This window comes from Pteropus medius, unplaced genomic scaffold, assembly GCF_902729225.1.
Source record: "Pteropus medius unplaced genomic scaffold, Ma_sr-lr_union100, whole genome shotgun sequence".
Lineage (NCBI taxonomy): Eukaryota > Metazoa > Chordata > Mammalia > Chiroptera > Pteropodidae > Pteropus > Pteropus medius.
Genome location: NW_024343805.1, coordinates 29,063 through 101,151, shown reverse-complemented (window position 1 = coordinate 101,151; position 72,089 = coordinate 29,063). Strand labels below are relative to the sequence as shown.

The window sequence follows — 72,089 nt, the reverse complement described above, 5'->3', positions numbered from 1 at the left end:
GTCTGAGTTTCTAAAATTTCTGCAACTTGGACATGGTCATGAAGTGTACGGGTGTGCATCCTCCTGAGAAGAGGAAGTGCCCACAATCTTGAAAGTAGATTTCCATTCTATTTTCAAGTCCTATTAATAACAGCAAGTCCTCAGAGCTTGGGATAACATGGACCAATTTGGCTAATTGTGAGCTCTGTGCATTGAGCTCTTAAGGCCATGCAGGAATAAATAATTGGATTGTTTCTCCAGCCCCTCAGGTCCTCTGTTTTAGTCCTGTGGGCCTCGCATCTGAGTCCTCTCCTCTAGAAATCACTGCATCAGAAGGCCCACGACTAACTTCGCCTCACTGCCAGACCTGGGGAAGGAGCCTGAACCTTTATCGCTTGCCAGGTGGATAGAGGAGGTGGATTCTCATTCCTTGGCCAAATTCCAGTAGAGATAGAACATCCCACTGAGGACTGTGGAGATGGAGGATGGAGAACGGCCTGTCAGGAAGATTGTTTTTTCACTATCATGACAAACAGGAGAGTTGGAACAAACAGATGGGAGGGCACCAATATGGAAAGTTTCAGTTATTTTTGTCCTTACAAAGGTAGATTCTGAATGCCTGGAGGGAGACAACTGAGCCTAATTCATTTCCCCAGAGTGTACACATTGCTTGGCAGACAACAACAACAATCTCTATTAAATGCTAAATAGACACTTCCTTGGATCTCAGAAGCAGAGCCCAGGGGACATGGCTTCCACGTTGTGCTTTCCTTCCTGGACTGTCATTCCTTCCAGCAATGACTGGTAGGACTGGACAGAAGATAGAACAGTACTCGTATGCATCTATGTCACAGATTTTATAAGAAACCTATAATTTTCACATTTCATAGAATTTACTATATTTAAATATAAAGGAAAGAGTGCAAACATTTGATGAAAGGAAAACTAATTCTGGGTAGTGAACACACAGTGCAATATATATATGACTTTCTGTTGAATGATACACTTGAAACATATTTGATTTTGTTCATCAATGTCACCCCAATAATTTTTAATAATAAACTAATAAATTAATAAATTCAATCCAAAGATAAAAAATTGTGGAGATTTTCTAAAAAGTGAAAAAAAATAAACAGGAAAAGAGAAAGGGATGTAAATTTTACTGTTTGGACTGAGACACATTTTAAGATTTCCACTCATTCTATGGATGAATTACCATGAAAGAACAGGACATGATAGGCTTCTACCTCTCTGCCATGCAATAGAATAAAATGTCATTAAACCTGTGTTGAGATTGTATTTAATTAACAAGCCCACTATTCCAATATGATTTAAAAACCATGACTGAATATTTATTAAGGACAAATCTCTGTTAGGTGCCATACGTGTCCCAGAGATGGGTGTCATTTTCCCTATTTCTATGTAAGCGATACTAGCACAGAGAAGTGGAGAGATTTACACACTCTCTGCATTGAGTGGGAGAGAGTTGTGGACTCAAACAGACATCTCTTAATTCCCATCCCAGGGTTCTGTCCCCTCCACCAGGGCACAATCATTATTTCTTTCCCAATTTGTTTTAGTCTCAGATGAGCAAATGGAGGTATAACCACCAATTCCTTTCCTTGGGATTTGATCATTTCAACTGTGGATTAGCAGAATGGACCAAGTGGTTTGCAGGGACCTTTACTGCATGACTATTGTAGATCACAATGTTTTCTATGAATATTAATGAATTTTACAGCCTGAGATATGGAAATATCATTCTTTATACAAAATGGAAATTTTCATGTGGCTCTATCATGAAAAGTCTATTGCTCGTCAGACTTAGGGATCTTTCTAATTTTATACCTTGGCAATCAGAGCATGTAGGTGGTTTCGCCTGACTTTTCTATTGGAAAAACACGTGCAGGTAATTAAGTAATAACATGTATCAAGTTTTTGATAATTAACATGTATCAAGTTTTTATAACTCACACAGTTCTGTGTTTATATGTCTAGGAAATTCTCAGTTGTGCAAAATAAAGAGGGGCATAATAATTTTATGAGCCATGTCATAAGAAAATTTAAAATGAAGTTTATCCCTCAGGTAATCTTATATGTCATTTAAAGTGTTGAACAGATGTATATACTTCACAGAGAGACCTTAAACACAATGCTGTAGTAAAAGAGAACTCAGAAAACAATATGTGTAGCATGAGAGCATTGAGGTAAATTTTCAAGAGAATGGTTTGTGAATATATAAATCAATACTAGTATTTTAAAATCACTGAAAATAAAATGCATCCACTAGATTCATGACAGCATTTGCCTTTGGACAGCTAAAGTGCAGGGGAAGAAGACCATAGGGATAGCAAAAAACCCCTCAAGTTTTGTCAATAATAAATATGAGTTCTAAAGCAAGGATTATTAAATATTTATATTTTAATATGGGTATTGGGTAACAATGGTAATGATAATAATTGATAAAATTAGTACAACATTAATTAATTGCCTGGCAATAATTCTCTACCCTGGGTATAAGTTAGTATGCCCAAAGGACTTATGTGGAGAGATTCTAATTTAATTGGTTCTGGACTATGGCCAGTCCATCATTAAATTTGAAAAGTTGGCCAGGTGATTTATTGATCAACTAGCATTGATAATCACTGTTGAAGTCCTTTTTATTTATAATTAAATTTTATTTCTTACAGCAACTCTATAATATCAGCTCCAATAATATACTCATTTTACAGATGAGCAAACAACCTGGGATTCTCAGAGGGTCCAGAAATGTAGCCTCTTCTGTTTAGGCTCTTCCGATCTATGTACCTTGTGACTGCTCAAGAACCTACTCATCATCCTCGATGTTATTTCTAACTGCCATCTCCACACCCCTATGTATTTCTTCCTTTCAATTAGCCCTCAATGGACATCAATTTCAGCACAACTATGGTTTCCAAAATGCTGATGAATCTGTAGATATACAGCAAATCCATCACTTATGCAGATTGTCTAACTCAGGTTACCTTTCTTGACTTTTGCATTTTTGGACAGCATATTTCTGACCCTGATGAACTATGACTAGTTGGTGGCCAATTGTCAAACCCTACACTATCTGGTCAAAATGAACCCCTGCCTCTGCAGCTTGTAGGTCCTGTTGTCATTTTTCATCAGCTTTTGAACTCCCAGCTGCCCTGTTTGATGATGTCACAACTTACCTTCTGTGCAGATGTGGAAATCCCTCATTTCTTTTGTAAACCTCTACAGCTCCTCAAGCTGGCCTGTAATGATACCTCCACCAATAATATGTCATCCTATTTTGTTGGTCCCATTTTGGTGGTGTGCCAATCTCACTGATCTTTTTCTCTTACTATAAAATCACTTCCCCCATTTGGAGAATCCTATGACCATGTGAGAAATATTAAACCTTTTCCACCTGTGATTCTCACCTGTCAGTTGTTTGCTTATTTTATGGAACAGACCTTGGGGTGCACCTCAGTTCAGTTGCCTCATCTTCCTAAAGAAAGATGCAGTGACCTTGGGGACAGACACTGTGGTTACTCCACGCTGAGTTCTTCCATCTACAGCTGGAGGAACCTAGAGTGCACTGTGGAGGATTATCAAAAGAAATAGCCTAATCTCAATACCTGTGCTGTCTTTTTTAGTTCATGGAACTGGAAAAGCAACAAAATCAAACATGTGTAACAAGGAATTTCTGACTCTGCAGTTACATTATGCATATGTACCTATATGGCTCTCTGCTTTCTGTTTACACAGATTTTTCTCTTCCTATAGCTGTAATGGAATTGGGAGATTATTTTGGAGTCTGCACTTAACCAATAGCTCCTCCAGGATTATGTGTAGTACATCAGTACACCCTTCTCACTTTCTTTATGCATTACACAGGACTCGGTTATTACCAGTCTTGTTTCTATCACTGTAAAATAATTATAGCTCTCTCTTTCTCTTTTATTTATTTTTTCAATGCTTTTCTCATCATTTTTCTAATGGCTAGGAGGCTCTAAACCCTACTTTAAGAAGCAACACATTCATATTTTTGCTCCTTCATTATGTTGGTCAAATTCTTGATCAAGTAAGATGACCTTTAAATTCCCTGTCTAAGCCAGGGAGTTTTGAAATTTAAATGAAGAGATAATAATACTGAAAGTGTAGAAATAGTTGTCAACTGGAACATCCTTAGGAAAACTGGGATATATGACTCCCAAGCAATGAGGATTCCCAATTTTCCTGATAATCTTCTTTCCATTCCAACATCTCCCCAGTCAATTAAACAGCCAGACATAAAAGGATAAATACTGTATTATTCCACTTATATGAGGCACCTAAAGTAGTCAAATTCATAGAGACATAAAGTAGAATAGTGGATGCTAACAGCTGGGAAAAAAGGAAATAGAGAGTTGGTGTTTAAGGGGGAAATAAGTTTCATATTACAAGATAAAAAAAAGTTCTGGAGATGAACGATGATAATGATTGCATAACATTGGGAATGAACTTAATACAACTGCACTGTACATTGAAAAATAGTTAAGGTGATAAATTTTATGCTATGTTATTTTACCACAACAAGAAAGATCTTCTGTTAGGAATGAGGGTAATGTTGCTCCAGATGTTGAGTGCACCACATAGCCCTCAGCATCAGACTCCCATAGATCTGCCTCAGATGCAGAGAGTCACCTACCCACATCATGCTTCCTTTTGAGGAAGCCCATATCCAATGACATTTGGTCTCTTGTCTCCAATTCCAGTTAACTCTAAAGGATCATCCTAGATCCAGAGTTGTCTGGTGACTTTAGGAAGCCTTCGATGGGCTTCAACTTGACCTGACTTTTTCCACTGCTCTTCATTGCTACAAAGAGTTTGCCAAACCACAGAGTCTGAGAGAATACTGCCTTCAAGACTCTCTTTACTTCAGACATCAGCCACAATCTCAGAGGTCCCCAGAGTGAGACTCACTTAAGACCAGTTAGCCACAAATTCAAGGACTTTCTCACATTTGACAAGTTTTAAAAATGACTCAAACTGAGGGAACTCTTTCAGGTTCAATAATTCATCAGAATGAGTCACAGAACTTGGGACAGTTTATACTATGATCACAGTTTTCTTATAGCAAAAGAATACATATTAGAACTAGCCAAAAGAAGAACTCATAGGGCGAGATCTAGAAGGTCTCATATGTCAATCTTCTGGTCCTCTCCCTGTGAGTCTAGATCGATTACTGCCTCCTGACCACACTGTGAGACAGCACTCAGAGTATTTCCCAGCAGGTAGCTCACCTAAGCTTCGGTGTCCAGAGATTTATTGAGGCTTCATTACACAGGTGTGATTAATTAAATGATTGCCCATTTGGTTGAACTCAGGTTCCAACATCTCTCCCCAAATGTTGGTCTGGTATCACTTTTTCCAAAGCCCCATTACTTTATTTATATGATTGAAGTTTTTGGCACGGCCAATCCCCACTTTGAGTCATCTCATTAGCACATACTATCAGGTACGGTCCATGGGTCCCATCATGAACAACCAGTCACTCTTATCACTAAATTTCAAGAGCTTAAAGGTTACCTTCTAGGAGCTGGGACAAAGGCCATATCTCTCCTTAGGTGAGGCCAAGTTCTTTACTACACATCTGCCCTTTTACAGGTATTGAGTCCAGGAACATTGACTGTTAAAAATCCTGCATGCCAATCATGTCTCAGAGTCTCCTTTGCAAGGAGTAATAAAATTATTTTGAGATGATTTTAAAGACAGTTTCAAGATAGTTTTTGAATTGTTGGCAATGTTCTATAAATTACAAAATGAAGTTGGGCTCAGTGATAGGAAAATTCAAGGAGAGGAGATGAAGTATAGAAATTTCAGGACAGTCTGGAAGGTCCCCAAAGAAAATCTTAATGAACCTAGAAATCCAGACTGAGAATATAGAAAGGAAGTGCAGAGATTGATCTAATAATAAGGTAAGATAAAATCTACATCAGTATTACACTTCAAAATGTTTATTTTAAAATGTTAAACCCTAGAGTGTAAAAACATGTGGCTTAAGAATGATAATTTATTTGGCCTCTGTCAACCTCTTCAAATTTCTGGAGGTCCTATGGTCCAAACATAAGCACTTGATTTTGGTTACGAGTTTAATCAGGGTCCCCTGATTTTTCTGTTTATTAGGTTTTGGAGGCATTGAGCACGGGGACAATCAGTGTTTAACAGTAAGGATATTCCTGTCCTTCTGGAAAGATCAGGTTCTTGAAGAACTGAGCAGTATTCCAAAACTTTTCCATAACGATAAAGAGATACACACACTGGCTACACAAAAGAGTGGAAAGACCTTTCAGCTGCATGCTGGAAGATACACTAGTTAACTCTCTTCTTGTTTTTACTGTCAAAATCCACTAGCATGTAGCTGCTCATGTTCTCAGAAATGGAAATTTACTCTCTTCCAGGTCACTAGCTCCCCCACCACCTGCACACCCACTTAAATTTGTCATTGTAGTTTCTGTTTTCCTTTTCCCCATATCACAGTAATTAAATTATCTGAGCAACACTGACTTAGTTATGAGATTTGTTTTTCCCATTCTTCAAAAACGGCTCATATAAACATTTTACTTTTGCAAAAGTGTTCTAAATGGCTTCCCAATATTCACTGTGTATCCCTTTACATAGAAGCCAGATCGATTTTTTAGGTGTCATCAAAACTTCCAACTTCTCTATTTCAAAACTTCCAGTCATTTTGTGTTACTCGTAAACTAAAATCTGAACTCTTTGCCAAGGTCTATAAAACCCTTCATTATTTAGTCTCTTCTATTTCTTTCCAACTTCCTCACTGGTTTCTTGTCCAGCACTGTAGCATCATCTGGGAGCTTATAAATGCAAATGTTCATCCCCCACTTCAGACCTGCTGAATCAGGACATCTGCTTGTGGAAATCATGTAGCTATAGTTTAAAAGACCACCAGGGTCTATCACCACACACCAAAATTAATTCAATCTGGATTATCGACCTGAATATAAGAACTGAAACTAGAAAATGCATAGAAAAAAACATAGAAAATAAATTCAAGGACCTTGGACTTCAAGAGGATTTTATGAACATGACCTCAAAGGCAAGGGGAGTAAAAGCTAAAATAAATGAATGGGACTACATCAAACTAAGAAGCTTCTGCTCATCAAAAGAAATTGTCAACAAGGTAAAGGGACAATCATCTGAATGGAAAAATTATTTGCGAGCTACGCATCGGATAAGGGCCTAATATCCAAAATATACAAAGAACTCATACAACTCAATAACAACAAAAAAGGAAATGATCCAATCAAAAAATGGGTAGAGAACCTGAACACACACTTCTCCCTAGAGAAGATATAAATGGCCAATAAATACTTCAAAAGATGTTCAACATCGCTAGCTATTAGGGAAATGCAAATCAAAACCACAACGAGATACCACCTCACACCTGGTGGTATCATTGCTTGTCCTATAATCAACAGGACAAGCAATAACAAATGCTGCAGAGGATGTGGAGAAAAAGGAACCCTCATACACTGCTGGTGGGACTGCAAATTGGTACAGACTCTATAGAAAACAGTATGGAGGTTCCTCAAAAAACTAAGACTTGATCTATCATATGATCTGGCAGATCCCTGTACTGGGTATTTATTCCAAAGGCTTGAAAATCCGTATACGAAAAGATATTTGCACACCAATGTTCATAGCAGCATTAGTCACAGGGGCCAGGACTTAGAAGCAACCAAAGTGCTTTATGATCGATGATTGGCTAAAGAAGCTGTGGTACATATATACAATGGAATGTTACTCAGCCATAAGAAGAGATGAAATACTGCCATTTACAACAACATGGATGGACCTCGAGATAATCATGCTAGCCGAAATAAACCCGACAGAAAAAGTTGAAAATCACATGATATCACTTATATGTGGGATACAAATCTAAAAGCAGCAAATGAACAAGACAAACAAAGAGAGACTCATGGACATGAACGATAGACTAGTAGTTATCAGTGAATAGGGGTTAAGGGAAGAGCGAGGAGGTAGACAGGGTAAAGTAGGTCAAATGGGGGGCTGGGGGAAGATGAAAGGGATCAAATATGGTAGCTGAAAGAAACTGGATTTTGGGTGGTAAACACACAATAGAATATACAGAGGTCAAATTATAATGTACACTTGAACATTATATAATTGTATTAACCAGTATTACCCCAATAAACTTAATTTAAAAAATAAAATAAAATATATTTTAAAAAGTTTTCTACAATAATCTAATGTGGTAGGTTTAATTCTTATCTTAATTTTAAAGATGAGGAAACTGCCCAAGGGCATTTACATTGTTGTAGTTGCATTTTTCATCAAATCATACTGTGAACTGCCAAAATAATGAATCTGAATTACCTTCAGGTACCTGAAGTAAGAGAATTGCAATCCATGTATCAGAAAGGATTGACATGAATCTGTTAGCTAGGGAAGAAATCTGGGTCTTAAAACTGGCTGTGGGGCTTCCCCTGGGGCTAAACTCCTCAACTGTAAATAGGAGGGTTTATGACCAGAAAAACAAAACCAGCAGACATATGAATAAGTGCTCAACATAACTAACCATCAGGGAAATGAGAATCACATTAGAATATCATCTTATACCTATTTGATTGACTATTATAAAAAAGAAAAGAAAAGCATTGGCAAGGATATGGAGAAAACGGAACCCATGTGCACTGTTAGTGGGAATACACATTGGTACAGACATTACAAGAAAAAGTATGGAAGTTCTTTAAAAATTAAAAATTACTAATTAAAATAGAACTAACATAAATGTATGCTGAACCTTGTCAAATGGTTTTTCTACATCCATTGCTATGATCATATGATTTTATCCCTTATTGTGTTTATGTGGTCTATTCCATTGATTAATTTGTGCATGTGGAACCACCATTGAACCCCTGGAATGAAGTCTGCTTGATTGTGTTGTATAATCTTTTTAGTGTATTGTTGTATTCAATTTTCAGTATTTCCTTTAGGATTTTTGCATCTGTATTAATCGGAGAAATTATAGTTTTCTTTTTGCGTGTTATGCTTACCAGATTTTAGTTTTAGGATAACATTGGCCTTATGGAATGAGTTAGAAACTATTGCCTGTTCCAGTTTGGGAGATTTTACCAATGAAGCCATCTGGTCCTGGAGTTTTATTTTCTGGGAGGTTTTTAATGACTGTTTCAATTTTGTCACTGTCGATTGGTCTATTTAGACTTTCCAGTTCATTATGATTCAGTTTCGGAAGGTTATAGATTTATAAAGACTTATCTATTTCTCCTAGGTTATTGAATTTGGTGGCATAGAGTCTTTCCTTGTATTCTTGTATGATCCTTTATATTTCTGTGGTATCTGTCATAAATTCTTTAAAAATGTCCATAAAAGGAAAGTACCTCAACATAATAAAAGCCATGTATGACAACCCTTAAGCTAATATCATACTTAATTGTGAAAAATTCAAAGCTTTTTCTGTAACATCAGGAACAAAAAAAGAATGCCCACTCTCACCATTATTTTTCAAGGTAGGATCAGAAATTCTAGCCAGAGCAATCAGACAAAAAAGAGAAATAAAAGACATACACATTGGAAATGACGAAGTCAAATTGTCACTTTTTGCACACAACATGATATTTTATGTAGAAAACCCTAAAAACTCCCCCCCGCAAATGTATTAGAAACAATACACAAATACAGTAAATTTGCAGGATTCAAAATCAATGTACTGAAATCCATTGCATTGCTATACACGAATGATGAAATTTCAGGAAATAAATGATAAAAAAGATAAATTATTTTTGCAAGTGAAACAAAAAGAATACACTACCTAGGAATCAACTTAACAAGAGATGTTAAAAACCTATATTCTGAAACTACAAGATATTATTAAAACAAATTGAAGATGTGGTACATATATACAGTGGAATATTACTCATCCATAAGAAAAGATGAAATACTGCCATTTGCAACAACATGGGTAGATCTTGACAGTATTGTACTAAGCGAAATAAGTCAGACAGAAAAAGTTGAGAACCATATGATTTCACTCATATGTGGGATAAAAAATCAAAAGCAACAAATAAACAAAACAAACAAAAACTCATGGACACAGAGAGCAGTTAGTGGTTAGCAGAAAGAAAGGGGGAGAAGAGGAGAGGTAGATAAGAATAAAGGGGATCAACTAAATGGTGATGGACGATTTTACTTTAGGTAGTGAACACACAATGCAATATAGAAATGATGTATTATTGAATTGTACACTTGAAACCTATATAATTTTAGTAACCAATGTCACCGCAGTCAATTTAATTCAAAATATAAAATAAAATATAGAACAATCATATGTCCAGAAATCTCATTTCTGTGTATATATATGAAGAAAATGAAATCTGTATCTCAAAGAGGTATCTGCTCTTTCATGTTCATTGTGGTATTCTTCACAAATATATGAAAACCGTCAAAGTATCTGTTGACAGACTAGATTAAACAAATATCTATCTATCTATCTATCTATCTATCTATCTATCTATCTAATCTCTCTATCATCTGTTTATCATCTCTCTTCTACAATCTATCTATATACACACACAATGAAATAGTATTCAGCCAAAAAAAAGAAGGAAACACTGCCATTTGTGACAATATAGATAAACATGGAGTATATCATATTTACAGAAATAAGTCAGGCACAGAAATACAAACACAGTATGATCTCATATGTGGAATTTAGGAAATTTTACTCATGGAATCAGAGAATAGAACTATGGTTGTAAGGGGCTGGGACGGAGGGAATGGGAAGATGTTGGTCAGACTGCTAACTTTCAGTTTTAAGATGAGTAAATTCTGGAAATCTAAGGTACAGCATGGGGACTATAGTTAATAACACTGCATTGTATACTTGAAATCAGTTAAGAGAGTACATCTTAGGTGTTCTCACCACACACATACACACACGCTCACAGACATATAGTAACTTGATTATGGTAATGTTTTCACAGTGTATATGTATATTAAGTCATCACAGTTTACAATAAAAACCTTCATGTTTTAATATATATACATATATATAATTTTAGTTTATCAATCATACTTCAATAAAACTTGGGAAAAGGAAAACAATAAAGTAGTATTAACATGCCATTATAGACTAGAGTCCAAAAAAGAAAGCAAACAACAGTCTAACACAGCAGAGATTTAACTAATATTGTATGGGATTGATAAAAATGACCGTGAATGACATAAAAAATTTCAAGTGTTTCTTAAATTTCATTATTGTTTAATCACAAACAGATTCTCTGCACACTAACGTCATCTTTATAGTCATTGATGCTGTATATATATGTGAATTTATCTAAATGACATACAACAAAATTTGAAGTACACTAAAGCCAAGGATAGGAAATATATAAGAAATGATTTTCAAGGACAACCCTCATATGTGAGCACTTATTTCTACTAAAGAAGAAAGAGAAAACCAAAGAGTGACAAAACTCATGAAGATAAATATCACATAATATTATTTTCTGATTATGAACATTTAACTGAATTTAGAATCTAGATTACACAGTCCTGCCTTATACAGAGTATTCAGGATATTTTAAATAAATGAATATCTAGCATTGCTTTTGAATACCATAAGGTATATTTACTACTTCTTAATTTCTTTAGAATTTTTTTCCTTAAAGAGATAAGAGTAATTCTTATTCTATATATTTTTTATTAAAGAAGTCGCTATATTTTCCTGTGATCATGGATTTGTTATCTCTAATTTCCTTGTTCCTTTGATACTCTTCAGTCAAGTTTCTCTAAAGTAAGTGTGTATAGAAAGAGGTAAATAACACACAAACAAATAAGAGAACAGTTCTAAGAAGAAAAAAATTTTCTTACTGAGAAATACTGCTGAAGGTACTGGGGTGTATGACCTCACAAGTCAATTTCTTGATTCAAACTATTTACACAATGCTGTGTGCCATTTACTTATTTCCTTTCTCCAACTCCTCTTTTCTTTTTCAAAGTACCCAAGCTACATAGAACCATGAAATCTAACACGTGTATCAGAATTCTTCCTCATTGGACTCTCAGATGATCTAGAACTTCAGCCTCTGCTCTTTGGGCTTTTTCTGTCCATGTACCTGATTGCCATATTAGGGAATCTGGTCATCATCTTGACGGTCAGCTTAGACTCCCACCCCCAAACCCCCATGTACTTCTTTCTCTCCAACCTTTCCGTGGCTGACATCTGTTTTTCCCGACCACCGTCCCAAAGATGATTGTAGACATCCAAACTCACAGCAGAGTCAAATCCTATAAAGACTGCCTGACCAGATGTCTTTTTTGATCCTTCTTGGATGTATGGATGGTATGCTGCTGACTACGATGGCTTATGACCGGTTTGTGGCCATCCGTCACCCTCTGCACTACTCAGTCATCACTGACCCATGCCTCTGCTGCTTCTTAGTTTTGGTGTCATTTTTTATTATCTCTTTTGGACTCCTAGCTGCACTAATCAATAGTGTTACAACATACTTGCTTCAAGGATGTAAAGTTTCTAATTTCTTCTGTAACCCTTCTCAACTCTTTCGTCTTGCCTGCTTTGACACCTTCATCGTTAAGATAGTCATGTATTTTGTTGGGGCTATCTCTGATTTTCTCCCTATCTCAGGCCTCTTTTTCTCTTACTATAAAATTGTTTCCTCCATTCTGAGAGTTCCATCAATAGGGAGGAAGTACAGAGCCTTCTCCACCTGTGGCTCTCAACCTGTCAGTTATTTGCTTATTTTATGGAATAGGCATCGATGTTTACTTTGGATCAGCATTGTTGCCTTCCCCCAGGAATGATGTGGTGGCCTCAGCCATGTACACTGTAGTTGCCTCCATGCTGAGCACTCTTAATGTCCCTGTTCCTCAGGCCCTTCATTTATGGCCTGAGGAACAGGGACATTAAGAGTGCCCTAGGGAGACTCCAGAGCAAAACAGTCTGGTCTTAATATCCATGTAACTGTTTTTGAAGTGTGGTTGGAAAACCCAGCAAAACCAAACATGAAAAATGAATACTGTGTGTTTGGTCACATTCATTTTAGTCTCATAGTTTTTATTCCTCTCCAGGCTTCACATGTGGGTGTCACTTCTTTTGATTTATCTTTCCCTGAATTGGGAGAGCATCCTGAGATCCTTTGTACATCATAATGAATGCATGAGAGGTTCTCCTCAACCACTCTGGTATGCAGGTGAAATGCACGACTCTTATTATTTACTTAAACTCCACATCCTTCTCAACAGTTTCTGCATATGTTCCACATAAATTTTGCATCTGTCAAATTTATTTATTCAGATAATTTATGAGGATGCAGGTAATGTCTGTGGATTTTATTGGAATCCTTTGGGGAGTTTTATAAATACTGATGATTGGATCTATTGAAGGAGGTCATCGGGAAGGTGTGACTTCCAGTTAACCCAAGAGCTGGACCTGGGCAATTAGAGTCAGCTTGCCCTTCCCCTGTCCTTGGAATGTTCATTCCACTTGCTTACTCTCCACTAGAAACTGGTCCAAAGATCTAGCCTTGACCATGTAATGTGTTGTTGAGACCATCTCGTTGCCATACATGACTGAACTCAGTTAAGGCCTCTTTTATACATAAATATTTAAGATTTGGTGGGCAGGTGTGTAGATCTTCTGTTGTGGCCGCTGAAGACAAGCCTTGTATGTAAATTCTTTAGCTTGTGAAAACTTTCCCATAACAATCTGGAGTGATCTGATTCTCCCTTTGGTCTCAATATGGCCCTCTGTGCATGGGGACTAGTTTCAAATTTCACCCTGGAAGCCCCAGAGATTGCAAACCAATATGGTCTCCCTTGCTAAATATTGACCCTATATGCAGGGGTTTATTTCTAGGCTTTTGATGCTGTAGCATTGGTCTCTGAGTCTATATTGAATCCAGTCCTATGTCTTATTGTGGCTGATACTGGTAGTCCCTGCTCCTCTTCCTTGTGTTTAGCTGTGTGTTTATGTCTAAGCTTTGCCGTCCTCTGGGTTGGGTGAAGCAGAAATAGGTCCTTCCTGTGCCTAACTAAAAGGCTCGGGAAGCTGCTTGCACACTCTACCCTCCCTTTTCCTATGAGGGTAAAAACTCCCTCTAGCTGGGAAGTTCCCTCCTGGTGCTAAGTAGTGCTGGCCTGTGTGGTGGAATGATGTATGAAGTCGTTCTTTTTTTCCTTTGTTTGGCAACTCTCAAGTGTTTTGTTTCACTGCATTGCTGAAGCTTCCTAAAAGGACTGCTGAGCTCTCCCAGGGCTGTGTTTGTTCACGAATGGCTGTCTAATCATTGAACTTTGAGGGAAAACAGAGGCTGGCATCTGTGACTCACCATCTTGGTTTTGTTACACTTCCTTCACATCAGTTAATGACAAACAGTTGTTAAATTCCTCACTCAAACTCCTATGAGCCAGGATAACAGTGTGGCTAGGATATATCAGGTTGCAAAGTACTGTCATCACCATATGAGCTCACTTTATCAACTGAAAAAATCTGAGAAACTACAAACGGCCTCAAGCACAATTATTTAAACTTTAGGATTGGTGAACACAAAATAAGCTAATGAAAATACATCCTGGAATAGGATGAGCTCTTCTTAATGAGCAGAAATCACAAGTCACCTGGGATATTTGTTGAATTTGGGTACAGAATGGTTGCAGATGGGTGTGATATCAATGCAGGGACTCTGGTGATGGAAAAGAAACCATGCCGGCTTTTTCCAACTACATGTCCGGAAGAAATGTGCTGGGGTCCACAGAGACACCAAATCAGAGGCAATTTCTACTCATAAGCCAGTTTATCTGCAAGGAAGTTTTATTGAGAGCATCTTGGTTGTGGACTGTGTTGGGAAGCAGAGAGACATCTTTCCAGTCCTGTGGTGCTTAGAAGCAAACGTCCAGATAGTGGAGGAGGCCTGTGTGGTGGTCAAATTCCAATATTCACCCAGTCACCTCCATTTCCTATATCTTGACCCATCCTCTTGAGTGTGTCCTGGGCCCACTGACTCGCTTCCAACCAACACATGGCAAAACTAATGAGATGTCACTTTTGAGATTAGGGTACAAAAAGTCTCTGGCTTTCATAATCTTGACACTTGTTTTTCTGTCACCTATTTGTTTGTCCTTTGGGAGCCAACAGCCATGTGTGATCTTCCGTATGACAGAGAACTGAGGAAGGCCTCTGGTCAACAGCCTACAGGAACTCCATCTTTCCAAAATGAGTGGACTTGGAAACAGGTCTCTTCCCAGTCGAACTTTGAGAGGACTGCAGGCCTAGCTGACACCTTGAGTGTACTTGTTACAACTCTGGTTTATTTACGAGAAGTAGGAAGTTATAAATAAGTGCATAAACGTCCATAGTTTTCTAATACCAACATGTATCAGGGAGAAGGAAAAATCAGAACTTGGGCTGTCATTTAAATAAGCAAAACACACAAACAAACTAACAAACGTCAAAATACTCTTAAGGGGAAAAAGAAAGTTTCTTTTAGAGTCAGAAATATTTTATTAAATGAGAAAATGGGAATCATTTCAGATTCTTGTTAAAGAAGACCTAATTCTCCCTAATTTACATAATGATAAATGGATTTGCAGATATCTAAGTCAAAAAGTCATAGATTGAAAAGAAAAAGAGTCTGCATTTTACGTTAAGATCCTTGAAACTGGAAGTCAGATGCGAAGTGTACAGCCGAACTTTCTCTTGAGAAAAAGGGCCCAGCCTTCTATGCACATTCACTTTTCTCCTTTTCCTCTTCTGTCAATGTTTGGAGGTCCTCAGAGATTGGGAGAACATGGGCCAATTTTGCTAATTATGAGCTCTGTGTATTGATCTCTCGAGGCCACTCAGGAGTAAATAATTAGCCAGTGCCTCCAGCCCTTCAAGCTGCCAGACCCAGTTAAGCTTCATACCTGTCTTTTCCTCCCAGACTTGTCGCCTGCATCAGGAGATCCATGCCTGAGTGTCTTCCTTCCAGACCTGAGGACAGAGCCTCAGCCCTCATCATTCACCAGACAGGAGAAGGCAGTGGACCTAAACTCCTAGGTCATGGCCCAGCAGAGACACAACACAGACCAGTAAGTGCCAAGGAAGATAGTCTTTGGGGGAGGTATTATGAAGAAGCTTCTTTCCTTACTATCAAGACAGCAGGACAACTGAGATGGCCAGACAGGAAGCATCAGTATGTAAAGTTTCAACTCAGAGGCCTATAAAGTGTATGTTATTTTTTTTTCTGTTGCGGTTTTCAGAATTCTCATTTAGAACTCTACTCTTTGCCACTTCCATTTCTAGCTTCCGAAGTCGTTGCCCACACCTGAGCAGGTAATGGATCACGAAAATATCACAAATGCTGGGATTGTGATCATGATGGGGATAAGGAGAGTAACCATAATATCACAAAACTTTATTGAGGGTTTCCTTGTCTCAGGCTCAGAGCTATGTGCTATGTAGCCTTAATTTTCATCTGCATGATATTCCTGTGTTGGGGGTGTACACACTATTGTTATTTTACAGTTGAGGATAGGGGCACTGTATTCTTATGTAATTTAAGCCAGGTCCTTGTGCATAAAAGGATGAAGTCAGGTGTATATCTGAGCAATGAGACTCTATTCACAGGACGCAGGGTGCAGGACAACGTCTTCTCATACAAATTAGCTTTGTGTTACTATCGAACCCTTGATATGTGGCTAGTCCAAATTGAGATGTACTGTCAGCATAAAATATCAGATAGTTGAAGACGTACAAGAAAAAAATGCAAAAAATATCTCAATTTTCTGTGAAATCAAAATATTCTTGGAATAATGGGTTAAGTAAAAATGTTAAAATTAAAATGATCCAAAAAAACAACAAATCTATTCAACCTTCCCTTTCCAGGTCACTGCAGGCAGAATGCCTGCAGGGAAGTGACTTAGTCTCATTTCTTTCTTTCTTCCTTTTTTTTTCCTTAGCAGCTTTTATTTGTATAGCCGAAAATGTAAAATAAACCAAGTGTCCTTCAACAGGTGAAGAGCTAAAGACAATTTGGTACATTCATACCATGGAATACTATTCAGCAATAAGAAGGAATAAACCATTGATACACCCAATAACTGGCTAAATCTTAAAAACCTTATGCTGAGTGAGAAAAGCCAATTTCCAAATGTTACATACTGTATGATTGCATTTACATAATATTCTCAAATGACAAAATTGCAGGAATAAAGAACAGATAAGTAGTTGCCAGGGGGTAGGTGTGGGTAGGTGCCAGTAACAATAAAGGGGCAGCATGAGGAACTTCCATGTTGTGATTGAACAGTTCTGTCTCTTGTCTGTGGTGGTAGTTATTACACAAATCTATACAAGTAGTTAAATGCCATATCATCCCCAAACTACCAAAAGCCAACAAACAAACAACCTAAAAAATAAAACAAGTGCATGTAAAGTGGTATAAGATCTGTAGCTAGTTATTTGTATCATGCCAGTTATTTTTCTCGTTTAGACAGTGCTGAGTCTCAGTGAAGCCCCAATACCTACACTATGGTTGGTGCAGAACACGCAATCAAAACAAAGCAAAACAAACACAAATACACATGTAAACTCTCTTAAACATTGATTTACCATTCGTTAGTTTACAGGGACACAGCATAGTCCATATGGCTGCCACACACAGGGGGCTTTCCTGCCTGGGCTATCATCCCTTCCATAGATGTTCGTGTGATTAAAGACATAAATGAGATTCTGTCATTTCATTCCAAGAGCTCTTCCCAGAGTGACTACTTGAACCTGATGAGGGGGTTGTGTGAACTTCTGAATTGTAGCCAAGTTGGCTTAAAATCGTAGGGAACCTGGGGTCCTTACAAGTGGTGTCTGAAGTGAGGGAGAAAGTGGTTTTGTGGGACTGAGCCCTTAACCTCTAGGATCTTACATTCCAGGTAGATTGTGTCAGAATTGAGTTAACTTGTAGGACACTCAGCTGGTGACATTGTTAGTTCGCCAAATATCTCACACACACACACACACACACACACACACACACACACACACACACACACAATGCAATCAGACGCTTTATTACATAACTCTTACAGTATGTATATAAATAGTCCAAATCAAGAGAATTAATTGCACTGCTTTTGGAGAAAATAAAATACTATGATTGCTCATTAGTGTCCTAAAATTAAAGAAACTAATGAAGTATTTTATTTATTATGAGAAAAGCATATTTCTCACTTCTTTCCTTTCTTTCATGGGAGGGGACTGATAGGTTACTCTCTTTATGGATTTTTAAATCTCTAAATTACATTGCTTCTCTAATTTCTCTAGCTCATTCTTTCCAAAGAGATGCATGTAGTAACATGTTAATGGAGCAAATCAAATGTGAAAAAAGCTCTCAGAAGAATGTTTGTCATAACTGAGAAATACTACTAAAGGAGTATGGTCTTCGAGTGTGAATATTTTATTTATGAATTGCTTAAATCCAAAATATAGACTCACTGATGGATAATTGTATACTTGTTTCCTTTATACAATTCTCGTTTATTTTACAAAAGGTGTCTGTGCTCTGTGGAACCACAGAACATAACAGGTGTCTTGAAATTTCTCCTCCTGGGACTCTCAGATGATTCAGAACTGCAGCCTCTAATTTTTGGCCTCTTCCTGTCCATGTACCTGGTCACCATGCTGGGAAATCTGCTCATCTTCCTGGCTGTCAGCTCTGATTCCCACCTCCACACTCCCATGTACTTCTTCCTCTCCATCTTGTCCATGGCTGACATTGGTTTTACTTCTACTACCATCCCCAAGATGATTTTGGACATCCAAACTCACAGTAGAGTCATCTCCTATGCCGGCTGCCTGATTCAATTGTCTTTTTATTCATTCTTTGGTTGTCTGGACAGTATACTCCTCACTGTGATGGCCTATGACCGGTTTGTAGCCATTTGTTACCCTCTGCACTACCTGGTCATCATGAACCCCCGTCTCTGCAGCCTGCTGGTTCTAGTGTCCTTTTTGATCAGCCTTTTGGACACTCAGTTGCACTGCTTGTTGATGTCACAACTTTCCTTTTGCACAAATGTAGAAATTTCTCATTTTTTCTGTGACCCTCCTCAACTCCTCAAGCTGGCCTGTAATGATACCTCCACCAGTGAAATAGTAATCTATATTATTGGTGTCATCTTTGGTGGAGTTCCACTCTCAGGGGTCATTTTCTCTTATTATAAAATTATTTCCTCCATTCTGAGAGTCCCATCATCAGGTGGGAGGTATAAAGCCTTCGTCACCTGTGGTTCTCACCTTTCAGTTGTTTGCTTATTTTATGGAACAGCCTTTGTGGTGTACTTCAGTTCAACTGTTTCACATTCTCCCAAGAAAGGTGCAGTGGCCTCAGTGGTGTATATGGTTGTTATCCCCATGCTGAACCCCTTCATCTACAGTCTGAGGAACAGAGATATCAAGAGAGCCTTGCAGGGGCTACTCAATAGAACAGCATAGTTTCAATACTGCTCCTCTTCCCCATTTTTTGGTCTATGGATTAGAAATTACTGCAAAACCAAACATCTAGAATTGGTATACATGCTTCTTTGGGCAAACAATTTTTATATCTCATGGCTTTCATTCCTTTTGATTTATTATAACTGAAAGTAGCTTATTTTGGCACATCTTTGATGGGATTATGGGACTATTCTGTGATCCTATATATGTCAAAATCACTGTGCAATTGAGTTTAATTACAACTATGAAATCTAATGTATTTGTCACCAATGACCCAGGCATCCTGTAGGTATTGACAACTCTCTTTTGAATACATAGCTGTATATGATTCCCAATCATTTTCACCATCCATGCCTATTTTCCATAAAACTTTGGCTTCGTTCAAATTCAGATTGCGTGAGAAAATGTGTGTCACTGTTTCTCAATCTATGCTTCCTACTTGAGGCACCTGAGGAGCTTTGAAATTCTGAGTCCCATCACCATAGATTACGATTTAATTGGACTGGAGAGTGAAAATATTATAAACGCATTTAACAGCACCTTAGGTGGGTCTAATGTGCAGCCAAGGTGAGAACTATTGAATTTTGCCCCTCTTTTTATTCCAGGATGACTTGTATGTCTTGGGTTCTTTACTGTTTATGATTAGGTCCTGAAGATCTCAAAGTGATCAGTGCTCATAAAGGCAAAGATACAAAGGAGTTTGCCTGACTCACAGCCAATGCAATTTTTTCCCTTATATTCCTGGTAATAAATTTCTTTCCACATATTCTCTCCATCCACACTGCACAGCTGTCCCTCTGTGCTGGATGTGAAGCTATTGTTTTCTGCTCCAAACTTAGCCATATATAATATAAGTTGTGATGCCGTGGGAATCTTTAAACTGCTGCTCTGATTTTCCATCTGGTTTCTCTATAGGTTCATCCAGTACGGTCCATTAAAGGACACACAAACCAACTTTTCCCTTACCCCTTAGACTATGGTGTTTCCTGCAGTTATGACATTGCGTTGCCATGTTTTTTCCTTTCATCTTTTGAAAACCACAGCTATATGAAATTATCTTCATTAAATAACTAGCATGCTTTCTCTTCTTGATTGAACCCTGAGTGGTAAATCATAATATGGGCAATAAATTTGAGGAATGCACAGTGAGCTCAGGATAAGAAGGGGATTATAATGCTATGTCTTGATCAAGGGTGTACAATTGAGTTTTAAAGTAGTGATATGATATTTCCAGTGCCTGTGTGATTCTAACAGTCTCTGTAGGTTGTCAAGTCACCCAAGTCATTATGAATCAATTTAACCCTATCTTCATTTTCATTACTCAGGAGTAGTACAGAACCATGTCCTCAACAAAGGAGATATATTTCCTCTCACTAGTAACCACCTCATTGGTATTCTATGTAGTAACCATGCTTTTTTCTCTTCTGTCTTTGGCCTCCTTCTATCTTCTACATACGCAGGTCCCTATATACACATTCTTCTTTCCTTTAGAGATGCTACATGTAGTTTTAGAGGTAGCAGTCTCAGACTTCTGAGAAGCTTTCCAATAACTGGTTTAATCTATTCTGCCTTTTACCACTAAGCTAAATCGACTACCAACTTCACTAACAATGAACCTAGTTCCTAATTGGCTCAGTTTACTATCAGGATTTTCCTCCTGCCCAAGCAGTCTAAAATGTCTCAACACTCACACCTCCTTCTCCAATTCTTCTATATACTCCTGCCATGTGCTCATTTGGGCTCCCTAAAAATTTCTTGTTATTTATGCATATAAACATAATTACAGTAATTATCTCATATCTGATTTAACTGAGTAAGTAGTCACTTTTTATTCATATCAGTTAATGAGAAATTAGTCTCAGTGTCCCTCATACATAGACACCTGACTCAGGAAGACTGTAGAGATTAGACACTAAGGTTGTTGAAACCACAATTCCCATTTATCCCACTTTGTTTCACTGCATAAGCCAAACCACAATTTAAAAGAGACTTTAAGAGTTAAAATACAAAGGTAATGAAGAAAATATAAGAATGGCCGGGATAAGCTCTTACTAGTTGAGCAGAAATCAGAAGATTCTAGAGTCGCTTGTTGAATTAATCCTGAAATGGCCATGGCTTCTCTTGGCAAAGATGAAAGAACTCCATTGGAATAAAAGAAACCATGGAGACTTCTTTTCTTGATGTGGCCAGAAACAGCAAGCTAGGGTCTGCAGAAATATCTAAAACAGAGCAAGTTCTTCCATGTGTCAGTTTCTTTCTAGTAAAGACATTTTTTTTTTAAGAAGGCGGTGATGTGAAGGTTCGGGGACTATGCAAGAAAGCAGAGAGACATCTCTAGTGTCTTGTTGTGCCTAGAGTCCAAATTCCTGATGGAGACTGAGGCTTTTGTGGTGAGCAGCTTCTCAGATGCTTCCAATATACTCTGCCTCTTTTCTACATGCCCATGTATATACCCATCTCCATAGGACTGGGTCTTGAAACTTATATGCAATGAATAAAATGTCAAAAACCTGGTAGACCTGACTGGTCGACGACACGGGATCTTGAGACTATCATGTTAAGTGAAATTATATGAGAAAAAATTTACAACAATGTGATTTCACTTAAATGTGAGATATAAGAGTGAAAGCAACAAAAGAACAAGACAAGCAAACAAAAACTCATAGACAAACACAACAGTTTAGAGGTTATCAGAGGGAAAGAGGAGAGGGCAAGAGGTGGAAAAGGGTAAAGAGGGTGAAATATATAGTGACGGGTGGAAATTTAGCTTTGGGTGGTGAACACATGGTGCAATATACATACTATGTGTTATTGAATTGTATTCTTGAAACTTATATGATTTCATTAACCAATGTCACCCCAGTATATTTGATATTAAAAATTAAAAAAAATATATATGGGTATGTCACTCCTACGTTATTGTATAAATAGACTCAGTCTTCTGACTCTCAGCCGTCTTGTACTCTCTCACCAGCTCTCTCTGGTGGAAGAGAGCTGTCATGTCAGCTGTCCAATGGGGAAGTTTAGGTGGCAAGAAACTGAGGGATTCCAAGGGTCAGCTGCACATGAGGAACTGAATCCTGCCAAAACCACATGAGTGAGCTTGAAATTAGATCCTCTTCCATTCAAGACATGAGATGACTACAGTCTTACATTTAGAATACAGACATCTGTGAAACGCCCCGTAGGATTTAAGAAAATTGTCAATTTGATATGTCAAAATAGATGGTTGTCTAATGTAACAACATATATAAATTTTACAAAAAAAAATTTAGAGATTTGGCTGTCATTCAAAATAACAAAAACGTATATCTTCAACACATAAAATTCAAAACCCCCAAGCAGGACTATTGGGGAAAAAAAAAAGTTCTAAGACACAACAACCTTAAATAAAAACATAGAAATTATAGGATATTCTTGGTATAGAAAACAGAATTATCCCTACATGGAATAATTAATTCAGTGAATTTGCAGACATACAAGTTACACATTGATTTTTTTAATTGAAAAAAATTGTCTGGTTTATAAAATCCTTGCAACTTAGAGTTGGACGTGAGGCATACATGCGAGCTTTCTCCTGAGAAGAGGAAAGGCCCACAATCTTGAAAATGCATTCCCTTTTCCCTTTTCCTCTCCTATTAATAACAGCAAGTCTTCAGAGTTTGGGATAACATGGACTGATTTTGGTAATTGTGAGCTTTGTGCATGAGCTCTTAAGACCATGCAGGAAGAGGTACTTGGCTTGTTTCTTTAGCCCTTCAGGTTCCATTTTAAGTCCAGTGAGCTTCACATCCGAGTCCTCTGCTCTAACAATCACTGCATCAGGATGCCAATGACTAACTCAGCCTCACGCCAGACCTGGGGAAGGAGCCTGAATCTTCATCGCTTGCCAGGCAGGACACGGGCAGTGGATTCTCACTCTTGGCCATATTCTAGCAGAGATAGAACAGCCCACTGTGGACCATGGAGATGGAGGATGGAGAAAGATCTGTCAGGAGCATTGTTTTCTCACCATTATGACAAACAAGAGAGTTGGGATGAGTAGATGAGAGGGCACCAATGTGGAAACGTTATTTTGTCCTTAGAAAGGTAGATTCTGAATGCCTAGAGGGAGACAACTGAGCCTAATTCATTTCTGATCCCCCAGAGCATATTCTTTGCTTGGCCGAGAACAACAGCAATCTCTGTTAAATGCTGAATAGACTCTTTCTTGGATTTCAGAAGCAGAGCACAGGCAACATGACTTCCACACTGCGCTTTCCTTCCTGGAGTGTCATTCCTTCCAGCAATGGCTCATAGAAATTAACAGAGGGTAGAACAGAGCTACAGAGTATGTATCTGTGCCACAGATATCCTAAGAAACCTATCATTTTCACATTTAATAGTATCTACAACATTTAAATATAAAGAAAAGGGAGCAAACATTTGGAGATGAAAGGAAATCTAGTCTGGGTGGTGAACACACAATGTAATATATCTAAGACTTTCTGTCGAATGATACACTGGATTTCATAAAACCAAAAAAGTTAAAATCTTTTAAGAATAATTGTATACTAAAAGCTATTTGATTTTGAACTTTTTATTTTAATTTAGAATCCAGTTTATGTGGTTTTAGCTCTTCTAGACTACATTCCAAATTAAGAGAATTTCTTATACTGCATTTGGATAAGATAAAATCCTCTTGACTGATCCTTAGCCTCTTTTAATTATGAAGATATTTTTTCTTAAACAGAGAAGAATATTTTTTATTCCATATTTTCCTTCAGAGGTAGAGGCTGATATTTTACTCGTTCATGGATTTGTCTTTTTAGAATGATCTTTTTAAAAAGTCTTTGACCCAGTGTCTCCAAATTGGGTATATAGAAACAGGTGAATATCCCAGAGAGCAATAAGAGTTCTAAAAAAAGTTCACAGCTGAGAAATGTTGTTAAAGGTAATGGGGGTGTATGGTCCTCAAAGGTAAATTCTTCATCTGTTGATTGCTTAAATCCAAAATAAGTACACTTACCGGGGTGCCTCTATACTTGTTTTATTCACTCAACACTCTCTTCCTTTTTTTCAAAATGGGTCCCATGTGCCTGGAACCATGCAACCTGACAGGTGACACAGATTTCTTCCTCTTGGGACTCTCAAATGGTCCAGAACTGCAGCCTCGTCTGTTTGTGCTTTTCCTGGCCATGTGCCTGGTGATTGCTCAGGAACCTACTCGTCATTCTGGATGTCATCTCTGACTCCCACCTCCACATCCCTATGTACTTCTTCCTTTCCAATTAGTCCATGGCTGACATCAGTTTCAGCACAACCGTAGTCCCCAAGATGTTGGTGAACCTGCAGAGAAACAGCAAATCTATCACCTATTCAGGTTGCCTAACTCAGGTTACTTTTCCTTTCTTTTTTCACTTTTGGACTTTCTACTCCTGGCCATGATGATCTATGTCTAGTTGGTGGCCATTTGGCAACTCCTACACTATCTGGTCATCACAAAGCCCTGTTTCTATGGCTTGTTGGCCCTGCTGTACTTTTCATCAGCCTTTCAAACTCTCAGCAGCACTATTTGATGATGTCATAGCTTAACTTCTGTGCAGATGTAGAAATCCGTCATTTCTTTTATAAACCTCCTCAACTCCTGAAGCTTCCCCATAAGGATACCTCCACCAATAACGTATTAGCCTATTTTATTGGTGCCATCTTTGGTGGTGTGCGACTCTCAGAGATCTTTTTCTCAGGGATCTTATTCTCTTACTACAAAAGCATGTCCTGCATTCTGAGAGTCCCATCACCAGGTGAGAAATATAAAACCTTTCCACTTGTGGTTCTCGCCTCTCAGTTGTTTGCTTATTTTATGGACTAAGCCTTGGAGTGTATTTTCATTCAGTTGCCTCAACTTTCTTGAAGAAGAATGCAGTCGCCTTGTTGATATACACTGTTTATCCCATGCTGAGTTCTTTCATATACAGCTGTAGAAACCTAGAGTGCACTGTGATGAATTATCAAAAGAAATAGCCTAATCTCAACCTGCTATCTTTTTTATTTCATAGAACTGGAAAAGCAGCAAAATCAAACACGTGCAACAAGGAATTTCTGACTCTGCACTCACATAGTGCATATGTACTATATGGCTCTCCTCTTTCTGTTTATACTGTTTTTTTTTTTTTGTATAGATGTAATGGAATTGAGAGATTATTTTGGACTCTCTACTTAAGTCAGAGCCTCTCAGTATTATGGGTAGTACATCAGTACACCCTTCTCACTTTCCTTATGCATTATCCAGGACTCTTCGTCTTAAGCAGTCTTGTTTCTAGCTTTGTACAATAATTATAGCTCTCTCTCTCTCTTATTTATTTTTCCAATAGTTTTCTCATGATTTTTCTGTATTTTCTAGGAGGCTCTAAACTCTACTTTAAGAACCAACATATTCATATTTTTGCTCTTTCATTATGTTGGTCAGATGCTTGGTCAAATAGGATGACTATTTAATTCTGTCTAAGCCAGGGTGTTTTGAAATTGAAATGGAGCTGTATTGATACCGAGTTTGAAGAAATAGTTGTCAACTGGAACTTGCTTAGGAAAACTGGTGTGTATGATGTCCAAGCAATGGGGATCCCTAATGTTTCTAATAATTCTTCCCATTCCAATATCTTCCCAGTCAATTAAATAGCCAGACATAAAAGGATAAATACTGTATTATTCCACATATATGAGGCATCTAAAGTATTAAATTCATAGATACATAAAGTAGAGTAGTGGATGCTAGCAGCTGGGAAAAGAGGAAATAGAGAGGTAGTGTTTAATGGGGAAATAAAGCTTCCTATTTGCAAGATAAAAAGAGTTCCAGAGATGAATGATGATGATTGTGGCATAACATTGGAAATGTACTTAATACAACTGAATTCTACCCTTAAAAATGGTTAAGATGATAAACTTAAGTTATATTATTTTGCCACGATAAAGAAAGTGTCCTGTTGGGAATGAGGGACATGTTGCTCCAGATGTTGGGTGTACCACTTAGCCCTCAGCATCAGACCCCATAGATCTGCCTCAGCTGCAGAGTGCCACCTAACCATGGTCATGCCTCCTTCTGGGGAAGCCCACACCCAATGACATTTGGCTCCTTATCCCAATTCCAGCCAACTCTAAAGGATCATCCTAGACTCAGAGTTTTCTGTTGATTTTAGGTAGCCTTTGATGGGCTTCAACTTGACTTGATGTTTTCCACTGCTCTTCCTTGCTTCAAAGAGTTTGCCAAATCACAGTGTCTGAGGGCATAGACCCTTCAAGACTCTCTTTACTTCAGACATTAGCCACAATCTCAGAAGTCCCCAGGGCCACCCACACTTTAGACAAGTTAGCTACAAATTCAGGAACTCCCTCACATACAATAACTTTATAGAATGACTCAAACTGAGGGAACTCTTTCAGGTTCAATAATTCATCAGAATGAGTCACAGAACTTGGGACGGTTTATACTTATGATGACAGCTTTATTATAGCAAAAGAATACAAAGTAGAAATAGCCAAAGTAGAACACTTAGGGCAAGATCTGGAAGGTCCCATATGTTAATCTTCTTGTTGTCTATTCCCTGTGAGTCTAGATCTCTTACTGCCTCCTGGCCACACTGTGAGACAGCACACAGAGTATTGCCCACCTGGGAGCTCACCTGAGCATCACTGTCCAGAGTTATTATTGAGGCTTCATTACATAGGTGTGAACAATGAAATGATTGCCCATTTGATTGAATGCAGTTTTTAGCTTCTCTCCCAAAAGTTTCCGTTGGTATACTTTGCCCAGGGCTCCAACAATTTTTCATGTGTTTGGTCTTTCGACATGGCCAGTTCCCACCTCATTAGCACAAACTATCCGTTGTGGTCCGTGGGGCCAATGATGAATAACCAATCACTCCTATCGCTAAATTTCAAAGGCTTAAAGGTTACCTTCCAGGAGCCGGGACAAAGGCCATATTTCTCATTTCGTTAGGCCAAATTTCTTACTACACATCTGCCCTTCTACAGATGTTGAATCCAGGAGTATTGCCGGGATATTATCCTGCATGCCAATCACTGTCTCACAATCAGCTTCACAAGAAGTAATAAAATTATTTTGAGAAGATTTTAAAGACAGTTTCAAGAGAGTTCTTTGAATTGTCATCAATGTTCAGTAATGCTGAGCTTAGTGATAGGAAAATTCAAAGAGAGGAGATGACATATAGTAATTTGGGGACAGTCTGGAGGTCCTCATAGAAAATCTTAATGAACCTAGAAATCCAGACTGACAGATGTTTGATAGAAAGAAAGTGCAGAGTTTTTAATAATAAGATAAAATCTACTTGAGTTTTATATTTCTAATTGTTTATTTTCAAATATTAATCCCTAGGTGGTGTAAATAACTATGACTTAAGAATGATAATTTTTTGGCCTCTGTCAACCTCTTCAAATTTCTAGAGGTCCTGTGTTCCAATCATAAGCACATGTCTGCCCCTAATTTTGGGTACACTTTTGATCAGGGTCCCCTGATTCCTCCGTTCATTAGGTTTTGGAGGCATTGAGTGCAAGGACATTCAGTGTTTAACAGTAAGGATGTCTCTGTCCTTTTGGGAAGTGGAGGTTCCTGAAGAACAGGAGTATTCCAAGGCTTGTCCATTAGAATAAAGAGGTACACAGATGAGTGACACCAAATAGTAGAAAGAGCTTTCACTGCATTCTGGCAGACATACTACTTATGTCTCTTCTTGTTTCCACTGTCAAAATCCACTAGCATGTAGCTGCTCAGATTCTCAGAAATAGAAACTTACTCTCTTTCAAGTCACTAGCCCCTCCCACCCCCACTGAATCTTGTCATTGTAGTTTCTCTTTTCTTTTCCCTCATATCAAAGCAATTAAATTATCTGAGCAACACTGTCTTAGTCAGATGATTTGCTTTTCCCAAAAATTCTTCAAAAACAGCTCATATAAATATTTTACTCTTGGAAGACTATTCTAATTGACTTCCAAATATTTCTTGTGTCTCCCTTTGCACAGAAGCCAGATTGATTTTTTAGGTATCATCAGAGGTTGTGACTTCTCTACTTAAAAACTTCCAGTCATTTTGTGTTACTCCTATACTAAAATCTGAACTCTTTGCCAATGGCTGTAAAACCCTTCATTATTTAATCTCTTCCTTTCATTTCCAACTCCCTCAGTGGTCTCTGGACCAGCACTGTCAGCAGCATCTGGGAGCTTATAAATGCAAATGTTCAGCCCCCACACCAGACCTGCTGAATCAGATCCTCTGAATCTGGAAGTCATGTAGCTGTAGTTTAAAAGACCTCCAGGGTCTATCACACACACCAAAATTAACTCGAAATGGATTAAGGACCTATAAGACCTGAAACAATAAAATATATAGAAGAAAACATGGAAACTAAACTCAAGAAACTGGGACTAAAAGAAAATTTTATGAATATGACCTCAAAGGTAAGGGAAGTAAAACTAAAATAAATAATTAGAATTATATCAAACTAAGAAGCTTCTGCTCAGCAAAAGAAATCATCATCAAGGCAAAGGGACAACCATCTGAATGGGAAAATATATTTGCAAGCAATGCCTCCAATAAGGGTCTAATATCCAAAATATACAGAACTCATAGAACTCAACAACAACAAAAAAAGGAAATGATCAAATCAAAAAATAGGCAGAGGACCTGAACAGACACTTCTTCCTAGAGGACATATAAATGGCCAACAAGTATTTGAAAAGATGCTCAACATCGCTAGCTATTAGGGAAATGCAAATGAAAATCTCAATGAGATACCATCTCACACCTGTTAGAATAGCTATCATCAACAGGACAAGTAATAAAAAATGCTGGAGAAGATGTGGATGAAAAGGAACCCTCATACACTGCTGGTGAGACTGCAAACTGGTACAGTAACTATGAAAAACAATGTGGAGGGTCCTCAAAAAAGTAAGAATTGATCTACCATATGATCCAGCAATCTCCCTACTGGGTATTTACCCCAAAGACTTGAAAACCCATATCGGAAAAGATATTTGCACACCGATGTTTATAGCAACATTATTCACAGTGAGCAGGACATTGTAGCAACCGAAGTTTCCTACCATAGATGATTGGCTAAAGAAGCTGTGGTACATATATAAAATGGAATATCACTCAGCCAAAAGAGATGAAATACTGTCATTTGTGACAACATGGATGGACCTTGAGAATATCATGCTAAGCAAAATAAGCCAGACAGAAAAAGTTGAAAATCACATAAAATCACTTACATGTGGAATATAAATGTAAAAGCAACAAGTGAACACAACAAACAAAGAGAAACTAATGGACATGGACTATAGACTAGTGATTACCAGAGGGTAGGAGGTGGGAGAAGAGGGAGGAGTAGACAAGGTAAAGAAGGTCCATATGGGGGGTGGGAGTAGGGCGAGGTTGAATTGGGTATAGGGGATCAAATATGGTAGCTGAAGGAAACTGGACTTTGGATGTTAGACACTCAATAGAATATACAGATTTCAAATTATAACGTACACCTGAAAATTATATAATTGTGTTAACCAATGTTACCCCAATAAACTTAATTAAAATAAATAAATAAAATAAAATATCAAAAAAAGTTTTCTTACAATAATACCATATGGTAGTTTCAATAATTATCTTAATTTTAAAGATGAAAAAACTGCCCAGATGTATTTACATTGTTCTATTTGCATTTTTCCTCAAATCGTAGTGTGAACTGCCAAAATAATGAACCTGAATTACCTTCAGTAGCTGAAGAAAGAGAATTGCAATCCATGTATCAGAAAGAATTGACATGAAAATCTGTTAGCAAGGTAAGAAATCTGGGTCTTAAAACTGGCTGTGGGGCCTCCCTTGGTGCTAAACTCCTCAACTATAAATAGGAGGGTTTATGAGCAGAAAAACAAAACTAACAGACATACAAAATGGTGCCGAACATAACTAACCATCAGGGAAATGTGAATCACATTAGGATATCATTTTATTCCTAATTGAATGACTATTAAAGAGAAGAAAAAACAAGTGTTGGCAAAGCTGTGGAGGAAAGAGAACCAATGTGCACTGTTGGTGGCAATGAATATTGGTTCAGACATTACAAGAGACAATATGGAAGTTCCTTAAAAAATTAAAAGTTACTAATAAAAATAGAACTACCATAAATGTGTGCTGTATCTTGTCAAATGCTTTTTCTACATCCATTGCTATGACCATATGCTTTTAACCTTTATTTCATTTATGTTGTCTATTAAATTGAGCCATTTGTGCATGTGGAACCACCCTCGAACCACTGGAATTAAGCCTACTTGATTGTGTTGTATAATATTTTTAATGTATTGTTGTATTTAATTTGCAATATTTTGTTTGGTATGTTTGCATCTGTGTCAATCAGAAATTAATTGATAGTTTCCTTTTTGTGTGCTATCCTTACCAGGCTTTAGTATTAGGGTACTACTGGCCTTACAGAATGAGTTTGAAAGTATTGCCTGTTCTTGTTTGGTAGATTTTACCAAGAAAGCCATCTGGTCCTGGACTTTTATTTATTGAGAGGTTTTTGATGACTGTTTCAATTTTATCACTGCTGATTGGTTTATTTAGACTTTCTAGTTCTTCGTGATTCAGTCTAGGAAAGTTATAGATTTATTAGGACTTATCCATTTCTTCTAGGTTATTGAATTTGGTGGCATAGAGTCTTTCCTTGTATTCTTATATGATCCATCGTATTTCTGTGATAACTGTTATAAATTCTTAATAAAAAGCACATAAAGGAAAAGTACTCCAACAGAATAAAGGCCATGTATGACAACCCCTCAGCTAATATCATACTTAATTCTGAAAAGCTCAAAACTTTTCCTGTAAGATCAGGAACAAAAAAAAGGATGGCCACATTCACCACTGTTATTCAAGGTAATATCAGAAGTCCTAGCCAGAGTAATCAGGTGAAAATAAATAAATGAATAAATGAATGAATGAATGAATAAATAAATAAATAAATAAAAGGCATATATCTTGGAAATGAAAAAGTCAAGTTGTCAGTTTTTTCAGACAACATGATTTTTTATGTAGAAATCCCCAAGGACTCCACCAAATAACTATTACAAACGATAACAAATACAGTAAAGTTGTAGGATACAAAGTCAATGTACTAAAATCCACTGTATTGCTATATACTAATGATAAAATTTCAGGGAGAAATGACTTTAAAAAAAGATTAATTTCTTTTGCAATTGCAACAAAAAGAATACAATACCTAAGAATGAACTTAACAAAAGATGTTAAAAACCTATATACTGAAACGACAAGACATTATTAAAAGAAATTGAAGATGTGGTACATATACACAGTGGAATATTACTCATCCATAAAAAAAGATGAAATACTGCCATTTGTAACAACATGGATAGATCTTGACAGTATCAAACTAAGCGAAGTAAATCAGACAAAAATGTTGAGAACCATACAGTTACACTCATATGTGGGATGTAAAACTGAAAGCAACGAAGGAACAAAACAAACAAACACAAACTCATGGACACAAACAGCAGTTTAGTGGTTACCAGAAGGAAAGAGGACAGGGGAGAGGTAGATAAGGGTAAAGAGAGTCAAATACATGGTGATGGAAGGAGCTTTGACTTTAGGTGGTGAACACACAATGCAATATACAGATGATGTACTAAAGAATAATATACTTTAAATCTATATGATGTTATTAATCAGTATCACCCCAATTAATTTAATAAAATAAATGAAAAAACCCTACAAAGAAATGGCAAGATATTCCATGTTCATTGATTAGAAGAATCAACATAGTTAATATTATCATAACTTTGTCATATTACCCAAAGCAGTTTTAATGCAATCTCCATCAAAATCTCAATGACATCTTTTGGTATTTTCACTCTATGTTTTAATTAAATTTATTGAGGGGACACTGGTTAATAAAATAATATAGGTTTTAAGTGTATAATTCAATAATACATCATATGTATGCTGCATTGTGTGTTCACCACCCAAAGTTAAATTTCCTTTCATTACCATATAGTTGACCCCCTTTACCCTTATTTACCTCCCCTCTTCCCTTTCCCTCTGCTAATCATTAAACTGTTGTCCATGAGTCTTTGTTTGTTTGTCTTGTTCACTTGTTGCTTTCAGTATTATATCTCATATATAAGTGAAATCGTATGTTCCTCAACTTTTTCTGTTTGACACATTTTGCTTAGCATGATAATACCAATGGTAATTTTTAATAAAATAGAACAAAAAATCTTCAGATTTGTATGAAACCATGAAAGGCCCCAGATAGCCAAAGGAATCTCGAGAAAAGAGAACATGGATGGATCTTGATATTATCATGCTAAGCATAATAAGTAAACGGAAAAATTGATAACTATATGATTTCACTTATATGTGAAATGTAAAACTAAAGCAACAGAAGAAAAAGGAAAACAAACAAAATCTCATAGACACAGACACCAGTTTACTGGTTACCAGAGGTGAAGGTTGGAGGGGAGAGGTATATAAGGGTAAAGAGGGTCAATTATATGGTAATGGAAGATTTGACTTTAGGTGGTGAACACAAAGTGCAATATACTGATGACGTATATTGCAAGAATTGTACACTTGAAACCTATATAATTTTATTAACTGATGTCATCCCAATCTATTTAAATAAAAATGTAAAATAAAAAATAGAACTACAATATATCTAGCAAACCCATTTCTGCATATATATATGAAGAAAATGAAATCTGTATCTCAAAGAGGTATCTGCACTTCCATGTTCATTGCATTATTATTCAGAACAGCAAAGATTGGAAACAACTAAAGTATCTGTTGACAGAAGAATAGATAAAGCAAATGTTTATTTATCTATCATCTATCTATCTATCATCTATCTATCATCTATTATCTATTTATCTATCATATATCTGTCAATGCATCTATCTACCTATCTATCATCTCACTATCTATGATCTATCTATCTATTTATCATCTATTTCTACCATCTATCTACATACACACACAATGGAATAGTATTCAGCCATAAAAAGAAGGAAACACTGCCATTTATGTGTATATAGATAAACCTGGAGGATATTATGCTTACAGAAATAAGTCAGGCACAGAAAGACAATCACAGAATTGTCTCACTTATATGTGGAACCTAAGAAAATCTAACTCATAGAATCAGAGAGTAGAAGTATGGTTGCAAGTGGCTGCATTTAGGGAATGGGAAGATGTTGGTTAGAGTACTAACTTTCAGTTATAAGATGAATAAGTTCTGGAATTACAGTATGGGGTACAGTATGGAGACTATAGTTAATAACACTGTATTGTATACTTGAAATCTGTGAAGATAGTAAATCTTAGATGTTATCCACACACACACACACACACACACATACACCACATACAGTAACTGTATAAAGAGATGGATACATTAATTAACTTGATTGTGGTGATCTTTCCAGAGTGTATATATGTACTAAATCATCATGTTGTACAATAAAAAAACCTTCATGTTTTACCATATATGTACATATATATAATTTCTGTTTATCAATCGTACTTCAATAAAACTTGGAAAAAGAAAAACAATGAAGTAGTTTTATCATGCCATTATAGAAGAGAGTCCAAAAAAAGCAAAGAACAATTCCAAACACCAGATATTTTGCTAATATTGTATAGGATTGAAAAAAAATAACGATATAATAAATTTCAAGTGTTTCTTAAATTTCATTATTGTTTAATCATGATCAGATTCTCTGCACATTAATGCCATCTTTGTAGTCATTGATGCTGTATAATTATGTACGTTTATCTAAACCACATATAACAAAATTTGAAGTACACTAAAGCCAAGGATAGAAATTATATATGAAATGATTTTAAAGGATAACCCTCATATGTGAGCACTTATTTCTAAGAAGGAGGAAAGAGAAAATTCGTGAAGATAACTATCAAATAATATAATTTTCTGATTATGAACATTCAACTGAATTTAGAATCTAGATTACATAGTTCTACCATTTACAGAGTAGATATTTTAAATAAAGGAACTTCTTGGCATTGTATTTGTATAAAATAAGACATATTTAGCTACTTCTTAATGTCTTTGAATTAGAATTTTATTCCTTAAAGAGGGAAGGGTAATTCTTATTCTATATTTTTTCTTAATGAAGTATGTTATATTTTCCTATGATCGTGGATTTGTTATCTTGAATCTTCTTGTTCTTCTGATACTCTACAGTCAAATTTCTCTCAAGTAAGTATGCATAAAAAGAGGTAAATAACACAGAAACAAATAAGAGAACAATTTTAAGAAGAAAGAATTTGTCATACTGAGAAATACTGCTCAAGGTACTGGGAAGTATGACCTCACAAGTCAGTTGCTAGAATCCAAAATATGGAAACAATGCAGTGTGCCATTAACTTATTTCCTGTTTCCAACCCTCTTTTCCTTTTCAAAAGATGTCCAAGCTACATAAAACCACAAAATCTACCACGTGTCTCAGAATTCATCCTCATGTGAGTCTCAGATGATCTGGAACTTCAGCCTCTGTTTTTTTTATTTTTTCCTGTCCATGTACCTGGTTGCCATATCGGGGAATCTGCTCATCATCTTGACCTTCAACTTGGACTCCCACCTCCCCATCCCCATGTACTTCTTTCTCTCCAACCTTTCCATGGCTGACATCTGTTTTATCTCTACCACTGTCCCAAAGATGATTGTGGACATCCAAACTCACAGCAGAGTCATCTCCTATGGGGGCTGCCTGACTCAGATGTCTTTTTTTTATCCTTTTGGATGTATGGATGGTATGCTTCTGACTGCAATGGCCTATGACTGGTTTGTGGCCATCTGTCACCCTCTGCACTACACAGTCATCATGAACCCATGCCTCTGCTGCTTCTTAGTTTTGATATCATTTTTCATCAGCCTTTTGGACTCCCAGCTGTACAATTCAATAGTACAACTTACCTGCTTCGAGAATGTAAAAATTTCTAATTTCTTCTGTGACCCTTCTCAATTCTTTCATCTTGCCTGCTTTGACACCTTCACCAATAACACAGTCATGTATTTTATTGGCACCATCTCTGGTTTTCTCCTTATCTCAGGAATCTTTTTCTCTTACTATAAAAATTTTTCCTCCATTCTGATAGTTCCTTCAATAGGAGGGAAATACTGAGCCATCTCCAACTGTGGCTCTCACTTGTCAGTTGTTTGCTTATTCTATGTAACAGACAGCAGAGCTTACCTTGGATAGGCATTGTTGCCTTCCCCCAGGAATGATGTGGTGGCCTCAGTCATGCACACTGTATTTTCCCCCATGATGAACCCCTTCATTTATAGTCTGAGGAACAGGGACTTTAAGAGTGCCCTAGGGAGGCTCCATAGCAAAACAGTCTAGTCTTAATATCCGTGTAACCCTTTTTTGGAGTATGATTGAAAACCCCAGCAAAAAAAAAAACCATGTAAACTGAATACTGTATCTTTGGTCACACTCTTTTTTAGTCTCATGGTTTTCATTCCTCTCCATGCTTCACATAGGAATGTCACTTTTTTTTATTTATCTTTCACAGAATTGGGAGAGCATCTTGGGATCCTTTTTCCATCATAATGAATGCATGAGAGGTTCTCCTCAACCACTCTGATATGCAGGTGAAATACACGACTCTCTTGTTATTTACTTAAACTCCATATCCTTTTCCACAGTTTCTGCATATGTTCCATGTAAATTTTGCATATGTCAGATCTATTTATTCAGGTAATTTTTGAAGATGCAAGTAATTTCTGTGGATTTTATTGAAATCTCGGGAGTTTATAAATACTGATGACGGGGTCTATCGGAGAAGGTCATCAAGAAGGTGTGACTTCCACTTAACCCAAGAGTTGAACCTGGGGAACCAGAGTCTGCTTGCCCCACCCCTCTCCTTGAGATGTTCATTCCACTTACCTACACTCAGCTAGAAGCAGGTCCAAATATATAGCCTTGAGGTTGTAATGTGTTGAGACCATCTGGATGTCATACATGACTGAAACCAGTTAAGGCCTCTTTTATACATTAATTTATAAGATTTGGTGGGCAGTGTGTAGATCTTGTGTTGCAGCCACTGAAGAAAAGTCTTGTATGTAAATTCTTTACCTTATGAAAACTTCCACCTACCAATCTTGAGTGATCTATTTCTCTCTTTGGTCTCTCTTTGGGCCTCTGTGCATGGGGACTAGTTTCAAAGTTCACCCTGGAAGCTCGAGAGATTGCAAACCAACATGGTCTTCCTTGTTAAATATTGACCATATATGCAGGGGTTTATTTCTAGGCTTTTGATGCTGTACCATTGGTCTCTGTGTCTATATTGAATCCAGTCCTATGTCTTATTGTGGCTGATACTGGTGTTCCCTGCCCCTCTGCCTTGTGTTTAGCTGTGTGTTTATGACTAAGCTCTGCTGTCCTCTGGGTTGAGTGAAGCAGAAACAGGTCCTTCCTGTGCCTCACTAAAAGGCTGGGAAGCTTCTTGCACACTCTACTCTCCCTTTCTCATGCGAGTAAGAAATTTCTCTAGTTGAGGAGTTCCCTCTTGGTGTTAAATATTGCTGGCCTGGATGGTGGGACAATGTGTGAAGCTGTTCTTCCTTTCCTTTGCGTGGTGATTCTCAGGTGTTTTGTTCCACTGCATTGCTGAAGCTTCCTAAGTGGACTGCTGAGCTCTCCCAGGGCTGTTTTTTTCAGGAGTGGCCATCTAATCGTTGAACTTTGAGGGAAAACAGAGGCTGGCATCTGCTACTTCACCATCTTGGTTTTGTCACACTTCCTTTAGATCAGTTAATGAAAAACCAGTTGCTAAATTCCTCATCCAGAGACCTCTGAGCCAGGACGACTGCATGGCTAGGGTGTAGCAGGTTGCAAAGTACTGTCAATCCCATATAAACTCGTTTTCCAACTGAAAAACCTGAAAACTAAAAAGGCCGCAAGCACAATTATTTAAACTTCAGGATTGGTGAACACAAAGTGAGCTAAAGAAAATACATCCTAAGATAGGATGAGGTCTTGTTAATGAGCAGAAATCAGAAGCCATTTGGGATAATTGTTACATTTGGGCACAGAATGATCACAGATGGGTGTGATATCAATGGAGGGAAACTGGTGATGGAAGAGAAACCATGCTGGCTTTTTCTGATTGCATGTCCTGAAGGATCATGCTAGGGTCTGCAGAAACACCAAAGCAGAGGCAATTTCTACTCATATGTTGGTTTATCTGCAGAGAAGTTTTGCTGAGAGCATCATGGTGTGATGGGTTGTGGACTATATTGAGAAGCAAAGAGACATCTTTCCAGTCCTGTGGTGCTTAGAGGCAATGTCCTGAGAGAGGGGTAGGGCTGTGTGGTGGGCAAATTTCAATATGCACCCAGTCACCTCCACCTCCTGTATCTGGACCCATCCTATTGAGTGTGCCCTGGGCCTACTGACTTACTTCTAACCAACACAGGGCAAAACTGATGAGATGTCATTTTTGAGATTAGGGTACAAATTCTTAGCCCTTGTTTCCCTGTCACTTATCCGTTTGTCTTAATGGGAGCCAACAGCCATGTGTGAGCTTCCCTGTGACAGAGAACTGCGGAAGGCCTCTGATCAAGAGCCCAGAGGAACTCCATCTTTCCAAAATGAGTGGACTTGGAAACAGGTCTCTACCCAGTCCAATTTTGAGATGACTGCAGCCCTAGCTGACACCTTGAGTGTACTTGTTACATGTTATAGTTTATTTAAGAGAAGTGGGAAGCTATACATAAGTGTATAAAAGTCCACAGTTTTCTAGTATACCCAACATATATCAATGACAAAAAATAAGAACTTACGCTGCCATTTAAATGAGCAAACAAACAAACTACAAAATAGCTTTAAAAAAGGGAAACACTAAGTTCCTTTTAGAGACAGAAATCTTAATTGAGAAAATGGAGTTTCAGATTCTCGTTAAATAAGACCGAATTCTCCCTAATTTTCATGATAATAGATTTGCAGATGTCAAAGTTGAAAAGTCATAAATTGAAGAGAAAAGAGATCTGCATTTTATGTTAAGATCTTTGAAACGACTTCAGAAGCGAAGTGTACAGCTGAGCTTTCCTCTGAGAAAAAAGCTCAGACCCTTCTAAGCACGTTTACTTTTCTCCTTTTCCTATTCTGTTAATATTCGGAGGTCCTGAGAGATTGAAAGAACATGGGCCAATTATGTTAATTATGAGCTCTGTGCATTGATCTCTCAAGGCCACATGGAAGTAAATAATTAGCCAGTAACACCAGCCCTTCAGGCTGCCAGTCCCAGTTAAGCTTCATACATGTCTTTTCCTCCCGGAGGTGTCCCCTGCATCAGGAGATTCATGCCTGAGTGTCTCCCTGCAGTCCTGAGGACAGGGCCCCCACAGCCCTCTTCATTCACCAGGCAGGAGAAGGCAGTGGACATAAACTCCTAGGTCATGGCCCAGCAGAGACACAACACAAACCAGTAAGTGCCAAGAGAGATGGTCTTTGGCGGAGGTATTATGGAGAAACTTCTTACCTTACTATCAAGATAGCAGGACGAATGAGATGGCCAGACATGGGAGCATCAGTATGCAAAGTTTCAGCTCAGAGGCCTATACATTTCATGTTATTTTTTTTTCTGTTGGTGATTTCAGAATTCTCATTTATAATTCTGCTCTTTTCCACTTCCATTTCTGGATTCCGAAGTCATTGACCATACCTGAGCAGGAGATGTATCCCAAAATGATCACAAATGCTGTGAGTGTGATCATGATGGGGATAAAGAGAGTAACCGCAATATGACAAACTTTATTGAGGTTTTACTTGTCTCAGGCTCAGAGCTATGTGCTATTTGCTTTGATTTTAAATCTGTATTATACTCCCAAGTTGGAGTGCATATATTATTGTTATTTTACAGTTGAGAAAAGGAGTACAGGATTTTAATTAATTTTAACCACGTCCTTGAGTAAAAAGAGTGAAGTCAGGTGTACATCTTAGCAGTGAGATCGATTCCCACGATGCCGGGTGCAGGACAATATCTTTCCATACAATTTAGGTTCGCATGGCTATCAAGTCCTCGATATGTGGCTAGTCTAAATTGAGATGTGCTGTCAGCATAAAATATTAGATTTTTGAAGACCTACAAGAACAAAACGCAAAAATATCTCAATTTGGGTAAAATTATAATATTCTTGATATATGGGTTAAATAAAATGTTAAAATTGAAATGAACCAAAAAACCAATGAACCTACTCAACTTTTCCTTTCCAAGTAACTGCAGGTAGAATGCCTTCAGGGAAGTGACTCAGTCTCGATTCTTTCTTTCTTCCTTTGTTTTGCCATAGCAGCTTTTATTTGCATAGCTAAAAAGTGAAAATAAACCAAATGTCCTTCAACAGGTGAAGAGTTAAACACAACTTATTACATCCGTACCATGCAATACTAGTCAGCAATAAGAAGAAAGAAACCATTGATACACCCAAAAACTTGGCTGGATCTTAAGAACATTATGCTGAGTAAAAAAAGCCAATTTCCAAATGTTGTATTTCGCATGATTACATTTACATAACATTCTCAAAATGGCAAAATTACGGTGATAAAGAACATACAAGTAGTTGCCAGGGGGCAGGTGTAGGGGAGGGAGGCCATAATAATAAAGGGGCGGGTGAAGAACTTCCTTGTACTGACGGAACAGTCCTGTCTCTTGACTGTGGTGGTAGTGATTATACAAATCTATATAAGTAATTAAATACTGTATAATCTCAAACACCTACCTCAAACAAATGAACAAACAACCGAAAAAACAAGTGCATGTAAACTGGTGCAAGATCTGTAGCTAGTTATTTGTATTGTGCCAGTTAGTTTTCTGGTTTTGACAATGCTGAGTCTCATTGAAGCCCCATGCCCGGTGCAGAGCAGGCAGTCAAAACAAAGGAAAAACAAAATAAATGCACATATAAACTCTGTTAAACATTGATTACCTTTCGTTAGTTTACAAGGACATGCCATAGTCCATATGGCTGCCGCACACTGGGGCTTTCATCCCTTCTACAGATGTCTGTCTGACTAAAGAAATAAATGAGATTTTGTCATTTCTTTCTAAGCACTCTTCCCAGAGTGAGTACTTGAACCTGACGAGGGGGTTGTGCGTACCTCTGATTTGTAGCCAGGCTGGACCAAAGTTGGAGGGAACCTGAGGCCTTTACAGTGGGTATCTGAAGTGAAGGAGAAAGTGTTCTCGTGGGACTGATCCCTTAACCTGTGGAATCTGACACTCTACACAGACAGTGACAGAATTGAGTTAAATCATAGGACACTCAGCTGGTGTCATGGAGAATGGCTCGATGTGGGGGATCCTAGCCCCCATATTTGGTGACCAGAAGTGTCAGAAGTGAAGTGTTTTATGTAAAGTAAATGAGATACGAAGGAGGTAAAATACTGGGCAGGTTTTTCCAAACAGGAACAAAGACTCTTATATTTTTCTATTTTTTATTTTTTAAACTTAATTTTATTAGTTTCAAGTATACAATATATTGGTTAGGTATTTATATAATTTATAAAATGATTCCTCTAATTGTTCCTTCTCTTCTCTAGCTCTCTACCTAGCCAAAATATTAATGCTAACTGCATTCCCTATGATGTGCTCCCCATCCCCATGACCATCTATTAACTACTATTTGTATTTCTTTAACCCTTCACCCCATTCTCCCAGCTGTACAAACCCCCTCCCCTCTGTCTGTCACCAGATCGTCCTCTATATTTGTGAGTCTGTTTTGATTACTTTCTTCTTTTTGTTCCTTGGATTCTGCATATAAGTGAAATCATATGGTATTTATCTTTCTCTGTCTGACTTATTTCACTCAGCATAATAATCTCTAGGTCCATCTATGTCATTATGAATGGTAGGATTTCATTTTTGTAATGGCTGAGTGATATTCCATTATACATATGAACCATAACTTCTTTATCCAATCATTTGTGAATGGGCATTTAGGTCACTTCCATATCTTGGCTATTGTAAATTGTGCTGTAGGGCCAAAGACTTAATTTAATTATAATTTAATCAGAGTGTCCATGGCCATTCATAGATTTTTGAGGGCAATGGGTACAACTGCAAAAGAGAATTTAGATAAGGCAATAGTCCACAATGATAAGGGTGAGGCATAGATGTCTTTTATTTTTATGTTTGAGATCCTTCCTAAGAAATAGAGGGTACCTAGTTAAAATTTAGTGGGATCCTTATGTATTATTATAATTTGAGACATGGTATTGGTAGAGGACATGAGATTTTGCCAATTGCTGCGTCAGATGATATTAAATCTGATTCAGAACCTATGTTTAAGAGACGCAAAAGCCAATTGGTGCCCATTTGTTTTCCTTGTTCTATTAATTTAGTATACTCTGGAGTTCTAACTGGGTCAAACTTTATACATCTGTTTCATTTTACTTTTTCTTTTCTTACCAGGTTTCTTTCTCATTTTCTTCCTTCCTTCCTTCCTTCCTTCCTTCCTTCCTTCCTTCCTTCCTTCCTTCCTTCCTTCCTTCCTTCCTCCCTCCCCTCTCTCTTTTGCTCTTTCTTTCCTCCTTTATATTATCATGGGAAACACTTCAAGGGCAATTCTCTCCATCCTGGTCATATTTAACATTTCTTTTGCCAGAGAAACTCAAATCAGTATCTTCAAGGTGAGGGACTGCCTCCATGATGATGGTTCCTTTATAAGTTTCATGTACCATGTGCTTAAATCAGGTTGGAATTAAGCCCTTTGCTGTGCCACAGAAGTGTCATGAGTACCATTCTAAAACTCCGAGGATCCAGATCTTTGTCAAAACAAAGGCATGAGTAATAGCAACAGTAGACATAATTAAAGGTCCTGGGAGCTCTCTGTGCTGAGGAGTGCAGACCTCAGCATGACACATAATAGCTGCATTTCTTTCTCTCCTCTCCTCCCTTCTCCCATCTCCTCCCTTCCCTTTCTTTTTTTCTCACTCTTTTGTCCCTGCTCGCTCTCTCTCTCTCTCTCTCTCTCCTCTCTCTCTCTCTCTCTCTCTCTCCACACACCCACACACACCTCCCCCTCTTTGCCCAATTCCCTTTAATGACTACTCTTGTGAGAACCACCATAGGGGCCAATGCATGGTTGAAATACACTCCGATCAGAGTAAGAATCTTTCCCCTGACCTTAATGTCATTGACATCTTCATTCTAAGACACAGATAGGTCTGGGACAAGACAGAAGACCCAGGGCCACATTAAGGAAAGATTCAACTCCATAGTTTTGTCTCTATTAGGTAAGAAATATAGAAACTTGTCAGTGAGGTCAGTAAGATCTCTAAGAAAGGATTAGAAAGACTCAATAAATGCAGCACAATGCAGCACTGTCCAAAGTGCAAGCTTGCCATCACGCAGCAGAGCCGGAGCAAGAAAAGACACTTTTGATGCTGGTGGTCCTTGTCTCCATACCCCACTCACCACAAAAAAAGTGCAATGAATGTTCTGCAGGAATAGGATGGGCTCTCACCCCAAAATTGGCTTGGATATTGAGGCTGAAAATGCTACACATTCAAGAGGGTATAAAAAGTTTTATTCTTCATATAGACATCGCCCATTATGGAGGAAGCCTAGAAGCCTACCTAAGCTGGTCTGCAATGGCGTGAGAGGTCAAGGAAAGTGGTTGGGTTTTTTAAATCATGGATAGGGTGTGGGTTCAGAGTGAGAGTTTCTACATATGTGAGGTTTGAATTCTCTTGCTGTCACCAAGGGAGGAAGGAGCCAGCCTTACTAAAAATTGAGATATCATTGACACATACCAGTATATTAGTTTTAAGTGTATAACACAACGATTCAATATTTATATATATTACAAAATAATTATCACAACAAGTCTAGTTAAGATCGGTCATTGCACAATGTTACAATTTTTATTGTAATAAGAACTCTTAGGATCTACTCTCTTAGGAGCTTTCAAATACAAAATATAATATTATTAATTATAGTCATCATGCTGTACATTACACCCCCATGCCTCTTTTATTTTATAACTGAAGGATCAAGCCTTTCTTATCAACTAGTCCAGATGTTGGGCAGAAGGGGAAGAGGAAGAGAGTGGTTTAAATTGGTAGTAGCCAGATATCACATGCAAAAAAAAGAATCAGACATTTTATTACATAGCTCTTATAGTATGTTTATAAATAGTGCAAATCAAGAGAATTAATTACACTGCATTTGGATAAAATAAAATACAGTTAATTGCTTATTAGTGTCCTTTAATTAAAGAAACTAATAAAGAAATTTTTTTTCTTAAGAGAGGAAGATATTTCTCATTGCTTTCCTTCACAGGAGGGTATTGATAGGTTACCATGTTTATGGATTTTTAAATCCTTAATAACCTTACTCCTCTAATTTCTCTAGCTCATTCTTTCCAAGGGATGCATGTAGTAACAGCTTAAAAGAGCGAATCCAATGTGAAAAGGTTCTCAGAAGAATGTTTGTCATACCTGCAAAATACTACTGAAGGAGTATGGTCATCAAGTGTGAATATTTTATTTATGAATTGCTTAAATTCAAATTATAGACACACTGATGGATACTTGTATACTTGTTTCCTTTATACCAATCCTCCTTTATTTTCCAAAAGGTGTCTGTGCTCTGTGGAACCACAGAACAAAACAGGTGTCTTGAAATTTCTCCTCCTGGGACTCTCAGATGATCCAGAACTGCAGCCTTTAATTTTTGGGCTCTTTCTGTCAATGTACCTGGTCACCATGCTGGGGAATCTGCTCATCATCCTGGCTGTCAGCTCTGACTCCCACCTCCACACCCCCATGTACTTCTTCCTCTCCATCCTGTCCATGGCTGACATTGGTTTTACTTCTACCACCATCCCCAAGATGTTTTTAGACATCCAAACTCACAGCAGAGTCATCTCCTATGCCAGCTGCCTGATTCAATTGTCTTTTTTTAATCTTTTTGGATATCTGGACAGTATACTTCTAACTATGATGGCCTATGACCGATTTGTAGCTATTTGTTGTCCCCTGCACTACCTGGTCATCATGAACCCCCGCCTCTGCAGTCTACTGGTTCAAGTGTCTTTTTTGATCAGCCTTTTCTACTCTGAACTGCACTGCTTGTTGATGTCACAGCTTTCCTTTTGCACAAATGTGGAAATTCCTCATTTCTTCTGTGACCCTCCTCAACTCTTCAAGCTGGCCTATAACGATACCTCCACCAATAACATGTTAACCTATATTTTTAGTGCCATCTTTGGTGGAGTTCCACTCTCAGGGATCATTTTCTCTTACTATAAAATTGTTTCCTCCATTCTGAGAGTCCCATCATCAGGAGGGAAGTATAAAGCCTTCGTCACCTGTGGTTCTCACCTGTCAGTTGTCTGCTTATTTTACGGAACAGGCCTTGGGGTGTACCTTAATTCGACTGTTTTACATTCTTCCAAGAGAGGTCCAGTGACCTCAGTGGTGTATACGACAGTCACCCCCATGCTGAACCCCTTTATCTACAGTCTGAGGAACAGGGACATCAAGAGAGCCTTGCAGAGGCTCCTCAACAGAACAGCATAGTTTCAATGCTGTTCATAAATCCTTAATAACCTAACTCCTCTAATTTTAATCCTTAATAACCTTACTCCCTCAACCCCCATTTTTTGGTCTATGGATTAGAAATTACTACAAAACCAAACATCTGCAATTGGTAAACATGCCTCTTTTGGCACACAAGTTTTCTATCTCATGGTTTTCATTCCTTTTGATCTATTATATCTGAAAGTTGCTTGTTTTGGCACATCTTTGATGGAATTAAGGGATTATTCTGTGATCCTATGTATGTCAAAATCGCTGAACAATTGAGTTTAATTACAACTGGAATATTATGTATTTGTCACATATGACCCAGGCATCCTGTAGAAATTTACAACTCTCTTTTGAATACATAGCTATATATGATTCCCCACCATGTTCACCATTCTAGCCTATTTTCCATAAAACTTTGGCTTTGTTCAAATTTAGATTGTGTGAGAGAATGTGTGTCACTGGTTCTCAATCTACGCTTCCTACTTGAAGCACCTGATGAGGTTTAAAATTCTTCATGGCTGAATCCCATCACCATAGATTACGATTTAATTGGACTGGAGAATGAAAATATCATGAATTATTTTAACAGCACCCCAGATGGGTCTAATATCCAGATAAGATGAGAACTATTGAATTTTTTCAGACATTTATATAAAGATGACTTGCATGTCTTGGGGTCTTTACTATTTATTATTAAGTCCTGAAAATCCAAAAGTGATCAGAGCTCATAAAGGAGAAGATATGAAAGAGTTTGCCTTAGTAACAGCCAAAGGGATTTTTTCTCTCATATTCTGGTAAAATATCCTCACTCTACAACTGTCCCTCTGTGCTAGATATTGCCCTACTGTTTACTGCTCCAAACTTACCCATTTATACTGTAAGTTGGGATGCTCTTGTGGGGGCTGGGAATCTTTAAACTATTCCTCTTTTTCTACCTGGTTTCTCTCTAGGTTCTTTCAGTGTGGGCCAGTAAAGGGCACACATACCAACTTTTCCCTTACTCCATAGACTATGGTGCCTCACTGTTTCCTGCAGTTATGACACTGTGTTACCATGTTTTTCTTTTCATGCCTTTCATCTTTCAAAAACTATATCCATACCTATATGAAATTATCTTCATTAAATAATTAGTGGGGCTTCTCTTCTTCATTGAACTGTGACTGATAAATCATAATATGGGGAATAAATTTGAAGAATGCAAAGTGAGCTCAGGATAAAAAGGGGATTGTAATGCTATGTCTTGATCAAGGGTATATAATTGAGGTTTAAAGTAGTGGTATGATATTTCCAGGGGCTATGTGATTCTATCTGTCCCTGTTGATCGTCAAGTCAACCAAGTCATTATGAATCAATTTAACCCTATCTTCATTTTCATTACTCAGGAGTAGTAAAAACCATGTCCTCAGCAAAGAGGAAATTTTTCCTTTCACTAGTAACCACCCCATTAGGATTCTACATTGTAACCAAGCTTCTTTCTCTTCTGTCTTTGGCCTCCTTCTTTCTTCTACATGCCCAGGTACCTATGTATATATACATCTTTCCTTTAGAGATGCTACATGTAGTTTCTGAGGTAGCAGTCTGAGATTTCTGAAAAGCTATCCAATAACTGGTTTAATCTACTCTGCCTTTTACCACGAAGCTAAATCGACTACCAACTTCACTAGCAATGAACCTAATATCTGGCTCTGTTTAATATCAGGTTTTTCCTCTTGCCCAAGCAGTCTAAAACATCTCAACACTCATACCTCCTCCTCTAATTCTTCTCTATACTCCTGCTATGTGGTCATTTGGGCTCCCTAAAAATTTCCTCTGCCACTTATGCACATACACATAATCATCATAATTATCTCATATCTGATTTAATTAAGTAAGTACTTGCATTTTTTCATATCAGTTAATGAGAAACTAGTCTCTGAGTTCCTCATATATATGAACCTGACACAAAAAGACTGTATATATTAGACACAGATGTTGTTGAAACAACGATTCCCATATATCCCACTTTGTTTCACCATATAAGCCAAAACTGCACATAAAAATAGACTTCAAGATGCTTCCAACATCCCCTGCCTTCTGTCTACATGCCCTTGTACATACCCACCTCCATGTGGATTGGGCCTTGTGACTTACATGCAATGAATAAAATGTCAAAAAATGTTGGGCAAAAACCAGGTAGACCTAACTGGTATACCACGTGGGATCTTGAGATTATCCTGTTAACTGAAATAAGTCAGAAATGTTTAGAACGATGTGATTTTACTTAATTGTGGGATATAAGAGTGAAAGCCACAAATGAACAAGACAAACAAACAAAAAATCATAGACATAAACAACAGTTTAGTGGTTACCAGAGGGAAGAGGGGAAGGGAGGAAATCAACAACGGTAAAGAGGGTAAAATATATGGTGACAGAAAAAGTTTAATTTCGGGTGGTGAACTCACAATGCAACATACGTACATCGTATTATTGAATTGTACACATGAATCTATGTGATTTTATTATCCAATGTCACTCCAATAAATTTGATATTAAAAAAGTTTTAAAAATACTTGGATGTCACTCCATCGTTTATGTGTAAATAGACTCAGGCTTTCACCTATTAGCTCTCTTCTACTCTCTCACCAGCTCTTTCTGTTGGAAGAGAGCTGTCATGTTGTCAGCTGCCCAATGGGGAAGCTCACGTAGCAAGAAGCTGAGGGATGCCTATGGCCAGCTGCACATGAGGAACTGAATCCTGCCAAAGCCACATGAGTAAGCTTGAAATTGGATTTTCTTCTAGTTAAGACATGAGATGACTACAGTCCTACATTTAGAATGCAGACATCTGTGAAACCCCTGGCAGAATTGTTTAAAATTGTTAATTTGATATGTCAAAATAGATGGTTGTCTGATGTAACAACATATATAAAACAACATAGAGAAAATTTAGAACTTCGGCTTTCATTCAAAATAGCAAAAAACATATATTTCTAACACATATAATGCAAAACCTCAAAACAGGACTAAAGGGGGATAAGAAAAAGTTCTCCTATAACACAAAAATCTTAAATAAGAACGTAAAATTATAGCATATTCTTCGTGTAGAAAACACAATTATCCCTACATAGAATAATTCAGTGAATTTACAGACATAAAAGTTACACGCTGCTTTTTTTATTGAAAAATATTGTCTGAGTTTCTAAAATTTCTGCAACTTGGACGTGGACATGAAGTGTATAGGCGTGCATCCTCCTGAGGAGAGGAAGGGCCCAGAATCTTGAAAGTACATTCCCTTTCCATTTTCAAGTCCCATTAATAAGAGCAAGTCCTCAGAGCTTGAGATAACATTGACCAATTAGGCTAATTGTGAGCTCTGTGCATTAAGCTCTTAAAGCCAGGCAGAACTAGATCATTGGATTGTTTCTCCAGCCCCTCAGGTCCTCTGTTTTAGTCCAGTGGGCCTCACATCTGAGTCCTCTCCTCTAGAAATCACTGCATCAGGAAGCCCACGACTAACTTCGCCTCACTGCCAGACCTGGGGATAGAGTGTGAATCTTCATCGCTTGCCAGGGGGATATGGGTAGTGGATTCTCACTCCTTGGCCAAACTCCAGTAGAGATAGAACATCCCACTGAGGACTGTGGAGATGGAGGATTGAGAAGGGACAGTCAGGAGCATTGTTTTTTCACCATTGTGACAAACAGGAGACAAACAGAGACAAACAGATGGGAAGGCACAAATATGGAACGTTTCCGTCATTTTTGTCCTTACAAAGGTAGATTCTGAATGCCTGGAGGGAGACAACTGAGCCTAATTCATTTCAGATCCCCCAGAGTGTATACATTGCTTGGCAGACAACAACAACAATCTCTGTTAAATGCTAAATAGACTCTTCCTTGGATGTCAGAAGCAGAGCCCAAGCAACATGGCTTCGACACAGTGCTTTCCTTCCTGGACTGTCATTCCTTCCAGCAATGACTCATAGGACTGGACAGAAGATAGTACAGTACTCATATGCATCCATGTCACAGATTTTATAAGAAACCTATGAGTTTCACATTTAATAGAATCTACAACATTTAAATATAAAGAAAAGAGTGCAAACATTTGACAACGACTGGACATCTAACTTTGGGTAGTGAAGACACAATGCAATATATAAATATAAATATATATATACACATATATATATATGACTTTCTGTTGAATGATACACTTGAAACATATTTGATTTTGTTCATCAATGTCACCCCAATAATTTTTAATAATAAATTAATAAATTCAATTCAAAGAGAAAAAATGTGGAGATTTTCAAAAAAGTGGAAAAAAAAGGAAAAAAGAAAAGGATGTAAATCTTACTATTTGGACTGAGACATATTTTAGGATTTCCACTCATTCTATGGATGAATTACCATGAAAGAACAGGACATGATAGGCTTCTACCTCTCTGCCCTACAATTGAATAAAATGTCATTAAATCTTTTTTGAGATTGTATTTAATTAACAAGCCCACTATTCTAATGTGATTTAAAAACCATGACTGAACATTTATTAAGGACAGATCTCTGTTAGGTGCCACATGTGTCCCAGAGATGGGTATCATTTTCCCTATTTCTATGTAAGAGATACCAGCACAGAAAAGTGGAGAGATTTACACACTCTCTGCATTGAGTGGGTGAGAGCTGTGGACTCAAACAGACATCTCTTGATTCCCATCCCAGGGCTCTGTCTCCTCCACCATGGCACAATCATTATTTCTTTCCAAACCTGTTTTAGTCTCAGATGAGCAAATGGAGGTAGAACCACCAATTCCTTTCCTTGGGATTTGGTCAGTTCAACTGTGAATTAGCAGAATGGACCAAGTGGTTTGTAGGGACCTTTACTGCATGACTATTGTGGATCACAGGGTTTTCTATGAATAGTAATGAATTTCACAGCCTGAGATATGGAAATATCATTCCTTATACAAAATGGAAATTTTCATGTGGCTCTATCATGAAAGTCTATTGCTAGTCAGACTTAGGGATCTTTCTAATTTTATACCTTGGCAATCAGAGCACGTAGGTGGTTTCGTCTGACTTTTCTATTGGAAAAACACGTGCAGGTAATTAATAGTTAAGTTGCACATGTATCAAGTTTTTATAACTCACACACTTCTGTGTTTATATGTCTAGGAAATTCTCAGTTGTGCAAAATTATAGGGGCATAATAATTTTATTAGCCATGTCATAAAAAGATTTAAAATGAAGTTTATCCCTCAGGTAATATTATGCATCATTTAAAGTGTTGAATAGATGTGTTTACTTCACAAAGAGACTTTACCCACAATGCAGTAGTAAAAGAGAACTCAAAAAACAATATGAATAGCATGAGAGCATTGAGGTAAATTTTCAAGAGAATGGTTTTTGAATATTTACACCAACACTAATATTATAAAAACATTGAAAGGAAAGTGCATCTTCTAAATTCATGACAGCATTTGCCTTTCTACAACTAAAGTGTAGGGAAAGAAGACCATAGAGAAAGCAAAAAACCCTCAAGTTTTATCAATAATAAATATGAGTTCTAAAGCAAGGATTATCAAAAATTTATATTTTAATATAGGTGGTGGGCAACAATTATCAGTGGGTACACTGATAATAATTGATAAAATTAATACAATATTAATTAATTGCCTGGCAATAATTCTCTACTCAGGCTATAAGTTAGTATGCCCAAAGGACTTATGTGTAGACATTCTAATTTAATTGGTTCTTGGCTATGGCCAGTCCATCATTAAATTTGAAAAGATGGGCAGGTGATTTAATGATCAATTGCATTGGTGATCACTGTTGAAATCATTTATATTTATAATTAAATTTTATTTCTTACAGCAACTCTATAATATCAGCTCAAAAATATACCCATTTTACAGATGAGCAAACTACTCAGATGTTGTAATAATAGCCTTTGTTCTTTTGCCTTTTATTTTTCTCAAATTGCATCATGTTTTGATCTGTCAAGAGAAATGAAGATGTGAGTTGCCTTCAGGGAGCGGAGTTTAGGAGAAATGTAATCCGAGTATAAGGAAGAATTGACTTGAAAAGTTCTTTAGCTGGCATCAAGAAGGCCAGCTTAACATTGGAGACCTGACTTTGCACCTGAATTTCTCAGCTGGTCACTAGAGCATTAAGTTTGATGAGAAATCAACCCTTCACAAATGTTTATTATTTGAGACATATTTAAAGAGTTTTACCAAGCCACTACAAATAAAAACAGTAAAGAGTAAGTTCAACCTCAGATATTTCTCTAAGATTGTGTATTACTGATACAAAATAACCATTCAAAAGGGAAAATAAGTCCAGAGTACTCATGAAAGTTAATGATTATTTAATCATTGGTGCATTATAAATTAATATCATCTTTAGAATCAGTGATGCTGTATGATCTCATGCATTTAACAAGAACATATTTTTCTAAAGGTGAAGTCCACCAAGGCCAAATATTTATATCTTTGAGTTATATTTGAAGGGACTTTGACCAGACGACCCACATATTTGAGTGAGCACTTATCTCCATAAAAGATGGCTTTTATAAAACCAAATAAAAATGAAACCCTTAAAAATAATTGCCATACAAAAATGCTATCTGATTATGAACATTTTATTTTAATTTAGAATCTAGTTAATGTGGTTTTAGCTCTTCTAGACTACATTCCAAATTAAGAGAATTTCTTATACTGCATTTAGATAAGATAAAGTCCTCTTGACAGCTCCCCAGCGTCTTTTAATTATGATGATGTTTTTTTCTTAAAGAGAGAAGAGTATTTCTTGTTCCATATTTTTTTTAAAGTAGAAGGCTGGTATTTTACTGTGGATTTGCCTTCTCAGAATTATCTTTCTTTAATAGTCTTCAGCCCAGTGTCTCTAAATTGGGTGTTTATAAAAACAGGTGAATAGCCCAGAGATCAAGAAGGAAAGAGATCCAAAGAAAAGTTCCCACCTGAGAAATGTTGCCAAAGGTAATGGGGGTGTATGGTCCTCAAGTGTAAATACTTCACCTGTTAATTGCTTAAGTCCAAATATGGACACTGAGCTGGGTGCCTCTATAATTGTTTGATTTACTCAACACTGTCTTATTTTTTTTTTTTTCAAAATAAATCCCATCCGCATGGAACCATGCAATCTGACAGGTGACTCAGAATTCTTCCTCCTGGAATTCTCAGATGGTCTAGAACTGCAGTCTCTTCTGTTTAGGCTCTTCCTATCTATGTACCTTGTGACTGCTCAAGAACCTACTCATCATCCTCGATGTTATTTCTGACTGCCACCTCCACACCCCTATGTACTTCTTCCTTTCAAATAGTCCTTGACTGACATCAGTTTCAGCACAACTATAATTTCCAATATGTTGGTGAATCTGTAGATTTACAGCAAATCCATCACCTATGCAGATTGTCTAACTCAGGTTACCTTTCTTCTCTTTTGCATGTCTGGACAGCATATTTCTGACCCTGATGAACTATGACTAGTTGGTGGCCAATTGTCAAACCCTACACTATCTGGTCAACATGAACCCCTGCCTCTGCGGCTTGTAGGTCCTGCTGTCATTTTTCATCAGCTTTTGAACTCCCAGCTGCCCTGTTTGATGATGTCACAACTTACCTTCTGTGCAGATGTGGAAATCCCTCATTTCTTTTGTAAACCTCTACAGCTCCACAAGCTGGCCTGTAATGATACCTCCACCAATAACATGTTATCCTATTTTGTTGGTGCCATTTTGGTGGTGTGCCAATCTCAGGGATCTTTATCTCTTACTATAAAATCACTTCCTCCATTTGGAGAATTCTATCACCATATGAGAAATATTAAACCTTTTCCACCTGTGGCTCTCACCTGTTAATTGTTTGCTTATTTTATGGAACAGACCTTGGGGGGGACCTGTTCAGCTCCCTCATCTTCCTGAAGAAGGACGCAGTGGCCTTGGGGACAGACACTGTGGTTCCCCCATGCTGAGTTCTTCCATCTATAGCTGGAGGAACCTAGAGTGCACTGTGGAGGATTATCAAAAGAAATAGCCTAATCTCAATACCTGTGCTGTCTTTTTTAGTTCATAGAACTGGGAAAGCAACAAAATCAAACATGCGTAACAAGGAATTGCTGACTCTGCAATTACATTATGCATATGCACCTATATGGCTCTCTGCTTTCTGTTTACACAGATTTTTCTCTTCCTATAGCTGTAATGGAAGATTATTTTGGGAGATTATTTTGGAGTCTGCACTGAAGCCATAGCCCCTCCAGGATTATGTGTAGTATATCAGTACACCCATCTCACTTTCTTTATGCATTACACAGGACTCTTGGTTATAAGCAGTCTTGTTTCTATCATTGTAAAATAATTATAGCTCTCTCTTTCTCTTTTATTTATTTTTTTTCAATGCTTTTCTGATCATTTTTCTATTGGCTAGGAGGCCCTACTTTAAGAAGCTACACATTCATATTTTTGCTCCTTTATTATGTTGGTCAGATTCTTGATCAAATAGGATGACTATTGAATTCCCTGTCTAAGCCAGGGTGTTTTGAAATAGAAATGGAGCTGTATTAATAGTGAAAATGTAGAAACAGTTGTCAACTGGAACATCCTTAAGAAAACTGGGATATATGACTCCCAAGCAATGAGGATTCCCAATTTTCCTGATAATCTTCTTTCCATTCCAACATCTCCCCAGTCAATTAAACAGCCAGACATAAAAGGATAAATACTGTATTATTCCACTTATATGAGGCACCTAAAGCAGTCAAATTCATAGAGACATAAAGTAGAATAGTGGATGCTAACAGCTGGGAAAAAAGGAAATAGAGAGTTGGTGTTTAAGGGGGAAATAAGTTTCATATTACAAGATAAAAAAAAGTTCTGGAGATGAACGATGATAATGATTGCATAACATTGGGAATGAACTTAATACAACTGCACTGTACATTGAAAAATAGTTAAGGTGATAAATTTTATGCTATGTTATTTTACCACAACAAGAAAGATCTTCTGTTAGGAATGAGGGTCATGTTGCTCCACATGTTGGGTGTACCACTTAGCCCTCAGCATCAGACCCCCATAGATCTGCCTCAGATGCAGAGAGCCACCTAACCACAGTCATGCTTCCTTTTGAGGAAGCCCACATCCAATGACATTTGGCCCCTTGTCTCCAATTCCAGCTAACTCTAAAGGATCATCCTAGATCCAGAGTTGTCTGGTGACTTTAGGAAGCCTTCGATGGGCTTCAACCTGACCTGACTTTTTCCACTGCTCTTCCTTGCTACAAAGAGTTTGCCGAACCACAGAGTCTGAGAGAATAGTGCCTTCAAGACTCTCTTACTTCAGACACTAGCCGCAATCTCAGAAGTCCCCAGGGTGAGACTCACTTAAGACCAGTTAGCCACCAATTCAAGGACTTTCTCACATTCGACAAGTTTTAAAAATGACTCAAACTGAGGGAACTCCTTCAGGTTCAATAATTCATCAGAATGAGCCACAGAACTTGGGACAGTTTATACTATGATCACAGTTTTCTTATAGCAAAAGAATACATATTAGAACTAGCCAAAAGAAGTACACATAGGGCAAGATCTAGAAGGTCTCATATGTCAATCTTCTGGTCCTCTCCCTGTGAGTCTAGATTACTGCTTCCTGGCCACACTGTGAGACAGGACTCAGAGTATTTCCCAGCAGGTAGCTCACCTGAGCATCAGTGTCCAGAATTTTTATTGAGGCTTCATTACATAGGTGTGATTAATTAAATGATTGCCTATTTGATTGAACTCAGTTTCCAACCTCTCTCCCCAAATGTTGGTCTGGTATCGCTTTGTCCAAGGCTCCAATACTTTATTTATATGGTTAATGTTTCTGGCACGGCCAATCCCGACTTTGAGTCATCTCATTAGCACAAACTATCAGATATGGTCCATGGGTCCCATCATCCTAGGAGTGAACAACCAATCACTCCTATCACTAAATTTGAAGAGCTTAAAGGTTACCTTCTAGGAGCTGGGACAAAGGCCATGTCTCTCCTTAGGTGAGGCCAAGTTCTTTACCTGGCCTTTATCTGCCCTTCCACAGGTATTGAGTCCAGGAACATTGCCTGCTGAACATCCTGCATGCCAATCACTGTGTCAGAGTCTCCTTTGCAAGGAGTAATAAAATTATTTTGAGAAGATTTTAAAGACAGTTTCAAGATAGTTTTTGAATTGTTGGCAATGTTCTATAAATTACAAACCCAAGTTGGGCCCAGTGATAGGAAAATTCAAGGAGAGGAGATGAAGTATAGACATTTGGGGCCAGTCTGGAGGTCCCCAAAGAATATCTTAATGAACCTAGAAATCCAGACTGAGAATATAGAAAGGAAGTACAGAGATTGACCTAATAAGGTAAGATAAAATCTGCATGAGTATTATACTTCAAAATGTTTATTTTAAAACGTTAAACCCTAGAGTGTAAATACATATGGCTTAAGAATGATAATTTATTTGGCCTCTGTCGACCTCTTCAAATTTCTGGAGGTCCTATGGTCCAAACAAAAGCACCTGATTTTGGTTACGAGTTTGATTCAGGGTCCCCTGATTCCTCTGTTCATTAGGTTTTGGAGGCATTGAGCGTGGGGACAATCAATGTTTAAGAGTAAGGATATTCTTGTCCTTCTGGAAAGAGCAGGTTCTTGAAGAACTGAGGAGTATCCCAAGCCTTTTCCATTAGGATAAAGAGATACACACACTGGCTACACAAAAGAGTGGAAAGACCTTTCAGCTGCATGCTGGACGATACACTACTTAACTCTCTTCTTGTTTCTACTGTCAAAATCCACTAGCATGTAGCTGCTCATGTTCCCAGAAATGGAAATTGACTCTCTTCCAGGTCACTAACTTCCCCCCATCCACACACTCACTTAAATTTGTCATTGTATTTTCTGTTTTCCTTTCCCCCATATCACAGTAATTAAATTATCTGAGCAGCACTGCCTTAGTTATAAAATTTGTTTCTCCCATTCTTCAAAAATGGCTCATATAAACATTTTACTTTTGCAAAAGTGTTCTAAATGGCTTCCAAATATTCACTGTGTGTCCCTTTAGTAGAAGTCAGATCGATTTTTTAGGTGTCATCAAATCTTCCAACTTCTCTATTTCAAAACTTCCAGTCATTTTGTGTTACTCGTAAACTAAAATCTGAACTCTTTGCCAAGGTCTATAAAACCCTTCATTATTTAGTCTCTTCTATTTCCTTCCAACTTCCTCACTGGTTTCTTGACCAGCACTGTAGCATCATCTGGGAGCTTATAAATGCAAATGTTCATCCCCAACTTCAGACCTGCTGAATCAGGACATCTGCAAGTGGAAATCATGTAGCTATAATTTAAAAGACCTCCAGGGTCTATCACCACACACCAAAATTAATTCAATCTGGATTATTGACCTGAATATAAGACCTGAAACAAAATGCATAGAGAAAAAACATAGAAAATAAATTCAAGGACCTTGGACTTCAAGAGGATTTTATGAACTTGACCTCAAAGGCAAGGGGAGTAAAAGCTAAAATAAATGAATGGGACTACATCAAACTAAGAAGCTTCTGCTCATCAAAAGAAATTGTCAGCAAGGTAAAGGGACAACCATCTGAATGGAAAAATTATTTGCAAGCTACGCATCCGATAAGGGCCTAATATTCAAAATATACAAAGAACTCATACGACTCAATAACAACAAAAACAGGAAATGATCCAATCAAAAAATGGGCAGACGACCTGAGCACACACTTTTCCCCAGAGAAGATACAAGTGGCCAATAAATACTTCAAAAGATGATCAACATCGCTAGCTATTAGGGAAATGCAAATCAAAACCACAACGAGATACCACCTCACACCTGTTAAAATGGCTATAATCAACAGGACAAGCAATAACAAATGCTGCAGAGGATGCAGAGAAAAAGGAACCCTCATACACTGCTGGTGGGACTGCAAATTCGTACAGTCACTATGGAAAACAGTATGGAGGTTCCTCAAAAAACTAAGATTTGATCTATCATATGATCCGGCAGATCCCTCTACTGGGTATTTATCCCAAAGGCTTGAAAACCCATATATGAAAAGATATTTGCACACCAATGTTCATAGCAGCATTACTCACAGTGGACAGGACTTAGAAGCAACCAAAGTGCTTTATGATCGATGATTGGCTTAAGAAGCTGTGGTACATGTATACAATGGAATATTACTCAGCCATAAGAAGAGATGAAATACTGCCATTTGTGACAACATGGATGAACCTTGAGATAATCATGCTAAGCGAAAAAAGCCTGACAGGAAAAATTGAAAATCACATGATATCACTTATATGTGGGATATAAACCTAAAAGTAACAAATAAACAGGAAAAACAAAAAGAGAATCATGGACATAGACTATAGACTAGTGGTTATCAGGGAGTAAGGGGTAAGGGAAGAGGAGGGAGGTAGACAGAGTAAAGTGGGTTAAATGGGGGGCTGAGGGAGGGTGAGGTGGGTGAAGGGAATCAAATATGGTAGCTGAAAGAAACTGGACGTTGGGTGGTAAACACACAATAGAATTTACAATTGTCAAATTATAATGTACACCTGAACATTATATAATTGTATTAACCAGTATTACCCCAATAAACTTAATTAAAAAAATAAAATAAAATATTAAAAAAGAAGATTTCTACAATAATCCTATGTGGTAGATTTAATTCTTATCTTAATTCTAAAGAGGAGGAAACTGCCCAGGTGCATTTACATTGTTTACATTGTTCTATTTGCATTTTTCATCAAATCATACTGTGAACTGCCAAAATAATGAATCTGAATTACCTTCAGGTACCTGAAGTAAGAGAATTGCAATCCATGTATCAGAAAGGATTGACATAAAAATCTGTTAGCTAGGTGAGAAGGCTTGGTCTTAAAACTGGCTGTGGGGCTTCCCCTGGGGCTAAACTCCTCAACTGTAAATAGGAGGGTTTATGACCAGAAAAACAAAACCAACAGACATATGAATAAGTGCTCAACATAACTAACCATCAGGGAAATGGGAATCACATTAGAATATCATCTTATACCTATTTGATTGACTATTATAAAAAAGAAAAGACAAGCGTTGGCAAGGATATGGAGAAAACGGAACCCATGTGCACTGTTAGTGGGAATAAACATTGGTACAGACATTACAAGAAAAAGTATGGAAGTTCTTTAAAAATTAAAAATTACTAATTAAAATAGAACTAACATAAATGTATGCTGAACCTTGTCAAATGGTTTTTCTACATCCATTGCTATGATCATATGATTTTATCCCTTATTGTGTTTATGTGGTCTATTCCATTGATTAATTTGTGCATGTGGAACCACCATTGAACCCCTGGAATGAAGTCTGCTTGATTGTGTTGTATAATCTTTTTAGTGTATTGTTGTATTCAATCTTCAGTATTTCCTTTAGGATTTTTGCATCTGTATTAATCGGAGAAATTATAGTTTCTTTTTGCGTGTTATGCTTACCAGATTTTAGTTTTAGGATAACGGTGGTGGCCTTATATAATGAGTTAGAAACTATTGCCTGTTCCGGTTTGGCAGATTTTACCAATGAAGCCATCTGGTCCTGGAGTTTTATTTTCTGGGAGGTTTTTAATGACTGTTTCAATTTTGTCACTGTCGATTGGTCTATTTAGACTTTCCAGTTCATTATGATTCAGTTTCGGAAGGTTATAGATTTATAAAGACTTATCTATTTCTCCTAGGTTATTGAATTTGGCGGCATAGAGTCTTTCCTTGTATTCTTGTATGATCCTTTATATTTCTGTGGTATCTGTCATAAATTCTTTAAAAATGTCCATAAAAGGAAAGTACCTCAACATAATAAAAGCCATGTATGACAACCCTTAAGCTAATATCATACTTAATTGTGAAAAACTCAAAGCTTTTTCTGTAAGATCAGGAACAAAAAAAGAATGCCCACTCTCACCATTATTTTTCAAGGTAGGATCAGGAATTCTAGCCAGAGCAATCAGACAAAAAAGAGAAATAAAAGACACACACATTGGAAATGATGAAGTCAAATTGTCACTTTTTGCAGACAACATGATTTTTTATGTAGAAAACGCTAAAAACTCCCCCCCAAAACCTATTAGAAACAATACACAAATACAGTAAATTTGCAGGATTCAAAATCAATGTACAGAAATCCATTGCATTGCTATACACTAATGATGAAATTTCAGGAAATAAATGATAAAAAAAGATCAATTATTTTTGCAAGTGAAACAAAAAGAATACAATATCTAGGAATCAACTTAACAAGAGATGTTAAAAACCTATATTCTGAAACTACAAGATATTATTAAAACAAATTGAAGATGTGGTACATATATACAGTGGAATATTACTCATCCATAAGAAAAGATGAAATACTGCCATTTGCAACAACATGGGCAGATCTTGACAGTATCATACTAAGCGAAATAAGTCAGACAGAAAAAGTTGAGAACCATTCGATTTCACTCATATGTGGGATATAAAATCGAAAGCAACAAATAAACAAAACAAACAAAAACTCATGGACACAGAGAGCAGTTAGTGGTTAGCAGAAAGAAAGGGGGAGAAGAGGAGAGGTAGATAAGAATAAAGGAGATCAACTAAATGGTGATGGACGATTTTACTTTAGGTAGTGAACACACAATGCAATATAGAAATGATGTATTATTGAATTGTACGCTTGAAACCTACATAATTTTAGTAAGCAAATCACCGCAGTCAATTTAATTCAAAATGTAAAATGAAAAATGGAACTACCATATGTCCAGAAATCCCACTTCTGGGTATATATATGAAGAAAATGAAGTCTGTATCTCAAAGAGGTATCCGCTCTTTCATGTTCATTGTAGTATTCTTCACAAAGATATGAAAACAATCAAAGTATCTGTTGACAGACTAGATTAAACAAATGTTATCGATCTATCTGTCATGTATGTATCTATCTAACCAATATCGTCTCCCTATATATTGTATGAGAAGATCTTATATACAGGGGTTTATTTCTAGGCTTTTGACTGTGTACCATTGGTGTCTGTGTCTATATTGAATTCAGTCCTATGTCCTATTGTGGCTGATACCGGTAGTCCCTGCTCCTGTTCCTTGTGTTTAGCTGTGTGTTTAAGTCTAAGCCTTGCCATCTTCTGGGTTGGGTGAAGCAGAAACAGGTCCTTCCTGTGCCTTACTAAAAGGCTGGGGAAGCTGCTTGCACACTCTACTCTCCCTTTTCCTATGAGGGTAACAACTTTCTCTAGCTGGGAAATTCCCTCCTGGTGCTAAGTAGTGCTGGCCTGTGTGGTGGAATGATGTCTGAAGTCGTTCTTTCTTTCCTTTGTTTGGCAACTCTCAAGTGTTTTGTTCCAGTGCATTGCTGAAGCTTCCTAAAAGGACTGCTGAGCTCTCCCAGGGTTGTTTTTGCTCACGAGTGGCCATCTAATCGTTGAACTTTGAGGGAAAATAGAGGCTGGCACCTGCGACTCACCATCTTGGTTTTGTTACACTTCCTTCATATCAGTTAACGACAAACCAGTTGTTAAATTCCTCATCCAAACTCCTATGAGCCAGGATAACAGCATGGCTAGGATGTATCAGGTTGCAAGATACTGTCATCCCCATATGAGCTCACTTTATCAACTGAAAAAATCTGAGAAACTACAAACAGCCTCAAGCACAATGATTTAAACTTTAGGATTGGTGAACACAAAGTAAGCTACCGAAAATACATCCTGAAATAGGACAAGCTCTTCTTAATGAGCAGAAATCAGAAGCCACTTGGGATATTTGTTGAATTTGGGCACAGAATGGTTGCAGATGTGTGTGATATCAATGGAGAGACTCTGGTGATGGAAAAGAAACCACGCTGGCTTTTTTTGACTACATGTCCCGAAGAAACATGCTGGGGTCCACAGAGACACCAAATCAGAGGCAATTTCTACTCATAAGCCAGTTTATCTGCAAGGAAGTTTTACTGAGAGCATCTTGGTTGTGGACTATGTTGGGAAGCAGAGAGACATCTTTGCAGTCCTGTGGTGCTTAGAGGCAAATGTCCTGAGATTGGGAGAGGCCTGTGTGGTGGTCAAATTCCAATACTTACCCAGTCGCCTCCATTTCCTATATCTTGACCCATCCTCTTGAGTGTGTACTGGGCCCACTGACTCGCTTCCAACCAACACATGGCAAAACTAATGAGATGTCAATTGTTTTTCTGTCACCTATCTGTTTGTCTTAATGGGAGCCAGCAGCCATGTGTGATCTTCCCTGTGACAGAGACCTGCGGAAGGCCTCTCTGTTCAAGAGCCTACGGGAACTCCATCTTTCCAAAATGAGTGGACTTGGATACAGGTCTCTTCCCAGTGGAACTTTGAGAAGACTGCAGCCCTAGCAGATACCTTGAGTGTGCTTGTTATTACTCTGGTTTATTTACGAGTAGTAGGAAGTTATAAATAAGTGCATAAAAGTCCATAGTTTTCTAAAATACCAACATATATCAATGAGAAGGAAAAATCAGAACTTCTTGGTTGTGGAATATGTTGGGAAGCAGAGAGACATCTTTGCACTCCTGTGGTGCTTAGAGGCAAAACAAACAAACAAACAAACAAACAAACAAACAAACGGACGACAAAATAGCCTTAAGGGGAAAATGAAAGTTTCTTTTAGAGTCATAAATATTTTATTAAATGAGAAAATGGGAATCATTTCAGATTTTTGTTAAAGAAGACCTAAGTTTCCCTAATTTACATAATAATAAATGGATTTGCAGATATCTAAGTCAAAAAGTCATAGATTGAAAAGAAAAAGAGTCTGCATTTTACGTTAAGATCCTTGAAACTGGACGTCAGAAGCGAAGTGTACAGCTGAGCTTTCTCCTGAGAAAAAGGTCCCACAGCCTTCTATGCCCGTTCACTTTTCCCCTTTTCCTCTTCTGTCAATGTTCGGAGGTCCTCAGAGACTGGGAGAACATCGGCCAATTTTGCTAATTATGAGCTCTGTGAATTGATTTCTTGAGGCCACTCAAGAGTAAATAATTAGCCAGTGCCACCAGCCCTTCAGGCTGCCTGTCTCAATCTTTTCCTCTCAGACTTGTCATCTGCATCAGGCGATCCATGCCTGAGTGTCTTCCTCCCAGTCCTGAGGACAGAGCCTCAGCCCTCATCATTCACCAGGCAGGAGAAGGCAGTGGACCTAAACTAGGTCATGGCCCAGCAGAGACACAACACAGACCAGTAAGTGCCAAGGACGATGGTCTTTGGAGGAGGTATTATGGAGAAACTTCTTTCCTTACTATCAAGACACCAGGAAAACTGAGATGGCCAGACAGGAAGCATCAATATGTAAAGTTTAAACTCAGAGGCCTATGAAGTTTATGTTATTTTTTGTTCTGTTGTGGATTTCAGAATTCTCATTTAGAATTCTCCTCTTTGCCACTTCCATTTCTAGCTTCCGAAGTCATTGCCCACACCTGAGCAGGAAATGGATTCCGAAAATATCACAAATGCTGGGATTGTGATCATGATGGAGATAAGGAGAGTAACCATAATATCACAAAACTTTATTGAGGGTTTCCTTGTCTCAGGCTCAGAGCTATGTCCTATATAGCCTTAATTTTCATCTGTGTGATATTCCCATATTGGGGTGTACACACTATTGTTATTTTACAGTTGAGGATAGGGGCACTATATTCTTATTTAATTTAAACCATGTCCTTGTGCATAAAAGATGAAGTCGGGTGTATATCTGAGCAGTGAGATTCTATTCACAGGATGCAGGGTGCAGGACAATGTCTTCCCATACAATTTAGCTTTGTGTTACTATCGAGCCCTTGATACGTGGCTAGTCCAAATTGAGATGTGCTGTCAGCATAAAATACCAGATAGTTGAAGATGTACAAGAAAAAAATGCAAAAAAATCTCAATTTTGTGTGAAATTAAAATATTCTTGGAGTAATGGGTTGAATAAAATGTTAAAAATTGAAATGAACCAAAAAACCAACAAACCTATTTAACCTTCCCTTTCCAGGTCACTGCAGGCAGAATGCCTGCAGGGAAGTGACTTAGTCTCATTTTTTCTTTCTTCCTTTTTTTTCCTTAGCAACTTTTATTTGTATAGCCCAAAATGGAAAATAAACCAAGTGTCCTTCAACAAGTGAAGAGCTAAAGACAATTTGGTACATTTATACCATACAATTATTCCTTCTTATTGCTGGAATACTATTCAGCAATAAGAAGGAATAAACCATTGATACACCCAATAACTTGGCTAAATCTTAAAAACTTTATGCTGAGTGAGAAAAGCCAATTTCTACTACTGTATGATTGCATTTACATAACATTCTCAAATGACAAAATTACAGGGATAAAGAACACATAAGTAGTTGCCAGGGGGTAGGTGTGGGGAGGGAGGCAGTAACAATAAAGGGGCAGCATGAGGAACTTCCATGTAGTGATGGCATAGTTCTGTGTCTTGACTGTTGTGGTAGTGATTATACAAATCTATACAAGTAATTAAATGCCATATCATCCCAAAACTACCAAAAGCCAACAAACAAACAACAACAACAACAACAAAAAATAACAAGTGCATGTAAACTGGTGCAAGATCTGTAGCTAGTTATTTGTATCATGCCAGTTATTTTTCTCGTTTAGACAGTGCTGAGTCTCAGTGAAGCCCCAATACCTACACTATGGTTGGTGCAGAACATGCAATCAAAACAAAGCAAAACAAACACAAATACACATGTAAACTCTCTTAAACATTGATTTACCATTCGTTAGTTTACAGGGACACAGTGTAGTCCATATGGCTGCCACACACTGAAGGATTTCTCGCCTGGGCTTTCATCCCTTCCAGGGATGTCTGTGTGGCTAAAGACATAAATGAGATTCTGTCATTTCATTCCAAGTGCTCTTTCCAGAGTGACTACTTGAACCAGATGAGGGGGTCGTGGGAACCTCTGAATTGTAGCCAAGCTGGCCCAAAGTTGTAGGTAACCAGGGGTCCTTACAGGTGGTATCTGAAGTGAGGGAGAAAGTGGTTTTGTGGGACTGAGCCCTTAACCTCTGGGATCTTACATTCCAGGTAGATTGTGTCAGAATTGAGTTAACTCGTAGGACACTTAGCTGTTGTCATGGAGAATTGCTTGACGTGAGGGATCCTACTCCCATCATTTGATAACCAGAATGTCAGAAGTGAAGTGTTCTATTTAAAGTAAATGAGACATTAAGGAGATTAAAAAAGAAAAAAAAACTGGGCAGTTTTTCTCCATACAGGGGTAAATATTTTTTTAATTTTTGATCTTTGAACTTTGAAATTTTATTTTATGCATTTCAAGTATACCATACATTGGTTGGACATTCATATAGTTTATAAAATGATCCTCCTACTTGCTATTTCTCTCCTCTGACTCTCCACCTAGGCAATGTATTAACGCTAACTGCATTCACTCTGCCGTGCTCTCCATCATCATGACCATCTATTAACTACTAATTTCTACTTCTTTAACCCTTCACCCCTTTTTCTCAGCCCCTCAAACTCCTTCCCTCTGGCCATCAGCAGATTGTCTTCTATATTTGTGAGTTTGCTTTTGATTAGTTTGTTCTTTTTGTTCCTTAGATTCCGCATATAAGTGAAATCATATGGTATTCGTCTTTCTCTGTCTTATTTCACTCAGCATAATAACCTCTAGGTCCATCCATGTCATTGTGAATGGTAGGATTTCATTTTCTTTAATGGCTGTGTGATATTCCATTGTACACATGAACCATAATTTCTTTATCCAATCGTCTGTGGATGGGCATTTAGGTCGCTTCCATATGTTGGCTATTGTAAATTGTGCTGCAGGGCCAAAGACTCAGTTTAATTATAATTTAGTCAGAGTGTCCATGGCCAATAGTGGATTTTTGAGGGCAATAGGTGCTATTGCAAAAGAGAATTTAGACAAAGCAATAGTCCGCAATGATAAAGGTGAGGTATAGACGTCCTTTATTTTTATGTTTGAGAACTTCCTAAGATTTTAAGGTACCTTGTTAGAATGTAGTGGGATTCCTAGTTATTTCTGTCATTTGAGACATGGTATTGGTTGAGGATATGAAATTTTGCCAATTGATGCATTTCAGCTGAAGTTAACGTTAATTCAGAACCTATGTTGAAGAGATACAAAAGCCAATTAGTGCCTCTTTTTTTCTCTAAATTCTTTCATTACATTCTGGAGTTCTAGCTGGGTCAAATTGTACAGCTCTGTTTCAGTTTTTGTTCCCTTTCCATACCCAGGTTTCTCTCTGTCTCTGTCTCTCTCTCTCTCTCTGTCTCTCTCTCTCTCCTTTCTTTCTGCCTTCTACTTTCTTTATTTTTTATTTTATCACTAGATATACTTCAAGGGCACTTTTCTCTATCCTGGTCATATTTATAGATTTCTTCCTCCAGAGAACCTCAAATCAGGATCTTCAGGGTGAGAGACCTCCTCCATGATGACGGTTGCTTTGTAGGTTTTAGGTACCTTGTGCTTAAATGGTTTTAAGCCCTTTGCTGTATCACCGAAGTGTCATGAGTACAATTCTAAAACCCTGAGGATCCAGATCTTTGTCGAGACAAAGACATGGGTAATAGCAACAGCAGACATAATTAAAAGTCCTGGGAGCTCTCTGTGCTGAGGAGTGCAGACCTCGGCATGACACATAGTAGCTGTGTTTCTTTCTCTCCTCTCTTGTCAACTCCCATCCTCTCTCTTCCCTTTCCTTCTCCCGCCCCAAATTTGGGCTCTCACCCCAAATTTGGCTTGAATATTGAGGCTAAAAATGCTACACATTCAAGAGGGTATAAAAAGTTTTATCCTCATATGGATGTCTCTCTGTCTGGAGGAAGTCTAGCAGCCCATCTAAGCTAGTCTGCAATGACATGAGAGGTCAAGGAAAGTGGCTTTTTTTTTTATTGTAGTTAGATTGTGGATTCAGAGTGAGAGTTCATACATATGCGAGGTTGGAAACTCTCACTGTCACCAAAAGAAGAAGGAGCCACCCTTTTCAAAAATTGAAATATAATCGACATATAACATTATAGTACTTTCAGGTATATGACATAATGATTTATATTTGATTATATTACAAAATGATCATCACAAGTCTAGATAAGATCTGTCACTGTACAGTTACAAATTTTTTATCATAATAAGAACTTTTAAGATCTAGTGTCTTAGTAACTTTCAAATATGAAATATAATATTATTAGTTATAGTTACCACACTGTACATTACATGCCCATGGCTTTTGTATTTTATAACTGGAGAACTCCGACTTTCTTATCAGGTAGTCCAGATGTTGGGCAAAACGGGAAGAGGGAGAGGTGTGGTTTAAAAATTGTTAATAGTCTAATATCACACACACACAACAATGCAATCAGACAATTTATTACATAACTCTTATAGTATGTATATAAATAGTCCAAATCAAGAGAATTAATTGCACTGCATTTGGAGAAAATAAAATACGATGATAGCTCATTAGTGTCTATAATTAAAGAAACTAATAAAGAACTTTTTGTTTTATTATGGGACAAAGATATTTCTCACTTCTTTGCTTTCCTTCACAAGAGGAGACTGAGAAGTTAATAAGTTTATGGAGTTTTAGTTCTCTAAATAACCTTGCTCCTCTAATTTCTCTAGCTCATTTTTTTTCCAAAGTGTGCATGTAGTAATAAGTTAATGGAGCAAATCCAATGTGAAAAAGGTTCTCAGAAGAATGTTTGTCATAACCGAGAAATACTACTAAAGGAGTATGGTCTTCGAGTATGAATACTTTATATATGAATTGCTTAAATCCAAAATATAGACTCACTGATGGATACTTGTATGCTTGTTTCCTTTATACAACCCTTGTTTATTTTCCAAAAGGTGTCTGTGCTTTGTGGACCCACAGAATATAACAGGTGTATTAAAATTTCTCCTCCTGGGACTCTCAGATGATCCAGAACTGCAGCCTCTAATTTTGGGGCTCTTCCTGTCCATGTACCTGGTCACCATCCTGGGGAATCTGCTCATCATCCTGGCTGTCAGCTCTGACTCCCACCTCCACACCCCTATGTACTTCTTCCTCTCCATTCTCTCCGTGGCTGACATTGGTTTTACTTCTACCACCATCCCCAAGATGATTTTAGACATCCAAACTCACAGCAGAGTCATCTCCTATGCCAGATGCCTGATTCAATTGTCTTTTTTTATTCTTTTTGGATGTCTGGACAATGCACTTCTCACTGTGATGGCCTATGACCGGTTTATAGCTATCTGTTACCCCCTGCAATACCTGGTCATCATGAACTCCCGCCTCTGCAGCCTGCTGGTTCTAGTGTCCTTTTTGATCAGCCTTTTGAACTCTCAGCTGCACTGCTTGTTGATGTCACAACTTTCCTTTTGCACAAATGTGGAGATTCCTCATTTCTTCTGTGACCCTGCTCAACTCCTCAAGCTGGCCTGTAATGATACCTCCACCAATAACTTATTAATCTATGTTATTGGTGTCATCTTTGGTGGAGTTCCACTCTCTGGGATCATTTTCTCTTACTATAAAATTGTTTCCTCCATTCTGAGAGTCCCATCATCAGGTGGGAGGTATAAAGCCTTCGTCACCTGTGGTTCTCACCTGTCAGTTGTTTGCTTATTTTATGGAACAGGCCTTGGGGTGTACCTCAGTTCAACTGTCTCACTTTCTTTGAAGGAAGGTACAGTGGCCTCAGTGGTGTATGCCATGGTCACCCCCATGTTGAATCCCTTCATCTACAGTCTGAGGAACAGGGACATCAAGAAAGCCCTGCAGAGTCTCCTTAACAGAACACCCTAGTCTCAATACTCACTTCTCCCCATACTGTGGTCATTAGATTAGAAATTACTGCAAAACCAAACATCTGGAATTGGTAAATATGCCTCTTTGGGCACACAATTGTTGTATCTCATGGTTTTCATTCCTTTTGAACTATTACATCAGAAAGTTGCTTATTCTGGCACATATTTGATGGGATTAAGGGACTATTCTGTGATCCTATGTATGTCAAAATCGCTGCACAATTGAGTTGAATTACAACTATGAAATCTTATGTATTTGTCTCCGATGACCCAGGCATCCTGTAGATATTGACAACTCTCTTTTGAATACATAGCTATATATGATTCCCAATTATTTTCACCATCCATGCCTATTTTCCCTAAAACTTTGGCTTTGTTTAAATCTATTGATTCAGATTTTGTGAGAGAATGTGTGTCACTGGTCCTCCATCTAGGCTTCCTACTCAAAGCATCTGATAAGCTTTAAAATTCTTCATGTCTGAGTCCCGTCACTAGAGGTTACGATTTCATTGGACCAGAGAGTGGAAATATTACGAACGCATTTAACAGCACCCCAGGTGGGTCTAATATGCAGACAAGATGAGGAATATTGAATTTGTCAGACCTTTTATTCAAAGATGACTTATATGTCTTGGGTTCTTTTCTGTCTATCTAAAGATCTGAAAGTGATCAGAGCTCATAAAGGAGAAGATACAAAAGAGTTTGCATTAGTCACAGTCAATGCAGTTTTTATCCTCATATTCCTGCTAATACATTTTTTCCCCACATACCTTCTCAATCCACACTCTGCAGCCATCCCTCTGTGCTGGATATTAAGCTATTGTTTTCTGCTGCAAACTTACCCTTTTATACTGTAAGTTGTGATGTTGTGGTGGGTGCTGGGAATTTAAACTGCTGCTCTGATTTTCCACTTGGTTTCTCTTTAGGTTCTTCCAATAAGGGCCAGTAAAGGGCATACACTCTAACTTTTCCCTTACTCCTTAGACTATAGGTTTATCAATGTTTACTGCAGTTATGACACTGTGTTACTGTGGTTTTTTTTTTCATGCCTTCTATCTTTCAAAATCCATTTATCCACACCTATATGAAATTATCTTCATTAATTAACTAGTGAGGTTTCTTTTCTTCATTGAACCCTGACTGGTAAATCATAAAATGGGGAATAAATTGGAAGAATGCAAAGTGAGCTCAGGATAAGAAGGGGATTGTAATGCTATGTCTGGATCAAGGGTGTACAACTGATTTTTAAAGTAGTGGTATGATATTTCCCATGGCTGTGTGATTCTAACTGTCCCTGTAGATCGTCAAGTCACCCAAGTCATTATGAATAAATTTAACCCTATCTTCATTTTCTTTACTCAGGGGTAGTAAAGAACCACGTCCTCAGCAAAAAGGTAATCTTTCCTTTCACTACTAACCACTCCATTAGGATTCTAAGTTGTAACCATGCTTCTTTGGCCTCCTTCTCTCTTCGCCTACAAACCCAGATACCTATGTATATATCTTTCCTAGAGATGCTACATGTAGTTTCTGAGGTAGCTGTCTGGGATTTCTGAAAAGCTGTCTTATAACTCATTTAATCTATTCTGCCTTTTACCACTAAGCTATATCACGTACCAACTTCACTCACAATGAACCTAGTATCTGGCTCAGTTTAATATTAGGTTTTCCTTGTGCCCAAGCAGTCTAAAATTTCTCACACTCATACCTTCTTTTTCAATTCTTCTCTATACTCCTGCCATGTGGTCATTTGGGCTCCTTAATAAATTTTCCCTGCCATTTATGTACATACACATAATTATCATAATATTCCCATATCCGATTTAACTGGGTAAGTGGTCATTTTTTCTTCATATCAGTTATTGAGAAACCAGTCTCTGAGTTCCTCATACATTGAAATCTGACTCAAGAAGACTGTAGAGACTAAACACAGATGTTGTTGAATCCGCGATTCCCATACATCCCACTGTGTTTTACCACATAACCCAGAACTGCACTTAAAAAAAGACTTCAAGAGTTAAAATACAAAGATTATAAAGAAAATATAAGAATGGAGTGAGATAAGCTCTTACTAGTTGAGCAGAATTCAGAAGACTCTAGAGTCACTTGCTGAATTAATTCCGAAATGGCTGTGGCTTCTCTTGGCAAAGATGAAAGGACTCCATTGATATAAGAGAAACCATGGAGACTTCCTTTTCATGATGTGGTCAGAAACAGCATTGTGGGGTCTGCACAAATACCTAAACAGAGCACGTTCTTCCATGTGCCAGTTCTTTTCTAATAAAGACTTTCTTATTTTGAGAAGGTGGTGATGTGAGAATGTTCGGGGACTATGCAGGAAAGCAGAGAGACATCTCTAGTGCCTTTTGTGCCTAGAGTCCAAATTATTGATGGAGATTGAGGCCTTTGCTGTGGACATCTTCTAAGATGTTTTCAATATCCCTTGCCTCCTGTCTACATGCCTTTGTATATACCCACGTCCATGTGGATTGGGCCTTGTAACTTACATGCAATGAATAAAATGTCAAAAAATATTGGGCAATATCCAGGTAGACCTTACTGATATACCACGCAGGATCTTGAGATTATCGTGTTAAGTGAAATAAGTCAGAGAATTTTAGAACAATCTGATTTCACTTATATGTGGGATATAAGACTGAAAGCAACGAATAAACAAGACAACAAACAAAAACTCATAGACATAGACAACAGCATAGTGGTTACCAGAGGGAAAGGGGAGACAGGAGGAGGTAGCAAAAGGTAAAGGGGGTGAAATATATAGTGACAGAAGAAAATTTAACTTTGGGTGATGAACACACAATGCAATATATGTACGACATATTATTGAATTGTACACTTGAACCTATGTGATTTTATTAACCAATGTCACCTCAATAAATTTGATATTAAAATAATTTCAAAAATATCGGGATGTCAGTCTGACATCAATGTGTAAATAGAGTCAGGCTTTCGGCTATCAGCCCTCTTCTACTCTCTCACTGCCTCACTCTGTTAGAAGAGAGCTGTGATGATGTTGTCAGCTGCCAAATGGAGAAGCTCAGGTGGTAAGATGCTGAGGGATTCCTATGGCCAACTGCAAATGAGGAACTGATTCCTGCCAAAGCCACGTGAGTGAACTTTGAACTGGAGTCTCTTCTAGTCAAGACGTGAGATGACTACAGTCCTACATTTAGAGTACAGACTTCGGCGAAACCCCCTATAGGATTTAAGAAAATAGTCAATTTGACATGTCAAAATAGATGGTCTACTGTAACAATATACATAAATTCTACAGGAAAAATTAGAACTTTAGCTGTCATTCAAAATGACAAAAATCATATATCTTTAACACATAAAATTTGAAAATCCCAAAACAGGACTATAGGGAAAAATAGGAAATTCTCCTAAGACATAACAACCTTAAATAAGAACTTAGAAATTATAGCATATTCTTGGTGTAGAAAACACAATTATCCCTACATGGAATAATGAATTCAGGGAATTTGCAAACATACAAGTTAAACATTGTTTTTTTTAATTGAAAAAAAATATATATCTGAGCTTATAAAATCCCTGCAACTTGAAAGCGGACATGAGGAATGTAGATGAGCTTCCTCCTGAGGAGAGGAAGGGCCAGGAATTTTGAAAGTACATTCCCTTTAATTTTTCGTCTTCTATTAATAACAGCAAGTCCTCAGAGCTTGGGATAGCATGGACCGATTTGGCTAATTGTGAGCTCTGTGCATTGAGCTCCTAAGGCCATGCAGGAAGAGATAATTGGGTTGTTTCTCCAGTTCTTCAGGTTTCCCATTTTAGTCCAGTGGGCCTCACATCTGAGTCCTCTCCCTTAAGAATCACTGCATCAGGAGGCCCACCACTAACTCCTCTTCACTGCCACACCTGGGGAAGGAGCTTGAGTCATCATCGCTTGCCAGGCAGGACAGGGACATTGGTCACACTCCAACAGAACTAGAATAGACCACTGAGGATTGTGGAGATGGAGGATGGAGAAGGGATCGTCAGGAGTATTGTTTTTTCACCATCATGACAAACAGGAGTGTTGGGAAGAACAGATGAGAGGGCACCAATGTGGAAAGTTTCAGTTATTT

General features: G+C 37.7%; 3 protein-coding genes and 2 pseudogenes across 3 annotated transcripts; all 5 read left to right on the top strand.

Annotated features, from left to right (window-relative positions):
- The first annotated feature begins 12,125 nt into the window (after positions 1–12,125).
- On the top strand, positions 12,126–12,943 carry LOC120607029 (putative gustatory receptor clone PTE01; annotated as a pseudogene).
- A 5,607-nt stretch (positions 12,944–18,550) lies between these two features.
- On the top strand, positions 18,551–19,498 carry LOC120607028 (olfactory receptor 18). Its single transcript, XM_039868639.1, has one exon. It carries the CDS (start codon positions 18,668–18,670, stop codon positions 19,496–19,498), a length of 831 nt encoding a protein of 276 aa, XP_039724573.1. The 5' UTR covers positions 18,551–18,667.
- Positions 19,499–34,923: 15,425 nt separating this feature from the next.
- LOC120607027 (putative gustatory receptor clone PTE01) lies at positions 34,924–35,920 on the top strand (annotated as a pseudogene).
- Positions 35,921–43,171: 7,251 nt separating this feature from the next.
- LOC120607026 (olfactory receptor 18-like) lies at positions 43,172–45,103 on the top strand. The gene is made up of 2 exons (XM_039868638.1): positions 43,172–43,176; positions 44,098–45,103. The coding sequence occupies exons 1-2, from the start codon at positions 43,172–43,174 to the stop codon at positions 45,101–45,103; spliced, it is 1,011 nt and encodes a 336-aa protein (XP_039724572.1).
- A 21,933-nt stretch (positions 45,104–67,036) lies between these two features.
- LOC120607025 (olfactory receptor 18) lies at positions 67,037–67,978 on the top strand. The gene has a single exon (XM_039868637.1). The coding sequence runs from the start codon at positions 67,148–67,150 to the stop codon at positions 67,976–67,978; it is 831 nt and encodes a 276-aa protein (XP_039724571.1). The 5' UTR covers positions 67,037–67,147.
- The last annotated feature ends 4,111 nt before the right edge of the window (positions 67,979–72,089 follow it).

Coding starts and splice junctions, on each gene's coding strand:
- LOC120607028 (XM_039868639.1), top strand. CDS start 18,668: ATGTACCTGGTCACCATGCTGGGAAATCTGCTCATCTTCCTGGCTGTC.
- LOC120607025 (XM_039868637.1), top strand. CDS start 67,148: ATGTACCTGGTCACCATCCTGGGGAATCTGCTCATCATCCTGGCTGTC.